The sequence below is a fragment of the Amaranthus tricolor genome, chromosome 9, assembly GCF_026212465.1.
Source record: "Amaranthus tricolor cultivar Red isolate AtriRed21 chromosome 9, ASM2621246v1, whole genome shotgun sequence".
Taxonomy (NCBI): domain Eukaryota; kingdom Viridiplantae; phylum Streptophyta; class Magnoliopsida; order Caryophyllales; family Amaranthaceae; genus Amaranthus; species Amaranthus tricolor.
This window is the reverse complement of record NC_080055.1, coordinates 19,171,044-19,241,088: the sequence shown is the minus strand read 5'-3', so window position 1 is coordinate 19,241,088 and position 70,045 is coordinate 19,171,044. Positions and strand designations below refer to the sequence as shown.

Sequence of the window (70,045 nt, the reverse complement as noted above, 5' to 3'; positions counted from 1 at the left end):
AAATCTCGGGGTGTTACATAGTAAGTTGACAATGGATTGTGTCAAAGTTAGCCTGTTTAATGAATAGACTAAGAGAAAGGAGTCGGGTTCCTCTAATCATTCAAAGCTAATTATGTAGCATAAGATTCCAATAGCAGGAGAAGCAAAAGTTGATCTCTTCGAACTTGAGACTATTCCAAGGACAAGTCTAAATACAAGAGTAGAAATATTTGTCAATACAATGACTAGCCGAGTCATATTAACAGGTTCCTCATATAGATGGTAAGAGACAAGTCGAAAACAAAGGGTGATTCATCTGAGGTGAACTCATAAGAGAAAAATACTACAACTAGTGATGATGATTTTCTCTTCTTCTGCGATAAAGAGTGCTTGAATAAGGCTTGTGATGACTACTATCAGGTGATTGATTCGAGTGCTTCATATCATCTTACTCTTCACTAAGACTATTTCTCTTCCTGCACTAGTGGTGATATTAATAGTGTTAGAATAGGAAATGATGGGTCATCTAAGGTCGTAGGTAAAGGCACTATTTACTTGGAGAGTTTCATCGTTGGAAGCTGGTTTTGAGAAATGTCAACATATTCCTTATATCATATTGAATCTCATTTTCATAGATAGGCTTGATCAAGAAGATTACTTCAATCACTTCAATGATGGTAAGTGAAAGCTCTAAAAGGTTTACGCGAGTGAGATAAATGTTGTAGATGGTTTATCTAGTGAGTTAAGGCACAATATACTTGGCTATATTAGTGAGAAAGGTATGCAGATGCTCTCTAAGATGCAATATCTCCTTGGTGTTTTAGGTAGGTCTCTTAAATCTTGTATGTGTTGATTGTTTAGTTGGTAAACAACATAAAGTTGCTTTTCATTCTCGCCCCTATCTAGGAGAAAATATCCTCTTGATTTTATCCATACTGATGTATGTTCTGTGGATTTAAATCCCATAGTGGCACTCTTTACATTGGTTCTTTTATTGATGATTATTCTAGAAAAGCGAGAGTTTCTATTTTGAAAACGAAAGATCAGATACTTATGCTTTCAAGGATTTTTAGGTTAGAATTGAGCGAGAAACAGACAGAAAGCTCAAGGTTGTGAGAGTTGATAATAAGTACAAAAGCTTATTTTAGAGCTACTGCAAGAATCCAAGCATGAAGCTTGAGAAAACAGTCCCAATGATACCTTAGTTGAATGGAGGTGTAAAGATAGTGAACAAAACAATCGAAGAAAGAATCTGATGTATGCTCTCTCATGCAACGTTTTCTAAGTCTTTCTGGGCAGAGAAATTGATTACAATTGTGTACTTGATCAAACTTTCACCTTCAAATCCTCTTAATGGTGATGTCCCTTATGAAGTATGGATCGTGAAAGATGTCTCCTACAAGCACTTAAGGGTATTTGGATGTCGTGCTTTTGTTCACATTCCTAGAGATGAGAGGTCCGATTAAATAAGAAAAGACGTGCATATTTTTGGGGTATTATGAACATGCTCTTGTGTACAAGTTATAGGATCCAGTAGATTAAATATTTTTCTAAAGTAAAGATGTGTAACAGCCACTGTTTTAATACAACTTAATTATAGCATTAATTAATTTAAATTGGAAGTCGAGTTAAGTTAATCCGAGTAATATTATTTTTAGAGATGATAATTTATCTTATTAATTATTTTGACTCGTATTTAAAGCTTTCTTTATTTTATTTAAAATGACGTTCGAATATAGTAAAATTATGAGATTATTTTATTTTACCAATGATATTTATTTAGTCATACATATTTCGTAATATAAGATAAAATATACAATTATGGGTCTAGAGTGAGATAGTTTTGGATCAAGTAAGAGGTGTCAATGGGTTTTGAGTATGATGACACATAGATGACTATATGTCAATTTGTGTTATGAGGTGTAAGGCATCTCTATTCATTAAACCAACATATTACAGAAGGAGGAAAAAAGAAGAGTGGCAGTACTTCCTTCTTCCCTATTTTATTTAGAGTCCTCCATAAAGAGCCTTATTCCCTAAATTAATTATCCAAGCTATATTCTAAGATCATTAAATTAGTCTTTTACCCATTTATATCTCATTTTATGTATTCTTTATTCTATTTCAAAGAAAGACAAATAGCAAAGTTCATTACTTAAAAATCAATTACTTAAAAATAGCAAAGAAGGAGCCATTTTGAGGTCAACCAAAATAGCCATTGGAGAACCAGCCATTAAAGTGGATTTCTGGTTTTTAGTTTTGAAGTTTTGTGTGAATGTGTTGAAATTAACCTTGCTCAAAGGTAACCTACAAGCAAACTACTATCTTTTAAATTTAATTTAAGTATGTCAAAGTTTAAGTTATGTTTGGTAAGGTGTGGATTTCGACTTTGTTTGACCTTGCTTCTAGTCCTTGATCAAATTATGTTTTGAATATTCACAGGTTTATAAATATGAGCTTTTAAATATAGAACTATGAAAATGAGTTACGATTATTGATTTTAAAGAAAATCAAGTGATTTATGATTCGTTTTATATTAAAATGTTCGTCATTGAAAAATGTCCTTTTTTTGGAATTGGTAACGGATATTTATATCCGGATTATTGGGAAATCCTATAGCTTGATAATAGGTAATGGTTATTCGGATGAGTCCCGAGCCCTCGATCCTGTTTCGTTCTTGCAAGAATCGTATTTTCAGTGATGACGGTTAACAGTGTTCTTAGGATTTAGATCAAGCGTACTTCTTGACGATCCAATATATTCCCACGTTTTAAGCTGTTATTAAATTATTTTTTTAATATGAGTTTTGAATAAATACGTTTGATGTATAAAGTTTTGTTTGTTTCGCAATGAAATAAATCATATGTTTCATCTACTGTATTGTTTCGCTATTGACTTGTAAAGTTATAGCCGTATTTTGATTCACTATGAACCAAAGGTTCTTAGTCGTATTTATATTGATACCAAACGGTCTTATTAAAAGAGTTTGGTTTTGGATAAAATAATATTTATAGGTAGTTATCAATTGAGCAAAGAATTTAATTGAAGATGTCTGTTAATGACTTATATATAAATGCAATAGTTTGTCGGAATACTCAATAATTCAATTATTGACAGTCTTTGATGGAGCCTATCCCTTACGAGGGATAGATCCACTTGCAAGTCAACTCTAATATGGATGGACTTTTGCTGCTTTTATGTGTTATGTTCCGCGATAGTGAGAATGTCATTTTAGGAAAGTTAAGTTGTAATGACATTTTAAAGAATTATGTGTAGTAAAACTAAAGAATTCAGATATTTTGTAATGTATAAATTTAGCTTATAAATGGTTTGTAAATATTATTATAATAAAAATTTGTAATGTTTTTTTTAAACACTCTGATATTGGTTTGCTGTGGCTATCGAGCCACAGGTCGGATTCAGCCCAAACTTCTATAAGTCTTCTACTGTGATATTGGTTTGGGTTGTTTTAGTTGTGTTTTTTGAAGATTAAACTATTAAAGATATTAACAAACAAAGCAATAAACATCTGCTCCTACTCTAGTCACTTTTGATCCAGTCTTACCACAAATGATCCCTAGAGTTGCAGGGGGTGTGGTCCTCATTTGTATATTTCAGGCTGGTTGTTGGGTTGTCCTTGTTGGCTACTTAGGCTGCTTGTTGTAGGTTTTGGTCTGGTGTTTAGTTTTGGTTCTGTATAAAGATACGTTTTGTCTTGGATCTTTTTTTGGTGTATATCTTTGGTGTATTTGGCTTTTTAGTTGGTGTGAACCATGAACCTAGTGTTGTATTTGAAATCCACCTATTTAAGTTGTTCTGAGTGTCAGGGTCTTAGTCCTATGGCTTTTTCTCCTCCTTGGGGTTTTTTATGCTGGTGGTCTAAGTATTTCATTGTTTTAGCAGTATTAATATATTTCCCATTTTTCGAAAAAAAGAATTGAAGGGGGAGATATTGACCATGATGTTGATAAATGTTGATGATGATGGTCATGGTGATCAACCCGTGGTTGAGCCACCATTTATTGAATCGCAACCACATCTTGATGATGTGAGAAAATCTACTAGAGAACCACATCCTTTTAAGATGTATCCTACAATAGAGTTTGTGTTATTGACTGAAGGGGGAAAGCTAGATGATTTTCAACAGGCTATGTCACATGAGAAATGTGAGGAGTGGTACAATGTCGTACAAGATGAGATGAAGTTCTTGAATGGGAATCACACTAATGATCTAGCAAAGTTGTCTAACAAAAACAGAGTACTTAAGAGTAAGTGTGTGTATAAGTTGACGCTTGGAGAAGATGGTCAACTTCCTAGGTTCAAGGCTATGATTGTTTTGAGAGGCTATGAGCGGGTGGTGAAGGTGTCTTCAATTAGAGTTGTACTTAGTTTGGCTGCCAGCATGAATTTGGATATTGAGCAACTAGATGTGAAGATTGCTTTCCTCCATGGTGATTTATAGTAGGATGTTTATGTTGAACAACCTGAAGGTTTAGAGGTTAAGAGAAAGGAGAAACTTGTATGTCGCTTAAAGAAGATTTTCTATGGTATTAAATAGGCACCTTGGAGATAGCTCAAGAAATTTGAGTCATTTTGGTTGATGAGGACTTTCACAAGACACATTTCAATCACTAACTGTTTGTGAATTTTGTTAAAGGCGTTATTTTATCATTCTCATGTTATATGTTGATGATATGTTAATTGTTGGTAATTTGAGCAAGTCCTTTGCTATGAAGGACCTTGGTCCTACAAAGGAAGTTCTAGCCATGTGTATTTCTCGTAATAGAAAATGTAAGAAATTGTGAATTTCACAAGAGAAGTATATTGGAGGTGCTACAACAATTTAATATGAACAAGTGTAAGCATGTGAGTTCTCACTATCAGTGCATATGAAATTGGGTTTCGAAAAATGTCCTAAAACAAATGAAGATAACAAGAGGATAAAAATTGTACCTTATTCATCTGTCGTAGGTAGTTTTATATACACCATGGTATGTACTAGGCTGGATATAGCTCATGCTATTATAGGGTAGTTAGCAGGTTTATGTCTAATCTTGGAAAGGAGCACTTGGAAGTAGTTAAATGGATTTTGAGGTATCTCAGGGTATTTCTAGAGTTAGGTTGGTCTCGATGAACATGTGTTAGATGGTTACACGGATGCTAATATGTCAGGTGATATTGATTTTAGTAAGTCTACTTTTGGTAACTTGATGACGTTTGTAGGGGGAGCTATTTCTCGGTAATTAAAATTGCAAATATGTGTTGCTTTATCGATTACTGAATCAGAGTATGTGGCAACTATTAAGGCTGGTAAAGAGTTATTATGGATGAGGACTTTCTTGAGGAGTTGGGCTTGGAGCAAGACAAATATTTGTTACATAGTGATTGTAAGTATGCCATTCACTTAATTAATAGTGCTACCCATCATGGTCAAACCAAACATATAAGAGGAAGTATCATTAGAATTGAGATCAGGTTGAAGAAAATCATTTAGGCTTGTGAAGATTAGTACTTATGAAAATGGATCATATATGTTGACTAAGATCCTATAAAAAGGATATGATAGCTAAACACTTAGCATCCCTTTTGGTTGACCATTACTTTTAATCTTACGTAGAATAGATAAAAATAGAGAAAGAGAGTAGTGAGGTAGAGATTACAAAAAGGAGCGCATGGGAATTCAGTGAAGCGTGTTGCTTCACATTGTTACATCCCAATCGAAGACCATTTGTGGTCCGATTAGAACTATTCACATACTTTTAGTCCCCTTATATTTTGGGCACTAGGCCTTTGCAGACCTTGCCTACCCCTAAAATTGGGCTTGCCACTTAGGATAACTGTAACAACCCGACTTACCGTTAACTGAGTAAACATGGTCATCACGAGGTACATTTCCCAAGAAACTGAAATCACACTTTCAAAACTTGAGCAAAGGGGTCACAAGCTCTTTAACGTAACTAACTCAGCTAAATCTCAAAACTAACGTCTAACTAAAACACAAAATAATCATACAATTCTCTACAAGTCCAATATAACCAACTCAGCCAAATCAAATATACATTTATCCAAAAACCTAATACAAAACTACAAATTCCTACGTGCTCAGCTCAATATACATCCTTAGAACCTCTAATCACCTACACTAACCCATCCTTCCCGACCGGTTTCGATCTGCAAATAAGCTAAAGATGGAAACAACAGGGGGTCAGATTTACTGAATGAGAAGTAACAATCCAAAACAACAAAACACAATAATTCAAATAATAGGTTTAAAAGCAACATAAGTTCCCTAGATCTATGTGCGCACAGGGAGTCTAGTTTGAGAGATGCCCCATGGCTCTATGGCTATGTCGCTCTCGGGTGAAGCTAGTCAATATCTCAATGAAAATTCGCTTCAAAACAGCGAGCAGGGAACAATGTTCCTCAACTCCGTCAATGACCAGCTCGCAAGCCCGATCCATTGAGCATATCATAATATCAGCATAAACATTCACAACAACATTTGTCTCAGCAATTTCCAATTCAAAAGAGCATTAGTAAAAAGTTTATTTTCAAGAATGTAGTCTGATCAGACCATTTAAGGGACTGCTACTACTCACCAAAGATGACGCTTCAAAGAGTCAGGTTCGATTCGCAGCTATCAGCTAGAATGGTTTCGCAAAGAAATTGTCTCCTGAAGCATAACAATACACATAATCACCAAAGGGCGTTCGATACTTAATACTAACATATAACTTTATTACATCTCCTAAGACTGTAGCGTAACCAAACTTTATTCTAACATTTCAAATCATTTAAATCTCACATTTTTTATTCTAATCTCCCGATTTTTCATCAAGATTTTATAACCATGACCTATAGTTGTCAATTTCTCTTCAAGATTAACAACCTCCACGATTTTCCTTTGTATTTCCAATCACAAGTAAAACAAACATTTAACTCACCATTAACAATACTTCCAAGAATCGCATAATTCAATCATGAACACCAATTATCCCTTCTTTAATCACTTTTAATTATTTCTCAACTAATCTATCTAATGTTAAATATCTGAAAGATGCGGCTAACAAGATCAAATAACAAAATTAACAAAAGAAAATTGACTACCTTCTTGCCCTATACTGGGATGTGCCGAAGGAAGAGATAGCAAGAAGGCCCGATTCTTCGAAAATGCTCAAAAAGGTAGGGCGACATTCATGGTGCAGCTATTGGGTTCAAAGAAATCAGATGAATGAGAGGGAGAGAAGGGTTAGATCGAAATTTCATGATCAGAAATTATAGAATTGAAATTCAGAGAAAGAGGGGATTATACCTGTTATCATTTTGTTCGTTATTTTCGAAAATCAAGGAACCAAATGGAACAAAGATGATTATTGGCTTCGATGGCTTGATGGCTGCCCGGTTCTGTCGCAAGGAGAAGGAGGAAGGGTTTAGGATTTGAGAAGAGAGGAAAAATGAAGAAGATGATGAATAGTTAAATGCGTGAAACTGGTTTCTAATATCATAATTTTTTTTTGAAAAGGAAAAGAAAAGAAAAAATTAAATTAAGAATATTTTATGTCATGTGTATTTAGGATCATTCTCGCAATGATTATTCTCTTAAACTTACTCGTCTTGAAATATTAATTTTTTCGAATGTTACAATAACTATTTGCAATGATAAAGTACATAATTTTTCTGTGGTTTACAGAACTCAACTAAAAATCAATAATTTTGCAATGATAAAGTAAAGTAATTGAAAATGTTTGCCAAAACCGTTACGATGCTAAGAACGATACAAACGACAATGAACAAAACAACGTTTGACAATGTAAACTAAACAAAAGAGACACAAGGATTTAAGGAGGTTCACCCAATGATGGCTACGTCCTCTGTGGTGTGTAGTTTCTGTTTATATTATATCAAAAGAGTATAAACAACACTTCTAAATGAAGAATTACAATTGAGTAAGAGATAAAAACAAAAGGCTATGTGTTTGGCTTAGGGGTTGTGTTTGATGTGTTTGATGTGTGAGTATGAGAGCTCTATATATAGCACTAGGTACTACAATATCAATAGCTCACTTGAGTACATAGTTAATATTGAGTAATGTATAATATGAAATAACTCTAAGGATTTGAAAGGTCGAAAATCAGCATCCCATGCACATCAGAGGATCCGCTCGACCGGAACAGGGAGCTCACTCGGTCGAGCGAGCATCAGCTGCATTCTGGAGCATTCTGTCTGACCGCTCGACCTACCAATTTGGCTCGCTCGGTCGAGCGGGTAGGTCGAGCGACCTCTCTGATTCCTCTATCAGAATTCTGATCGAGCTACAATAAATCAAACCCTTTCTACTTCTTCATTAATCTTCTTTAACACCCATAATTCTTCATGAATACTCTCCACATAATTACACTCATTTGCATTCCACAAACCAAGATTCACACACATGAATACACACTTTAATTTGTGCACTCAAGCCACACATACCATTCATAACAGTAATAATTAAACAACTTCTAAAATCAGTATTGCTAGGAATTGGTTTACAACTCAGCTTGTTCTATTAAAAATTAGTACACTCAAAATGACAAGCTCAATTAGTATTAAAAGCTTTTATTTACATAACATATCCCTAAATTATTATTGCATCCGCAAACCTGCAACATTGTTAATGTTCCAATTCATCAATTAGACACCTTCATTATTGTTAATTAAAGAACAACTAAAAATAGAAATGAAATTTTGAGAACATCACACATACCTCCATTACACACCTAAAAAAATTCCCAAATAAATTTCTACTTGTTCCATTTCATCAAAAGGAAATTGAGGTTGCAATTAAGAAGTTTTAGTTAAAGAGAAACCTGTTGATGGGGTGGAGGAATGAAAGAACTATTGGAATTCTATTTTGTCAGGTAAGAGTTTCAAATACAATATAATTTTGAGTTATTTTTTCTTTAGAGAGGTATATAAGAGGTTTGGAACTTCAAAACCACAATCAAATAGCTTTGTTTAATTGTTTTTCTAAATGAACACAATTTGAGAATAAGTTTTGGTGAACCCCAAAATGATTAAACATAGCTAATAAGATGTTTAATTTACTTTTTTTGTTTTAATTGTTAGAAAGTGGCAGAATGTAAAAATAACTTGACAAGTGATCAAAATTTATTAAATTTCAATAATCCATGTAGTAGAACCCCAAGAAGTGCCACTTGAAATTTTCTAATCTTTTTGATAGATAGTACTATGAAGTATGATTGGTAGAAAATAACAGTGTGAAAAAATAACTTGAGAAGTAATCAAAATTTAGCAAATGTCAATAATTCATGTGGCAGAATTCCTAAGGAGTGCCTCTTGAAAATTTTCAATCTTTTTAATAGATAATATGATTGGTAGAAAATGAAAGAATGTAAAAACAACTTGACAAGTAATCAAAATTTAACAATCTCAATAATCCATGTGATAGAACTCACAAAGAGTGCCACTTGAGATTTTTCAATATTTTTAATAGATAGTACGATTGGCAGGAAAATAGAAATATGTAAAAATAACTTAACAAGTTATCAAAATTTAGCAAATTTCAGTAATCCATATGGTACAAATCCCAAAGAATGCCACTTAGAATTTTTCAGTCTGTTTAATAGATAGTATAATATAACATGATTTCTTTTCAATTCAATTTATTTTTTCTACTATGATTCAATTTATTTGTTTTAGGGTAGTAATTTATGGGATTAAATTTTATTAGAGTCAAGATGCGTTACGTTGAAATCTTGTAGCAGGTTAGTGAAATTTTGCTGTATTATTTTGCTTTATTTAAACAACCTTCTCTTACACTTAATTAATAATTAATCAATAAATCTTTAATTAAATTATGCAACCCCATCTTTCAAATGGTGAATCCGCTTTTGTACGTGAGTACGTGACATTTTATGCTACTCCACCTTAACATTTCTAGATCCGCAACTGAGGGGAAAGCTCCAGCTATATATCTCCATATTAAACTCCTGCGGTAGCCAACTGTAGTGATCTACCAGATGAAGGCTGAACCTGTGATAAATTCTGCCCTTCCTTGGGTGTGGACTTATAGTAGATAGCATACAATATAAGTTGAAGTGTACTAATTATTGCTCCAAACCCATTATTAATCAAAAGATAAAGATCAAATCTAAGAATAGAATATGCACTCCATACAATCCCATTAACAAACCCAGTAAGTGACAATGAAAGTGGCATAAATTCAACACTTTTAGTCTCAATAACATTCCTCATTGCTACTAAAGGTGCACCATAAAATGCAATCCCAAATATATCACAAAAAATGCCCACGAAATTCGATCGTGTAGTATGACCATGAAAAACAAGAAGTGTAACAGTTGATAAAAGTGCGAGAATTAGAAATTCTGCACTAAGATAGACTGTTATTGCAGCCCTTTTGGTGTTGTTTGTGTAAATCATGTATGTAATGAGAAAGGCTAAGTTCATGATGAGGCCGAGACCGTTTACTGTTGTGACGGGGATACGGTGTGGGTGTACGAATGGCATTGAGTAGAAAACCCATAAGAAACAGTTGATTATGGCTGCTATGTATGGATGATATTTGAATTTTTCTACTGATTTCTTCTTTTGGTGTCTTATGATTGTTGGTAATGGGGAGGCAAGACGGATGAATGAAGTAAAGTTACCGATAATACCAAGGATGGTATGAATAATGGCTACATTCACCATTTTTTGTTGTCTTGAGTAGCTTGCTGAATTAAGACCTGCCACATTAAAGAGTGTTGTGTTTAGAAACATGCAGAAGTCTATGTTCAGAGTTTGTTAACAATTACTCCATTTGTTTTCTTGAGTTTGCTATACTTAAACGTAAAAATTCTCACATTTTTATACTGATCAAATGTTAAGATGTAACAAGTTTGAGGAGATCGTTGGAAATACTTTACATGTGAGAAAGATTTTATATTATTAAAGTAGTGTGTTGTAGATTTGTATATAATATTTGGTGGGTAATCCTCCTAACCATATGGTTTTAGTGGGAAATAGTTAACTTAATCAAATGTGTATGCAAGTTAAGGCTCATTCCTCATGGGTTTGTGGAGTCGAGCCTGTGCCCATGAGTACCTTCTGGGTTTTGTCCACACGAGTAGGATCATGAGGTGTTTATGTGACGAATTGTCACGGTCAAACAGGAAACTAAAAATTATGGGGCTTAGCCTAGCACTAAAATGGAAGAGCAAGATTTTTTTTCCTTAAGATGAAAGAAATTTCTTTGGACAATTACAATTTTTTCATTGACTTTTCAATTATTATTTAATTTTTTTCAAAATATACAATCAATAAACATATAAGTTTATAATAGCTGGTGTTTATACATTTAGCATACGACTAACATAACTAATACTACTAACTAGTAAAATAGGTTAACTGAATCGGTCAATAAAAAATTCTAATTATCAAACACGCCACCGACTTTAAGATAGGTAACATTAACAAATAATTATGATATACCCTTAGCCCCTCTGAGTGCTAGCATAGGTATTACAACTTACAAGGAAAAGGAAAGCTCAAAAACCATCAAACTCGTGTTTGTAGAATGGTAAACACATCCAACTCCACTACTAAAGGAAAAGGGCAAAAAGATGACAAATTTAAAAGATTCAAAATCAACAAAAGGGGAATTAAAGAAAAGTTTGTGCATTTGGTAATTTGTGTAAAGGCATCAGTACATGACTTTACCAGTTTTCCAGTCTTTAATTTTAGTGCACCCTTTTCTTATCTTATCCTACATAAAGATGATTAATAAAAAGCTCAACTCTAATCATGCTAAGTGCTGGAAGTGTACTGCTCAAGTAATACCACCATAACATTATTAATTAATTCACTTGATGGTATTCATGAACTAAAAAGCCTTATTCACTTTATAATTTAAGAAAGCTCATTTTAAAGTCTAAAAATAGCCATGCTTATCAAATAAGTTGAACCATCCATTATTACCCACACTTAAGTTATCTATACAAGAAAAAAAAAAAAAAAAAAAAAAAGAATGTGTCACTTTATAAATTTGATAGTTACTATAATTAGTACTACTAATACTATATATTAAAGCAATAAACGACTTGAATACGTGTTAATGCAACAAGAAAAGTTTTCCTTCCTAATTTTACTTCTTAGATTATTTTTGGTGATTTTTTATCTTTAATTTTATTAATTAATCATACTATCTATCAATCTATTCATCTGTCTATACAATCATCATACTATCTATCGATCTATTCGACTTGGACATATGTTGCACCAAGAAAAATTTTTCCCCCTAATTTTACTACTTAGATTATTTTGGGTAATTTTTTATCTTTTATTTTATTAATTCATCATAAAATCTATCTATTTATTTATCTATCTATATAATCATACTACGTCCTCTGTTTCTTTTCAGACGTTCCATTCAGTTTGGGCATGTTTACCAATGCTCTAATAGTACCCTTAATATCTCTAATTATACATAATTATTAATTATAAAAACTAGATATTAATAAATCTTATGTTGGGACGAATCAAATAATATCTCATTTGAGTATGTTTTAACTTAAAGATTAAAAATAAAATATAAATTAAAAGTAAATGATGAATAGTGTCTAAAAATCAAATAGGACGTTTGAAAAGAAACGGAGGAAGTATATACTAAAGAAATAAAAAAACTTGGACACGTGTCATTGCAATAAGAAATCTTTTCCCTCCCATTCTACTACTTAGGTTATTTTAGGTAATTTTTTATCTTTGATTTCATTAATTCATCATACAATCTATCTATTTATATTTATCTATACAATCATAATATTTTTGTAGTTTTATAAACAAATCAATTTATAGTTTCAATATGATTTATGAGCTATATAATAACTTAATTACATATAAGATTAATAATTTTTTACTTAAATAATTCATAAACCATGCTTACTGCAAAAATTTATCCAATATTCTTTAAATATGTATGTGAGTTACTTTTTTTTTTCTTGTTTAAATTGTCCAAGCTCATTTTCTGAATTTTAATAAAAATCATCGAATTGAGTTTATTTTTGTGGTTATTAAGTCAACATGTTAATGGTTTCTTATTTATGTTAGATAGCGAATTATAAACATGAATAATATACTACCTTTTTTCCTTAAAAAGTTTCTATAAAAAATGTTTACGAGACTTAAGAAAAATAGAATCTTCTAAATGGTGAAAATAATATTTCATTAAAATTTGATGGAGAAAAGGTGGAGCCTATAAATATTTAAAAAATATTAAAAGAAAGTTTGTAGAAAAAAATATGTGGACCATAACTATTAAATTATTTTTATAAAATTCGTTGAAAACATATGGGAACCACAAACGATATAAAAATATTAGTGGAAAATATACAGGGATCATATGATTTATTAGAATATTAAAATAAGGATGGACAAGTATAAATATGTCTAAAATTTGTAATATAAATAACAAGTTTTTTTTATACAAACAACAAATGAAAAAACCAAAATAACAAACGGAAACAATTTTAAGTAACGAAGTGAGTAGAAAATAAATAAATAATTAAATTAAGGATTTAAATTTATACGTTATATTATTTAGGAAACAATACTTAATGAATTGACATCATTTGATTTCACTTTAGATTCGGCCTTGCCTAAGGGTGAAGACACAAATTTTTTCCTTCTATTCAAATGTAATGTAAATGAAGTTTATCATAGTAAAAATATAGGGTAGAAAGAAAATTAGACCTAACATGACTATTTCTTCTTAACATCTAGATTGATTATAATATATTGTACAATTTTCAAATGAAAATATTGTAGAGATAACATCATATTCTTAAAAATACCAAATCTTTTATGTTGATTATTTTTACAAAAACAAGGAAATATATTAATTGTATAGCTTATGATTTGAAAACATAATTAATGCATGAAAAATTAAATCCAATTAACAACGTACCTTATAAATGAAATATAACTCGATTATTTAACCCTGCCTTATTTCAGCAAAGTGCGTAGATTCAAAATGAAAAATATATTTGGTGAAGAATGTTGCAATTTTATTTTTGTAGATTTGTATAAAATATAATTTGGATTAAAAATTATAGTTGAAAAACTAATGGTGGAGTATGATTTATATAGCATTATAAGAATAATAAGAATTGGAATTAATATATTATGTTGTTAGTGGGTCGTTGGGCGCTCATGATTTGCGCGTAATGAGTAAACAAACAAAACAAACTTGTGTGGTGAACCTGGATTTCTGAAGAACGACTTATGTCATGAAAATCTAGGAGCTTGGCTGCTTCTTTTGGTTCAAAGCTCCATTATATCTACTTTTTTAAGACTCAACTAGAGATTTTTTTTTTATTTGTAAAAACAATCGTTGAAATTAGTTTTCATTTAATTTAAATTATCATCATCTTACTCACTGTATTCCGCCTATAAAAATTATGAACATGATTTGGAGAGAGAAGAAAAACAATAACTCATACTCATAAAAGGAGAGCGCAGCCAATGAGTTCCTGTTCTCGAGAAAGATCATGAGTAGTTCCTACAATGAATAAGACTGGGTGAAGCTAAAGCTAGCTCAACAAGCCTGTATCTTATCACACAAATATAATCGTTAAATATTAAAAAAAAGATAAATAAAATGCATAAAAATAAAAATAAAATACATAAAAAAGAATAAAAATTAAATAAAAGAGCCAAAGAACAAGAGCACCTACAATTTAAATGAAAATGCAAATAATCATCATCATTATCAACTATCCAATGTATCCTCCTCATTAAAATTATGATCAGTATTTGATGAGGAAAGGAAGACAACAACCCATATCTATAAAGAAGGACGCGACCAAGTAGAGTTGGCAACTAACAATAGAGTTGTTGAAGTAAGATTAGAGAATAAAATGACTCTCTACCAATTAAAACTCTAGATCACATAAATTAGTTGCCAAAAACACCTATGTTCTTAACTAGTCATAGCTACCTAGTAGCTACATGCGACTAAAGACTAGTAGCCATCTGGAATACACGGACACGCCACTGAACCTGCGTGTCACGTGTCGGACACGGACACGCGACGGACACGCGAAAATTCATATCCGACACGCCAAATGAAGTCTCCAATATTTTAATATTTTTCCGGACACGCAGACACGACAAGGACACGGCAAGGAGTCAAGGACACGTTGTTTTTTTTTTTAAAAAAATTATTTTTTATTTCTACATGGTGTTGCCCCACCTCCGTTCCCATTTTTTTGTATATCCTCTTTTTGAATATTTGTTAATTGTTATTTGTTAATGTTAAATTGTTAATGTGTTATTTGTTAATCTTAAATTCTTAATCTTAGTGTTTGTAATTTGAATTTTGAAAAGTTGAAAATTTGTGAGTTTTATGTTTTTAAAGTGTTTATTTACATATATCAAATGAAAGATTGTAAAATTATCTTAAATTTGATATATTTATTATATATTACCATTTTCGTGTCCCCGTGTCCGCCATTTTTAAATTGGCGTTTTCCCGTACCCGTGTCGTGTCCGTTTTAGTGCAACCTAGGTAGCCATTTAGTTACTTCAACCAATCAAATGGCTACTAAAGCCTGGTCACTACATATGTCACTTACTTTTTAAAATAAAAACTGTATATTATTTTTAATATTATTTTTATATTAAAAATAATATACAGTTTTTTAAATTAAAAATACAAAAATAATAATGATTGTATAATTATATGTATTATGTGTTCAAATTTTGATTACAATTAAAAGTAAGATATTAAAAAAAAAGTAAGACATAGAAAATTGTAAAAACACATATTTATAATTGGTGTTAAATGTATATGTATTCTATATCCCAAGATATATGTTTTGAATAAAAATTCAACATGAGGTTGGACTAATCCTACTTAATCCACCCGGTGTGTGAGCGTACAGCCAACGACTAAGAAGTTATTTGTTGTGCGTTATAAATCTCAACGCTAGCTAAACATTGTTGTAACAGATCTAAAAATGTTATTGTTGCGTTCGTGGAGGCATTGATATGACGCATTAATTCGACTATTTGCTCTTCTTGTGGCATAAGTCTTTCCCTTATGCGCTTATGGATAGAGTTATCATCAGCGGTTGTGCAACGAGGGTCCCACAATTAAGGGTAGTATTGTTGAGAAGCCGACTCCATGCTATATGCCGAAGGACGAAGGTGAAGCCTTTAATGCTTGGTCAACTCCAGAACATCCTTCCAGTATATTTCTTTTAGTCCAGAGTTAGATGCTCATCCACTATTCATTCTATATAACATTAAAAGAAAACTAAAAATTTAAAAGTTAAATACTAACATTAAATATTACTTAAAATATATGAATATCTTACATAGGCCACTCCTTCCTTTATGTTATTAGAATGTTTGACCCAACTTTTCTTTTTATTTGATGTGTATTTATACTTTATTTGATGTCTATAAATAGATACAAGAATAAGCTAAGTTTGTTAACTAGAACTATTACATATTACACAGTATATTATAGGAATATTAACATAATAAAATCTAAATATTTTATTCTATAAAATATTTAAACATTCTACTCTATTACACTCCCGCAGTCAAATTCGAAGGTTTACGGACGCTGAAACTGGCACAAAAGTCATCAACTAAGATCTTAGGAACACCCTTAGTAAAAATATCTGCAATCTGATATCGGAGAACATGAAGAACACAAACTTCACCCTGTTTCACCTTTTCTCGAACAAAATGAATATCCATCTCGATGTGTTTGGTGCATTGGTGGTGAACAGGGTTTCCAAAAAGATAGATTGCACTCACATTATCATAATAAACCAAGGTAGCCTTCGTAAGAGGACAACGCAACTCAAGAAGTAAATTACAAAGCCTATAAGTCTCAGAAACAACATTAGCAACACCGTGATACTCTGCTTCACCACTAGACTTAGACATGGTGGGTTACGTTTTAAGGACCAAGAAATGAGATTATCCCCAATCAACATTTGTATAAGATGGTAAGTAGGAAATGGGAGATCTATACAACTGACGACCATGATCAAGAGTATCTTTCAGGTACCGAAGAATGCGATGAAGGGCAGCCATATGTTCAATTTTTGGATCATGCATAAATAAGCAAAATTATTGTATAACATAAGAATTATCAAGACTGGTAAAAGTGAAGTACTAAAGAGCACATGCAATAGCACGATACATAATAGGATCTGCGTAGGGAATGCCGGAGGAGGCACTAAGCTTGCTGGTAGTAGCAACTAGAGTAGGAGTAGATTTGCAATCAGCCATACCAGCACGGTCCAAGATATTTGGAGCATATTTAGACTGAGAAAGAAACAAGCCCTAAGCATTATGTGTAACTGTTATCCCTAAGAAGTAGCTTGAGGATCTAAGATCCTTCATGGAAAATTCAGCACTCAACTTAGCTATGATAGACAACTGAAAAGCATCTGAAGAAGCAGTAAGGATAATATCATCAACATAGAGAAGCAAGTAAGCAACATCATAGTCATTAGAGTAAATAAACAAGGAGTTATCAAAAATTTTATTCCGAAAGTCAATAGTAGTCACAAAATTGGCAAAATGCCGATACCAAGCTCGAGGGGCTTGCTTAAGGCCATATAGAGATTTCTGTAATTGATAGATATAATCTGGGTGAATATGATCATGAAAACCCATAAGCTGATGCATATATGCCGTCTCATTAAGGTGACCATGCAGAAATTCATTTTTAACATCCAATTGATGAGTGGTCCAAGATTTTGCTAGGGCAATGCTAAGAACAACCCGAATACAGGTCGGTTTGACAACTGGACTAAAAGTCTCATTACAATCAATACCATCTCGCTGAGACTTACCATCTCCCACCAAACAAACTTTATATCGCTCAAAAAACCCATCAAAATGTGTCTAGTGTCGAAAAATCCATAAAGAACGAATAATATTGACATTAGACGAATGATGAACAATCTCCCAAGTATCATTCTCAATTAAAGCATCATATTTTTCTTGCATAGCACGTTTTCAATTTGGTTCACATAGGGCACTAAGAGAATTTTGGAAACTGGAGAATAGGAAGAAGAAATGAAAGGAAAAGCTTGAGAAAAATATTTGGATTTAAGAATCTGGGGTTTGGGAGGTGGTGTGGCGAAGTGGGGGACGTTGGTAAAATTGGGGACTCTGATGGAGAGTTGTGATAGGGGCGTAAAGTAGCCCAACGGAGATGCAAGGAGGATTCGGTGATTCGGGAGATATAGGCCCTGGCTCGTGAGGAGCAGGCTTGAGAGGAGCGGCTGACACGGAGAGGGTGACGCTGAAGGAAGAGAAGTGTGATGGATAGCTTGGATGAGTGCAAGATGCATGTTTTCATCAAGAAAGTCATAAGTAGTGGATGGAGAGGAGTAAAGTTTTGTGAATGGAAACACTGACTCATCAAACATTACATGGCGAGACAAAATAATTTTGTGGGAGGAAGAATCATAACATTTATAGCCTCAGTGAGAAGAAGGATAAGCCAAAAACACACATGGTGTGAAACGAGGTTGTAATTTAAGAGTTTTAGAAGAGGAGATGAGGGAATAACACAAACAAACAAAAGTGCGCAAGTGGGTATAAGTGGGGGCTTTTCGATAGATAATATGAGTCGGGGTGAGATTTCCCAAGAGTTTTGAGAACAAAATGTTGAGGAGATATGTAGTAGTTTCCAAGGCGTGAGGCCAAAGAGAAGGAGGAATACATGCATGGCAGAGAAGAGTGCGAATGACATTATTAATAGAGCAAATCTTGCGTTCGGATTTGCCCATGATACAGGATTGACAAATAGAAGAGGGAGCTGTATAAATAGATACAAGAAAAAGCTAAGTATGACGAGTAAAATAATTACAAACTACACAATATATTTAAGGAATAGTAACATAATAAAATCTAAATATTTTATTCTATCAAATACTGAAGTATCTTACTCTATCAAGTGTGACAAAAGAACCATTAAGCATTTTTCCGTTGATTTCCATCATCGATTTTTGTCTACAATAACAAATATTTTAGATTGATAATATATATATATATATATATATATATATATATATATATATATATATATATATATATATATATATATATATATATATATATATATATATATATATATATATATAAGAATAAATTGTTCTTTAAAATATAGATATTTACCATCTCTTCAACACTCAAGCGAAAGATTGAGGATCGCTTTGATATGTCCCAAGTAGGCATGGCCACGGTCCGGGTTGGTCCGGTTCCGTTCCGGTTCCATCCGGTTCCGATTCCACCCGATTCCGGTTCCATTTGGAACCTGTCGCGAACGGTTCCGGTTCCGGGCGGTTCCAAAAGGTTCCTTGGCGGTTCATGAGGCAGTTCCGGCGGTTCCAACTCACGGGACGGGCAGGTCGGACCATCGGTTCCATTTTTATTTTTTCTTTAAATATTTATATAATAAAAAAATACTATAATATTGCGGACGTACCTTTGATGATTACTTGATTATTAGCGAAATTCATTGCATGTCAAGTTGTCATTGTTATTGAAATATTTACTAAAAAGAATGAAAAAAATAAATTAATAACAAACGAATCAATGATAATGTCGATAAAGATGATTAATAAAAAAAAGGGAGAAAATGGACTTGAACCTAGTACCCAAAGGAATACTAAGCTGTCTACGTATCCCGAAGGAATCAAAGCCCACGTAGTTCTTTGTCATACCTTTTATTTATAGTTGTTGAATGTTGATTTATCGTTGTCGGATTGATCCTATTCGTCTTCGTCATCATCATGTGGTTGGTTAGATGCTTCCGCTGACTCTCCTCCTGACGATGATGCAAATGTATCCATCATCATCCATGGATCATCATCGTCGTCTTGATCATCATCATTCCTTAGTCCTTGTGTTCGAATCTCCACTTGATCCCAATCTTTCTTGCAAACACATATTTGAATACTCTGTGGAGCAAGACGAGATCTCTTTTCGTCCAAAACTCTTCTACCTGCACTAAAAGCAGACTCCGACGCAATTGTTGACGCGGGAATTGCAAGGATATCCTTTGCAATTCTCGATAAAATGGGAAATTTTACAGATTTTTCTTTCCACCACTCTAAAATATTATAGCTACCTTGTTCTATTTCAAAGTGGTGTTTAAGATAACTATCTAGTTCTAAATATGAGGTCGAGGAAGAAGATGATCCTACAAAACTATCATCTTGACTCATTATATTAGCTATTACCGAATTATAGTAAGAGGGACGTGCCGAAACGCTAACACGCCTAGACGTATCGCGTTTTGGGTTATATACACTAGCGTAATAATCATAGAGTTCTGCTAAATATTTTTTACATGTTCATACATAATTATGTACATCAGTAGGCGGGCGATCTAACGATTGGTAGTAAAATCCTATTACTTTAGTAAAATATGCCTTCCATTTTTCCATCATATCTGCAAGAATCGGCTTCAAATATGGGTTAGTATCATCATGCGTATATTTAAGGAGATGATAAAAAATAGTAATACACTCACTTATTACTAAGTGAACGTTCGGTTCATAAACATATGAAAAAAATCTTAGTCGCGTGGTCATACGCTTGTAATATGTTATGTACACCTATAGCTAATTCCCAAGTGTCATCAGCTATGTAACTATCTGTACACTCACTATATAGTTGTGTTATAACTGGACGATAAGCAATCGCCTTTCTTAATAAATCGTTGGTTGAGCCCCAACGTGTAGGAGTATCTAATGACCAATACACTTTTTTAAGTTGATATTGGTCACATAATTGTTTATAACGTCTCTTTATCCTTCCAATCCTAAGCCACTTCACTATATCCCTAATTGGTTCTAATAAATCGCTTAATTGTTTTATGCCAGCTTGGCAAGATAAGTTAACTATATGCGCACAACAACGTATGTGTAATAAGCTACCCCCAAGGATAAAACTAAATGCAGGTTTGTTATACAAAAGTTCTAGACATTTAATGTTCGCGGTTGCATTATCAGTTGAACAACAAAATATCTTATCTAATAAGTTCCATTCTCTACATATCTCTACTAATCTATATTTTATGTTTTCACCGGTATGTCTTTCTGGCATTGTCTCAAAAGCAATTATTCTTTTTTGAATAATCCAATTTTGATCTATCCAATGTGCTGTTACACACATATAAGATTCTAAATGTGGGGGAGCAGACCAAATGTCAGTTGTTATGCTAACCCTACCATTAAAAGATTTAAACATTTCAACTAATTCATAGCGCATTGATTCATATAATTTAATTGTGCGTCTTTTAAGAGTGCTCCTAGGGATTGCTCTATATTGTGGTTGCATAGTTTTTCTAGCGTAACGCTCGTATGCCCTACTTTCACCGTGGTTAAAAGGCAATTCATCACAAATTACATACCTAGAAAATTCATCAATCATATCATTACGATTATATCTAAAAGGCATACCTGTGCTGGGAATGTCCCACTGTGTCTGTCGGCTTCCAGTTCCACTTGTGGTCCCGCTGCCGCTTGCTGCATGAGTTTCTTTTGTGATTCCATGTTTCTTTGCCAAATGTTTGTTAAAAGATCCCGTACCACCACCTAACACGTATTCACAAAACACAATAAATAAATTTTAATAAAATATGAATATATAATGTATGTATAAAAAACTTAAAAAGTATTTACCTCTGTCGAAATTGTATGAAATTAAGGGCTTTACTCCTTGACTTTCACAAATTTGACAAGTGCATAAGAAAATATCTGGATTCTCGGTTGGTTCTTTTGTGAAATACGACCACACATGTGAAACAGCTCTACCACTAGGAGGTGGCATTGCCGGAAAAGGTTGTCTTACTGGTTCATCTTCATCTAAATAAATAATTTAAAATTTGTAAAACTATAATTAAATAAATAAATAATTTAAAATTTAATTAATTTGAAGAATAAAATTATAAAACTAACCGATAGTATGGAAATTGAGTCGTTTACCACGAGCTTGTCTTTGTTGTTGTTGTTCTCCTTGTTCTTCATGTAATCTTGTTGATGACTGTCGAGATATATGTATCTTAATAGGGGTCGTTGGTTCCTCTTCTTGTTCTTCTTCTTCATCAATTTGTATTTCTCTTTCCACTTCTTCTGCATAATTATGTAATTCTGGGTCGTACCCTTCTGGATAATTTGGTTCATAATTATAATTACTAATAATTACTAATGGAATGTGTTATTGATACCGACGGAGTAGAAGTGGCCTTTCTTTTGGAGGAGCTGGAACCTCCCAATGATTTTGCCACTTTAGTAACTTTTTTTGAGGCTTTTTTCAAAAATGAAGACATGATTGATAATATTGAAATAATAATAGAATTAAGAAATAAATAAATAATTAATAGACTAATTATGTAATTAACTAAATTAAGAAATAATTAAAAGACTAATTATGTAATTAAGAGAATATTTGCGTAATTAAAGAATTAAGTAGAGAGAGTAAGTAGAGAGATTAGAAGAAGAGATGAGTTGTGAATGAAAATGATTGAAAGTGATGAGTATTTATAGGGGAAAATGCAACGGCTACATAACGGCTAGTTTTCGCAGTTCCGGTTCCATGGAACCGTTGGACCGGTTCCGGTTCCAAACCGCGGTTTTTTAGGTCCGGTTCATGATTTATTTTTCCGGCGGTTTCACGGTTCCGCGGTTCGGGGCGGTTCGGAACCTGTCGCAAACGGTTCCGGTTCCAAGCGGTTCGGGACCGGTTCAGTTCCGGGTAACCCGCCCCGTGGCCATGCCTAGTCCCAAGTGCCTCTGCGGATAGATCCCTCTTGCGAAGTTTTTTTCCCTATCTGATTTAATCGTTCTAACTTAAGGGTATCAGTATACCCATTCCAATCCAAATAGTCCGCATTAAGGAATTTGCTACCCTGCTCAACTTCACATTAAAGAATTTACAAAACATTTGTTATAAAGGCTTTTTACACATTGCTACTATGCGGGGGTTGCAATTATACTGTTTTTGTACATACATCGTTCAAAATTTATAAATTTATTTTGAATATGTTTCAAATATGTTACAACCTTAAAATTTAGCACTTTTATAAATTACAGTCTTAATGTTTATTTTTTGCGAATTACAATTACTAAAGTATCAAAGACAATAACTTTTAAGCCAAATCACAAAATTCCCTTATCAATTTTCAAAGTTCATCTATAATTATGGCGAAAATGAAATGATTTAGTGTAGATCCGTGATATAAACCTAGAAAATAATCTTTTAGCCCAATTTGTACATAGATGCTTGTCGTGACTCCATTATACATGTCCTGTATTGCCTCAAGGCTATCCCAAATGATCTTATGTAGTACGCTATCACAAGCTTTCTCTAGATCATTAAAGACCAAACGCAAATCATTTTTCCTCTCTCTATACTTCTCCATCAACCTCTTAAAACATGAGTAGTCTGAGTAGCAGATCACCCTAGCATGAAACCCAGTTGGTTTTCTCTGATCATCACTATCACTTGTCTAATTTTTTTCTCTGTTACTCGTTTTTACAATTTTATTGTAAGGCAGAAAAGTTTGATTTCTCTATAATTTATACATATTTCCACATTACCTATTTTTTTATTAATATCACTAAGTTTAGAACTCCGAAACAAGTAATCAAATACCGATATATTTCATCAAAATTTATCACATTTTATGTGAACTAAAATTTACAACGTCCCTTCTCATTTATAGCCACAATAAGAGTACAAATGTACAATTGATAAACCTTTACTTTGTTAATACCTCTCCAAAATAAGTAATCATATCAAGAGCACTAAAGATTTGGAATCCTAGTAAAAAGGTGCAAAATACAAACACTAAAGTTGAAGCACTAGTCCCATGAGCAAACAAGATAAAGTCCATCTAAATCACTTACCTTTGTGTCTCCATCGCAGTTATCCGGACCCCTAAACCTTGGTGCACTCAACACAACCCTACTCTATTTGACACCCTTCCTCACAAAAAGCCACAAAAAATAACACCAATTTGTGTCTAGAATTAATTTGACTTTTAATTCAATACATTTTAAAAATCTATTTCAAAGCTTATTGAAGCAATTAAGTGAGTCAAACTTAAAAAAAATATTTTTTTTTTATAAAATATAAATAATAGTAAAAAATTACTTTTGTAAAAAACTGTCTTTTAGTGATGTGTATATTAAAAATTAACAACTAGTTAAGTACCACTAAATATGTCTACAAGCACATACTGACATATCTTCCAAAAGAATTGAAGTAGAGTACAAAACTTGGAGCTAATATCAAATTCTATGTTTTGAAAAGTAGATATTAAATGTACGACCAGTAACGAAAAAAAGTCCTTTAAATACAAATAAATTTTTCTAAGTGTTTCAAACCTTTATTTGGTATGATCATCACAAACTTCGACAAATCACATGATCTTATTCTTAAAATAGCAAATGTATTTTTTTATTTGTGAATCCTTTATTTGATATTTTACCGTAAGACGCTCCACTTCAATATTTTGGGCATTAAGTTAGAGATGTTTATTTGGCTTTTTGATTGATTTCAGATTAGGTGTTTTGAGTCGGCTTAAGATAAGGTTTTGTGTCGATATTGATTTTTACATTATGTTAAATTCATTTTAAAGTCAGGTCAAATCGGATTCAGTTATAAGGTTGAGTAAATATCGGATCATCAAATTTGTTTTTAATACCTCTACATTAAGCGAATGTTCAAAATATTTATATGTAAAGAAATGAACGTGAATCCTATTATTTTTAATTATAACTGACAAAATTCATTTACTCAATATATATAAATAACTAAGAGATAAAGTACAATTAATTTACAAAACTTATTAGCTTGACAAATATACATACAAATATACTCCTATTATTATCAAACGACAAAGAATAAACTGAAGAAAATAAAATTATCTTGATATAACTAAAATTAAGATAAATTATCATCATTATCAACTTTATATCCCGTCTGTAAACTGGGTCTAGGTGAGGGAAAATGACAGACACATCATCCCGTCCTCCCTTCAAAGAGAGGATTGGAGTAATGCAGTCAATTTTACCTCTAAAAAGGAAAGAGCTCTACATAAAGAGGAGTTGGAGTAACATGATTGCCTTAAAGAGTAAAGCTACCTGCAGAAAAACACCATATGTAGAAAACCAATTCTGAAACAATATTAATAAATACGATGAAAAGACAAAATGAACAGGTAATAAGCAGCAACTAGAAATTACGGCAAGAATGACAACTAATGAAACTATTAATATTTTGGAATATGAATCTGTCATCTTTTCCTATTCCTTACCCTAGTCAGGTCCTCGAAGAGATGCAACACACTCAAGTAATTCTTTGCTCCACCCACGTTTTCTTGGGTGTTTCTCAACTTCTCTAACCCTCCACTATTATACTTTCTATCCTTCTGACGGGAGAGGGATTGTCTTTCTTATCACATGTCCAAACCATCTTAGCCCGTTTTCACGCATCTTATTAGATAATAGTGCAATGCCAAGCGTCTCTCTCTCTAAACTCCTAGTTTTTGATTTTATTCATCCTTTTATTGTCATACATCCACCTCAACTATTGTCATACATCCACCTCAATATTTGCATCTCCACTACTTTAATTTTTTGTTCATAAATTTTTTTAACGGGCCAAGAACATGTCACATAAATTCCATTGAGATCGCCTTTATGATAATTTGTGTTTAAATTTCATAATGGGCTTGTTTTGTAAATAGATTATTGTATTTATTTTTTAGGGTGGCTTTTAGCTTATAATTTGTAACTTGGTCAAACAACCAATATACTTATTTGGTAAATGACTTGATGGATCACTTTTTATTTAACTTTTTCGTCAAACTCCAACAGCTAAAACCGGTAGCTGTTCTAGCAATGAATATACTAATATGAATATAACTAAAGTAATATGACTGGTACGACAAATAATATATTGTAATATTATAATTAATAATATACTAATACTAAACTATATTACGACTAATAGCATACTAATAAAACACTAATACGAAAGATAATATACTACTAATTAATATGTCTAATATGATACTAATACGACCAATATTATACTAATACAACTCATGGTTTAGTAATATTACGATTATTAATAGACTAACAATATTCTAATATGACTAATAATATACTAATAATACAGTAATAAGACTAGTTCTATTTATCGACTAATAAATAGTGGGAAAATAGTCTAAATTTTATACTAATTTCTGTCCAACTTGTTAGTCTAAAATTCAGAAATTCCGACTAATTTTCATATTGTTAGATCTCAGACAGAAATTTTGACTGATTTCCTACTAAAATGAAATATCGACTACCTTTATTTTAACTGTTTAAAATGGTTGAAAATTAGTCGATATAGGTCTTTACCGATTATATTTTGACTTTTCTGAATAGCCAGTAGAGAGAATTTTTATAGTCAATGTTTTTCTACTGACTTAAATAGCTAGCTTCAACTGCCAATATATAGTCAAATATGCCAAATTAAATGGTAAACAACCAACTGACAATAGTTGATGGCTGAACAAACCTTATTTAGAAACAATTTATAAAACCATAAAATTGAGCCCTAAACATCCTTCATATATAGTACTATGCACATGACTAGACTCCACTAAAGCTATTAAAAAGTTAAAACCAAAGGGAGAAGCACTCTCATTCACCAAATATCACAAAGTTTAATTTGAGTTTAGATGGCTATTTATAGTGTTTGTATGTGTAGTAACTAAATATACATGTATATGATGAATTATTATAATGAACAAATAAATAAAGACATAAGATTTAGTTAAGGTGGTTCAGGTTTATCAAATTTAGGATATATTTATTGTTTTTGACTTAAAGGACAATTAAAAAACTTGAAAGAATAACGATGGAGGTTTAGTGTAGAAAGAAAAGAGTTAATGAGGTAGTTAATCTAATCAATAAGAAGCTCTATTAAGGGAGTTAATCTAATTAATAAGAAGTTCTAAGCAAATGAGATTTCGGCACACCTATAACTTAGGATATTAAGGTGTATATAAAAGGGAAGATAGGGCATAAGGAGGCCACGACACAAAAATCACGAAATAGCACCATAAAAGGTTGCTATTGTTGTTGTCTACTCGTCCGAGCGCCTAAGGCTGATCATTTGAGCGGCTACAGCAGTGGTCCAAGTTGTTTCTCAACCTAAGTCAAGAGTCCCTTTGGTTCTCTACTTAATTAATAATCATTGAACCCATGTCTTTAGTTCAGTGCCCAAGGTTTGCATCAACCAATAGTACCAAGAGAGTGTGTACCATATGATTCTCCCTCATCCAATCCCAAAGAAGTACTTTGGCCCTCTTCTAACCTACACTAAGATACTTATTTAATTCTTTTAATCTTATCCTAATACTTAGTGAATCAAATCGCTCATAATCATAATAAAAAAACAATAAAATTAAAAAAAAATACATACAATTTGCTATATTATCAGCTACTTGATTTCCTGCTCCAAAACAAATGAAATTAATTGCATAATTCCGAAATTATTAGAAAAGAGAACCAAAAAATACGAGTTCTTGAATTGATTGGAATATACAAGAGGTGGGATCATGTAGAAAAAAAGGCAATTATTTGTTTGTTATGTATATATATATATATATATGCAATTGCCAGTCCATCACTTTGTATCATCCCACCCCAATAACTTAAAAAAAAAAATACAAATAAGAAAATAAAATTGTGCTTCATGCTGTTGAGATGCTAATTGCTGTTCCTATAATTATTACCAGAAAATAACACTATTATCCTCCTCACACACAATTTCTCCCTTTTCCTTAATTTTTTTAATTTAATTTTTCTCTTTCTTTAATTATTAGTAATATTACTTACAAGTTACAAGTATCATTCCAACTTTGTTCTTCTTATTCTGTCCTTAAAAATAAGGCATGTTCATTTAACATGCACTTTGCTTATCCAACCTAACTTAAAAGAGAGAGAGAGAGAGAGAGATTTTATAGTAAAAGAAGATGGAGGAAATCATTGAAAATGGAGAAGAACAAAAAAGAGGAAATCAATTAGCAGCAAAATCAAGGGTTAAGATGAACAAATATGCTCTTGCTTGTGCTCTATTAGCTTCTACAAACTCAATTTTACTTGGTTATGGTATGTTCTTTTCAACATACTTATGTGTCTCATTTTTATGTTTGTCATAGTAGAGAGATTCTTTACTTACATTGAATGTTCTTCCATCTCAATATCATAACTCGGGTCGAAGCCATGATTTTGAATTAGGAAGTCAGATAGTCGATATACTAGTAAATTATATACTATATAAAAACTTGTTAAATTATAAAAATTTTAAAATTATATTCACCGAAATGAACTTGAGTCATAAAAAATACTACCTCCTATTCAGCTGAATTGTCCCATTTTTTTTTGGCACTATTCACTTATCACTCTTAATTTGTATTTTACTCTTAATCTATAAGTTAAAACATAGTCATATGGGATCTTGTTTGATTCGTCTCAATACAAGGATTATTAATATCAACTTTTTATAATTTTTAATTAAGCATAATTTGAGATATTAAGAGTTAAAATGTTGCCTCGACAAGTGTGAAAAAACAAATGGGACAATTGAGCTGAATAGGAGGGAGTAATATTTAACGAATGAACTTGAAACTTTCCTTCAATTATCTATTTTGAAAAAACCAAGTATTTTTAACTTTATTATTCGCCCATTAAGTCTAAAAAGTACTACTAAAATTAAGTTAGCAGAAATATAAACACACACTAAAAAAGATAAAGATAAAAAAAATAAAGAATAGACATTATAATATAAATTTATTAGTTTATTAAAAAATAATTGTTTACATTAGTATTTGAATTCTTAATTTTGGTTTACAAATGTGTAACTCCAACCATTGAGCTACAATAATTTATGCTATATTTTAGCATCTTTAAATTTTATATTACTCTTTTATTAAGTGAGGAGCCAAAACTAAAATTACAAAGAATTGCATTTGTACAAGAGAAGTTGGGCCTCTCCACCTATATAGCTTCGCCCCCGGTCATGACTACATTCTTTCCTAATATCCTAAAATTCGATTTTTATTACCTTAATATCATTAAATAGCATATTATTAGAAATAGTAACATATTTCCTAATAAAAGTGTTGTATTTGTTCAAACATAGTAGTAATTTTAGCAAGACCCTTCTCCCTTTCATTTTGCACATGTTTAAAAAAATATAAAATATAATTAAAAGAAAATTGAATTAAAAAAATAAGTAAATGATATAAATAAGTGGTAAAATAAAGAGATAATATAAATTTAAAAATGAGATTAAAAAATAAGAAAAAGATCATTATCAATACAAAAGTAAAGCAGAAAATCAGTGACACAAACTATAATAAAAAGTGTTTCAAATTAATGGGCTAGCGAAGGAGTATATGTGTTCTAAATATTAATTGATTTAGGAGATATTTGTGTGTGCCCATTATTAAGTAATTTATTATTCAACATTATATTATATCTTTTATACTCCTATTAAGCAATCTTTAATATAGTCAAATATTGTGGTTGGGCTAATTAAATAGGAATAGATGTATTTACTTGTATTAATGTTGTATATGCTCATAGCTACTTGATTTCAGGAGTAGTCGTTCTCTATGAATGAGAGCCTTAACTTTATATATCTTATTTTTCTGATTAATTAATTCATTATACCATTATTTACCTCATACGGCCGTAGATATAGAATTCCAAGGGTCGGGATAGAATTTAAACAATTTTTTTTTTCGGATTTATGTTAGAAAATCATTAGCGATAAGGAAAAGAGCAAATTAGTTATTATTATAGGTAGGAGTTTTTTAAAAACGGATATCAGATAGTGAAAATCATGATTAGGTTTCAGTCCGAAAAAATCAGATATCCAGCTTAATCCGAAGCGTATATCGAATATCCGGTTTTAAATTCTTATTTTTTGGTTATGGTTGGATTTTCTTAAGTCTAATTAGATTAATAAATAATAAATTAATTATGCAACTTTGTTTTTTGAGGAGAATTAATTATGCTACTTAGTTATAGCTAAGAATCATATATGTTAAACAATTCAATAACATAAACAAAATATTTTACAAAAACCAGGTATCCGAATTTCGCTAATATTCAGATTGACATTTTTAAACACTCCTAATTATAAGCGGTAAGAATTAAACTATTTATTATAAGGCTAACTCAAGATCTTGTGGTTTGTTATTGTAGTTCTTGAGCGGATAATATTTTGTTGGTCAAGTTGAAGAATGAGGTAGTTTTCATGAAGTGCAACAATTAGTTGAGGTCTCATTTTACGGAAGTTTGTTTGTTTGTTTGTATTGTACAAGTATATGACTGACATAGATAGTGAATTTCCAGTAACGTTTTTGTCATAATAACTCATTAAGTTACGTATAGTTAGAGCGTTAAACAATCCTCTTTTTTAGGTTTATCGAACCGATATTATACAAACTGAAGTTGCGCTCGAACCGATTTACGACTAAAAATTGTAAAATCGTACCCAAACTACGACCGATTTTTATAACTGATATATAACCGTTAACCGAGATTACCTGAACCTAATAGTGACTGACCCGAGTCATACCCGATCCAAATCATGCTCAAAACCGAACTTGATCCGAATGAATTTTTAATCGAAATGCTGTAAACTTGAACCAATTTTTAACATAAAGGTATGATCGAGTCATATTCAATCATCTTATTAGTTAATCTAATAAAGTAATAGAAATTTTAATAAATTAAATTTTATACATACATGGTTTCATATATTTAGAGTTAATAATCAATGGTCAATGTTTATTTAACTACTTTTAATCAAATTAGATGAAAAATGATAAAACTTTAATTTTAATTTAAAGTCAAACAAGTAAAAGTAACAAAGTAATAATCACCAACTGATTTGCATTTTAACTAGTTTGCCTTAACTAAGGGGAATCTTTTCATCAATTAACAAATATTTAACAACTTAATCTGATATTGACTCGATCTATAGTAATTATTAATTCGTAGCCGAATGCTACTGGAAAATAATACCCCAACATGATCTGTAACCGGTAAAACTGAACCAATTATTAACCGATGACAGTCTGAGACCGATTGACTACTCGACACGAACTTCAACTAACACCAAACCAACGCTAACCCGATAGCTCAAATAACTGATCTTCAACCGAACTGTGACTAACCGACCTGACCCGAGTGTGACCCGCCGTAACATACATCTGAAAAATAACCGATCCGAAATATAACTGAACTAAATGACACTCGTCCGAAATCGACCCGACCACCCGAATGAACACCTTCACATATAGTAATAAACAAAATTTGGCAACTACCTATAAAGAGAATTATCTCAATTTAATACTTATGTCATTCCTTTGATATAAACAAATTTAATACATCATTAAATATAAACAAATTTTCATTTGAGACCTTCTTTTGTAAAGACAGCTCTCAAAAGTCCAGTCCAAATCTAATTTATTTTAGTTAAAAAAAACTGACGCGTGTGTATGAACTGAAATGTGAAAAGCCACATAATATATTTAGGGTTATAACAACATTTATTTGGGCTTATAACATAATATATTTGAAGTTATACCAACACATATTTAAGGGCTAAAACATAATTTATTTGGAGTTATAATATAATATATGTGAAGTTATAACAATAAATATATATATATATATATATATATATATATATATATATATATATATATATATATATATATATATATATATATATATATATATATATATATATATATATATATATATATTTGAGGTTATAACATAATATATTTGGGGTTATGGCATAATATATTTAATTGAGTATATAATAGTCTGTGTTTGAAGGTACAATATTGTTATAACACCAAATATATGAAGTATGTTATAACCCCAAATATATTATGTGACTATTCACATTTCATTTCATACGCACAAGTCAGTTTTATTAACATTAATTAAATTTGGGCTTGGCTTTTGAGAGCCGACTTTACAAAAGACGATCTCTCAAGAGATTACTTGTTGAATATATGGGAAGATCCCAACTATTACTATTCATTAGGAAACGGGGAATTGTAAAAAATAAATTAATTTTTGTTTAGTTGATTAAATATAAATTTAATTATTGTTAATTTTTAAATAAATTTACCTATTTAATATAATTGCTAAAATAAACTTAATTATTGCATATTTTAAACTTTTGTCTTATAAAGAAACATTGAAGAACATTATAAACATAAGTCGATTTATTTTTAACAAATATACCAAATAGATGGATTCATTTAAAAATAAATAATACTCGCTCCAATTCACCATTAATGTCTCATTTACTTTATGCACTCTATCCAATGCATTTATTCAATCTTTAATATCTCTAATTGTGCATTATTAAAAATTATGGAAAGTTGATATGAATAATCTTTGCATTGAGACGAATCAAACAAGATCTTACATGACTATATTTTAACTTATAGATTAATAATAAAATACAAATTAAGAGTAAGAGATGAATAGTGTCCAAAAATCAAATGACACGTTAGTGCTAAATTGGAGGGAGTAAGAGAGAGTATTTTCAACGGATCGTACAAATATTGATTTATTCTTAACAAATTCAAACATTATAAAACAATGGGATTCTTCTGGTTGCCTTTCCCTATCCAAAGAAAACATTACCTCTAATTGGTTTGATGGTTGATAGTGCTAAATAAGTAGTGAGAAAAAACTTGTATGATCAATTATAAAAAATGTATCATGTTATTCTTATGATTATGAAATTTCGATAAAAAAAATTGTTAACAATTTTTTATTACTCCCTCTGGTTTTAAAAAAAAGTTGTCTATAAGAAATATTCTTAGAAAAATAAAAGCTTTTAAATGCTGAATTATTATATTATTAAATAAAGTGGAGAACAAACATTAAAAATTTGAATTAGTTGATAAAATATAGGCACCTCAACTATTAAAAAATTATTTTTATAAAGTTAACGTAATCATGTGCGAATCACAAGTAATATAAAAATGTTAAAATAAAGTTATTGCAAGATATGTAGAGACTATAAGCATAACTAAAATAATAAAAATGAGTATGCACAAGGTTAATTTTGTCCAAAATTTATGATAGAATAAGATTCATCATCAGCATCATACCCAGTGTATCTCGTTCATAGAAAAACTATGACAGGGTCTAGAGAAGAAAGGAAAACGACAACTCATACTCATAAGGATGAGTGAGGTCAAAGAGTCTTTTGACTCAAGATAGATATTCAAAGAGAGTGAAAATCTACAGCTACCCAAAAGCCTACAACTTACAAACACATGATAGAAAAAGATTTATTTTTATAAGAATAACAAATAGAACAATTCAAAATAAAAAATGGAAGAAGTACTATCTAATACCATATCTTTGTATGATAATGTGGTGAAATTAAATTTATGAAGAAATAAAATTATTGAATTAAAACAAAGATAACCATTAACATGACATTTCCTAATTCCTACCAAAATCAATTTTCCATTACCATCAAAAGTGATAGGAGTCTTGGAAACATGTGCAATGTAAGTAGTCGGTCAAAGTGCCTAATTTTAATGGAATTCGACAATTAATGTATTATTTGGTCCCTTTGATTTTACATCAAAGAAGAAAATAGTGTTATTTAAGAAAAAAATATTGACTATTGGAAATTAATGAAGATATATAATGAATTGTTTGGATTAAATTAAAATATAGTTTAATTATGGATGAGATTAAAAGAGATTGATGTGTCATTGTCCAAAATAAAAATGATGCAAAATGAGTAGGATGGACTAAAAAGACAATTAATACAAAATGAGTGGGACGGAGGGACTATATGTATAGGTTTAATAGATGTCCTTATCATAATAAACGATAAATTATACGGAACTAACGTGATTGCTAATTTTATGTGTTATATGTTATACAATTCAATAACAATAGATTTTAATCAAATGACCTAGGTTATGGCCTAGACGTGCCCGCCCTAGTTTATTCTCCATGTCGAGTAAATTTGCATTAAAATCATTTACATCAAACCAACGATGGTGTATAGTTGGTTTCATAAGGTGCACAGTACTAATATCCACCCAAACCTGAAGCAAGTAATTAAATCTTAGTTGAAAAATGTCTAATTTTCTTCCAACATGACCATGATCTTCCAACCTGTCACCTCTTTGAAAACCATATCTCCATTCAATATCTAGTCCTTGTATATGACTGGCATCACAACTTGACTCTTGAGCAACTGCTCCCTGCCCCCACCCCCATCCCCTACATAATACACTTATTTAAAGTCCATTTTAGTCCATCCTTAAGGTCATTTGCTACTATTTATTTGTTTAGACTTGTATGTAACCTGTTGGACTGGTGTCACGTGATTCGCTAATCTACTCACGAATAGCAGATCACAAAACACGAATTATGGTTGGTTTTAGGCTATTTTTGGACAAATTTGAGTGAATTGCGAATTTAAAAAGCGAATTAGTTAGCGTGTTATGTTAAACTGTGTTGGATACGAGTAGACATATGAATAACATTTGACAATAACAACGTTTCGCAAGGGTACATGTCTTACATATTGTGTGGTGTCGGAGCATCTAACCCTCTTGTTGGGTGAGCAACTGAGCAGTGGTGGAGCCAAGACCCTTTGGGGAGGAGTACTAATTCAAGAGAACATCAAATAGAATTAAAAATTGTCTAAGAGAGTGTTTATAAATTGTCCATTATTACTCACATGTGAGTTGTCTCACATCAGAGAAAGAAAAGAGGATATACCACAGTACTACTACCAAATTGTTTCAGTAGTGAACCACCTTTGATTTTGTATGCGGGCTTATCTTTTTTTTCTCTTTGTTTGGGTTGCACGCGCCCATTTCTAAATTCTAACCGAGTGTAAGAAAATCTTGAATAACTAAATACAATCTAAAAAAACATTGAGAAACAAGTATTTCTTTCTTTAGAGTTGATTACTCACAATTGCCTTAGTACTTCAAGACTTTTTTGTTACATGTTATTGAAACATAAAAGTTGAATTTATGATCAAAATACTGAATGTGAAATTTGTGCTTAATTATAGATATTGGAGTAATAAGTGGAGCAGTCCTTTACATAAGAGAAGACCTAAAAATAAGCTCAATCCAAGAAGAAATCCTAGTAGGCTCTCTCAATGTATGCTCATTATTAGGATCCCTTCTCTCCGGTAAAACATCCGACCTCATTGGACGGCGCTACACCATCGTCCTAGCCGCCACCACATTCTTCATAGGGGCGATCCTTATGGGGCTCGCCCCATCTTACCCTTACCTGATGGCAGGTCGCGTAATTGCTGGTATTGGAGTAGGCTACTCACTCATGATTGCACCACTTTACACAGCCGAGATATCACCAGCTATGACACGAGGATTCATGAGCTCGTTACCTGAGGTTTTCATCACAATAGGGATACTGCTAGGGTACATTGTTAACTATGCATTTGCGGGGATCCCTAAGAATTGGAACTGGAGGGTAATGCTGCTGTTGGCAGCAGTTCCTGCTGTGGGTATTGGGATGGGTGTTTTTGTGATGCCTGAATCGCCGCGCTGGCTTGTTATGAAAAAGAGGTTGAGTGAGGCTAAAAGGGTTTTGGTTAAAACTTCTGAAACAGAGGAAGAAGCTGAAGCTAGGCTTGGGGAGATCACTAGAGCTTGGGAACTTCATGGTATAATTCTTTTTATATTCTGCACAAATTTTGTTTTATTTTCATTTTTGCTGTTACTTTGTGTTGATGTGAATACTTGGTCGTTTTGAAAGAATTTCATGAAGGTAATATAGATTCTAATAGAGTCTATAACATGTCTTCAAACTTCAAACATAAACTTACGCTTTTGATTGAGTTGAAAGTGTATCAAAGATACATCTTGGGTCTCTTAGCATAAGTTTATGCTTCTGTTTGGAACCCCGTCATATGCTATAAACTCTTATCAAATTCTTATAACATTAATCTAGGAAAGTTCGACATAATTAGCTAAGCATAATTACTGTATCCTACTAGAATAGACGAAGGGCTTTATCAAGTTAGAATGTTAGATATAATTTTCTCCATTTCAAGGATTTTGCTACAAGATTTTTAGAGATAGAGGAAGTATACTTTTGAATCCTAGCTAGCGAAGAGGTTTTAAAATGTCAAAGAATCAACTTAACCAAAAGTTAAGCTAATGGTTGAGAACCCCTTAATATAAGAGCCATTTGGACTAGAACCGTGTATGCAGCACAAAACTTCTTCATACTTGGTGCTGAATATTCCACTTTTAATGATGGGTGGTTTCTGAGATTCGAACCCGTGACCTCTTGTTACTCTGGTTTCTGATATCATGTCAATGAACCAACTCAACCAAAAACTTAAGTTAATGATTAAGGCTCTAGGATATGTTATATACTCTAACAAGTACATCATAATGAGATGTTTTAGACAATTAATGATCAAATTAGTCAAGACTTATAATATACAAAAATGGTGCAACCAATTGACAGAATCAAGTGACTTTGCTGGGAAAAGTGTATGGAAGGAGCTATTCTGGAAACCAACACCAGCAATTCGCCGAATCTTAGTCGCTGCCATCGGAATCAACTTCTTCATGCAAGCATCAGGTAATGATGCAGTGATCTACTATCTTCCAGAAGTATTTCATGGTGCTGGAATCAAGAAAAAAAAACAGCTATTTGCCATCAATGTAATAATGGGAACAGCAAAAGCAACCTTTGTTATGATTTCAGCTCTTTTCCTGGACAAATATGGTAGAAGGCCACTTCTCTTATTAGGCTCATCTGGTATGGCTATAGCCTTATCTATATTAGGGCTTGGATCCATGTTTCTTCAGCACTCAGCCCATAAACCCAGTTGGGCTATAGTCATGTGTGTGATTGCAGTTTGCGCTGATGTGTCATTCTTCTCAATCGGGCTTGGGCCCATCACTTGGGTGTACTCATCAGAGATATTTCCATTGAGGCTCCGAGCACAAGGCACGAGTTTAGCAGTGTCTGTTAATAGATTGGTGAGTGGTGTTGTGTCCATGACATTTTTAACAATTACAAAGAAGATAACATTTGGAGGGATATTCTTTGCATTGTCTGGGATTATGGTGATTGCCACAGTATTTTTCTTCTTCTTCATGCCTGAGACTAAAGGGAAAAGCTTGGAAGATATAGGAAAATTGTTTGAGGATAAGAAAACTGTTGATGAAGGAGTAGAAATCTCTGAAATTTGAAGCCTTTTACCACTCTACTATATACAATTAAGTATTTCATTTTGTTAGTTGAGTTGATTTTTGATTGGTTTCACTTGGCTACTCCCTTGTAATTATTGTTAGTATATTAGTTAGTCATGTAAGTCCTAGTCAAGTAGTTACTTCACTATGGGCTATGGAAAACTACATGATCTGTTAGGACTCTTAGAGTGTATAACATATCATGGAGTTTCAACTGTCAACTTAAGTTTTTGGTTGAGTTGATTATTTGATATGGTATCAGAGTCAATTGGGCCTCAACCATCGACTTAAACTTTTAGTTGAGGCTCCATGATATATTATATACTCTAATGGCGATAAGTTGTAATTACTTTTCTAAGATCGAAAACGATCGATATTTGATTTAGTCAATTCAACTACAAATCAAAATCTTTGATGTACTAATAGTTTACTATTCGATTCGTTTGTTCAATTAAGTTTGGACCTTAGTAACAAATCACGTGACACTAGCATGACCTATTTATTCGCCTATGTGAACCTATTCATTCGCCTACGTGATAGCATAGTCTAAAGAACAGGGAAAATAATGCAAACAAGGAGTATAAATGGTCATATCTTTACAATATAGAGCTCCATATATTCGTAGATATACTAAAATCATATATAATTTTTTGATATTTAATTAACAATACTCTCTCCTAGTCTACTTAATAGTCCTATTTGACTTTTTATAGATTTTAAGGTAGGTTAAAATGAGATCTTAAGGGTAGGAGAGAAAGTGATATTATGGGTTTTTATTGAAATTATTAGGAGGTTAATGATTCCCTCCAATTTTAAAATACTTGTATCCTTTTACAAATGGTGAATACTTTTCACCTCCAAAAGTCTTAAATTTTTTTCATGTCACCACCAAAATTACATAGTTTGGGTTCTTAACCAAAAATACATACGCTCTACAAGTACATTAATTCATCGAAATTACATAACTAGTCCGACTAATAATTTATTGATCATGTGGATGCGGATGTTTTTCCGATCATTGACTTCAGATTTTTCACATTAACAAAAAATTAATGCATTAATATTTTCATAAATTGCCACGGAATTGAAAACAATCAAATTTTCTTTTTGAAAAAAATTCATCACAATGACATCCATTTTGTTTCAAAAAACCAAAATTAAATGTCCAGAAAAACAGAAATAACAAACTGGCGCCAATGAACAAAGATACAGCAGCCACAAAAATCAGAAAACAAAAAACAGGCGCCAAATTCAAGTACAAGCCCAAAACAAATCAGAAACCAAACAAACTGACGCCATTAATGAAAATCAGAATCCAACTTAATGAAAATGCCATTGAAACCATTTATGTCAAAATTTCGGCCAAAAATCAAATGTTGGCGCCATTATAAGAATGTGATCATTACATTCCAAGACACAATTCAGAACAACTTCAATAAATACCAACTAAACATACTTATTATTTACACACCACTTTAACATGGCTCCCTCAAAAAATCTAAGCACCTAAAAAAGAGTTCAAATAATGCAAAAACTAATGTCTTCATTAAACAAAAAAGGGAAAACCCGTGCAAGGTACAATTTATGCACTTGCAACAGTTTGAAGTGTGTAGAAAAACAATCACGAGATTAGTTGTTGACAAACAGTTAGTTGTTGATTCTGTTCAACATCTGTTCACAAAAATCAGTTCAGAGACAATGAATCAATTGGTGAAAATGATAGGGTATGCAGGGGGTATAGAAGAAGCTCAACAATTTAATGTCACTGACAACATAACCACACCAAGCCATGAACAACAAATCCAACAGCAACAATAAGCCACAATAGCAAGAAGAACAGTAGAGAGGAAGTTTTTTATGAATGTCGTGTTAGTTGAAAACAAGCCAAACTCCTCCATGATAAGTTACTCTCTAATTTCACACAAAACATGTTTTCATTGTTATTTGTGAATTGTGATTTTTGACTCATATGATACAAAAAGGCAAAGTGTTAATTCAAATGATATAAGCTCGATCACAAGAGTTTAAAGGAAAGAGATTGTTGGAGTTAAAGATTATAGTTTATTTGGCATTGACATTAACATTAATCATTTAATCTACAATTAAGAATTTTAGTTTTAATAATGCTCATCTACATTTATTCTCCCCCTCTATTTATTTGAAACTATTATATACAAATTTTAAATTTGTTCATGTTATTTGTTTTGGGTAGTGAAACGAGAGTTAAATTTGTAAAAGACAGATTTGTAAATTACTTAGATGGAGACGAAAGCAGGTTGATCAGATTAGAGAAGAGCCTTAGATGTTCGAATAACATGAGATCTGAATTTGAATTGGTTCGAGAGGAGCATACTTTAGTATGAAAAACGATTAAACATGGTTAGGGGTGATGTCTTGAATAGCCACTCTGACACTTGAGTTAAACCAAAGGATTCAAATGGTATGGCTAATGAACAGGAAAACAGGAATGGGTACTTGCTTGGCTAACACGTTTATGCTAGGATAGAGGAGAGATAACAAATGAAGTTACTAGGATGCTGCAATATGACTGGTTGGGCAAGTCTTAGATAGATGGGTCATTAAAAAAGGGGTTATTTATACGGAATGGGAAAAGAGGATAATAAGGGGAAAGTGAGATCAATAGGGATGGTAGTGGATCATGGACCCTATCTAAATCAATGGACTCAAAAGACGTTTTAGCGGGTCTGGTCATATATATCATAGGAATCGAAAAAAAGTGAATTAACAAATTAAACATGGAAGATTCAGGGGTTAGAAAATCTAGGGGTGGAGACATAAGGTTAAGTTGAACTCCTTAAATCTTGTTTTTGGCCTTCTTTATTTTTGCACTTTAAGTTAAAAGATCATAGATCACTTTTTAAAAAAATCTCGAGAAGTTTAGGATTCAAAAAAATTCATTCAAAGGATCCTAAAATTGTATAACGATTTACAAATCTATTCAACCTCCCTTCTAGAGTATATTTGATAAAGTACTATAAACGAACTTCCAATTGGTATTAGAGCCAAATCTCACTTTATAAGTTTTAAGCATTTGTGAGAATATGAGTACTATAGGAGGTATTGGTTTTGTTAATAAAGGTCATTCCGCCAACTGTCTGCCGATGCTTTTATTGGAAATAACTTTTCTCACTGGTATTCTAGATGCACATGTTCACCATTGATCAAGATATGTAATTATGGATCTTTATACAAAGTGGTCTAAACATTACACTAAATCTAGTGCAGAAGGAACCTATGCCCCAAATGTTAAATCCAAATTTTCATAAATTGATCAAAAAATAGTTGCTATAGACTATCATGAAATGAACATTCTATATTGCGCTTTAGATCAAAATGAATGTGATAGGGTATCTTCCTATGAAAATGCTACAGAGATTTAGGATAAGCTTGTGGTGACTTATGAAGTAACCTCATAAGTCAAACAAACATAAATAAGCATTTATCTTCATCTATATGAACTTTTTAAAGTTGCACCAAATAAAACCATTAATGAGAAGTTTAACAAATTCACTAATATTTTCAAAAACCTAGTTCTTTTGGAAAAACATTCACAAATGAAGAAAAGTTTAGAAATATTCTTAGGTGTCTGCCCAAGGGAAAATAAGGTTCTTAAGGTTACAACAATTGAGGAGGCTTGGGATCTTAGAATCCTTCCACTAGATGATCTCATCGATAAGCTTATCACACCTGAGCTCACCTTAAAAAAAAAGAGGATGAAGAACTTCCTTCCACAACAAAGAATATGACTCTTAACGCAAAAAGGAAGGAGGAATCCTTGGACAATGAAGAAAATGATGATGAAAACGATGAAAATTATTTTGTTTTGATAACCAACTAAGTAGTTAGGATCTTGAAGAGAAAGAAATTTATTTCACAAAAGAGAAAAGAGTATCCTCGTTTCTCCAAAAACTTGAAAGGTAAGTTTTTTGAGCATTTAACCTAATGTGCTAATTTGCTTTGAATGTTGATAAAAAATTACTTTATCAAGGATTACCCCAGGAAGAAAAACAAACTTAAGAACAGGGATGGCCATGGGTCTAGGACCATGTTGGACTCGCCCCTTTTCTAAGGGTCTACATCTCATTTTTTGAGACCCATTGGGTTCGAGTCGGGTCTGGATCTCAAAAATTAATATCGGTTCTGGGTCCGAGTACATACGCTTAGACCTAGATCCGGACACATACCCGATCTCTAGACCCGAACCCTAGAGCCGCCCCTTAGACCCGGACCCGGATCCAAACCCTAAATTTTATTAGTATTTTTTTTTGATAGTTACACAATAAAAGTAATACAGGTTGTACCAGAATTCTCTCATAACCCTAAAACTAAAGTTATTGCAACATGTCTTGTTCTTCTTGCTCATTCCTACCGCTCTCAATCCTCCATTTCTCACTGTTCTTTTTCTTCTTCCTCACTCCCTCAATCCCTTTCATCTCTCTTTCTATGGTTTTATTATACTAGAAATAATTCTTGTAATTTTTTTAATAAACCAATTGAAATATGTATGATTGGCATCTGTTACATGTGGTTTATAATCTCAATGTATTTTGGCTTGATGTTTTGGAGTATTTGTGACTGATATATATAGGCTTATGAAGGATCTTGAGAAGCTTAAGATCAGAATTAACTGCACCCTCATTCGACCCCTCAAGCACATTGGCTCGACCGGCTGCTGCTGGCTCGACCAGGCGAGCAGGTTCGCTCGACCAAGGTCCCAGTCAAGCAGTATTGCGGGATTGCTTCTGTTTAATTACTGTTTTGAGTGGGTCTTTGCTTTGTTGTTCCCTTGCTTTCTTAGCCTTATAAATACTCAAGTAAACATCATTTGTAAAGAGATTAAGAGAGAAACATATTGTATACACTTGTAATCCTTTTGTGAGAGAGAATTGATCTAGATAGAGAGGGAGCCAAATTAGTGTTCATAAATGGGAAATTGGGGGTTTTCAATTTCTCTTTGTTTTCTCTATAGTTTTTCATTCTCCATTGATAGAGGTGGATTAGTGTATGTAATCAAGAACTCAAATTAATAAAATTTTAACACCTTTGAATTTCCAACCCCCCTAAAACAAAACCAAAATCGTGAAGGACGGGAAAAAATTCGAGTGTTACATAAAAAAAGGAAAAGAATTCAGATAAATGTTAAGATTAACTTTAAAAGGTGAGTGAAAATCTCGACAGCATCTCTATTAAAAACTGAGGATATGACAAGGATATATAGATAGATAACATAACTAAACTAAATGAGTCCTTCAATGCCTTTCCAAAAATGTGTCACGACGGAATGATTCATCGTCGGCTTTTCAAATCAACATGCTAAGCATGGATCGTTGTTCCAATGTAAACGCTTGCGTTTTAAAATGACTTAACTCTTTAAAACCATACGGAGTTATAAACTACGCAGTGGAAATACAAATATACAAAGGAGGACACAAGGCCTCAAAACGTATACAACCAAAGTTTACAAATGATGAATAAGAACTACAAAACCAAAGGATAACGGTATGACACAGGTTATGCTTCGCCCTCATCACTCCCCCCCAATGCAATGCAATGCAAAAGAAGCTCCAATACCTGCTACGCATGTCAATGATCCTCTTGCTGCTTGACATCATACCGAAGGCCAATGTGTCATAGCAGGACAATCATAGAAAGTCATCAAACAACTAAACATAAACACAAACACGTACACGTCAGTAACTAGCATCAAATATAATAAGGCCAACTACTAGATAACATTATGTTATACAACAACATAAGATGATTTCATAAGACGCAAGTACAAATCGTAACCGTTTATCGTCCACCTATACTTCTTAACCTCATTACGTCATTTCCAACCAGAACCATGTGTTATTGGGTATAATGCAGGTCTTCACACTCTTCTTCTCAAAACATAAACTCTTGTAAAACACGCATAGTATCAACTCAACCAAGACACTAACAAACTACCTAACACATGACCTTATAGAGCTTTTCTATCTTAAATTAAGTGTGATCATAATCTATCTTTGGGACCGGTAACTCCCTTGAGGTAACTTAACTTAGGCACACTTCTGACTAGCATAAACTACTCTATCATTGAAAAAAATTTCAATCAATGAGTAAACGTTCTATCAATGTGTAAGCTTTCTATGAATGAATAAACTTTTAATCAATGAGTAACATTCTATCAGTGGATCTTTTCTCCACTTCATAGCATAGTGACAAGGCTAAGGGCGTTATCGACCACCCGGCGCCCATGGTAAAGTATAAGCTCATACCCCCTCTAGTTGACCCTATCGGATCCTACCTTCGGGAAAAGGACACATTGGGGTACCAATCCAGTGAAAAGGCCATCATATTGGGGGTTGCAAAGCCCGCATGGTAACAATTTGGTCAAGGGGCGGTATCGGCCACCCGGCGCCCAATGACAAAAGTATGCTCATACACCATACAGTGATCCCGTCGGATTTCACATAGGAGATTATTAAATCAACCGGACATAGTCCGGTTGATTCACGCCAGCTAATCATAATCTAATGCTTTATCAAATGGGAATAGCTCCCGCTTTCTACTATTAATGAGTGCCCTGGGATAGCAACCCATTAAACAACTCAAACAAGATACGAAATTCACTTATAAAGGAGTCATTCTAACTCATTCTAACTCCAAGTAAGGCATAATCGAATTTTTAAATAAATAAGAGGATGGTCCCCGCCTTCTACTAATACTCTCGTTCTCTAAACTATTCTAAGCTCAAGGATGTCATAATCGATATCTCTTCATATAAAGTTTATTCACTAGTACCTCATAGTTTTGATACAATGCATATTATCACAATAAACAATAAACAATAATGTCTTAAAGGAAAATTGTACATAAGGGTTAGTTACTGCGTGCACGTACCTGTAAGTGTCACTACATGACCAAATATCACAAAAGTCACCCAACTAAGTTTCTACCTTCCTCTTATGAAATGGGCACCTATATTGTTAGGAATAGAACTAATATGTCCCCTTAACTACTTTGTAATACCAACTAAATACCAAAGTAACCACTATCACCCATTCAACATAAATCTTTTCATCAATTTAAAAGTAAAAGTAAATATGAATTGTTCCTTTACATCAATTAATTTTGAGTGTATCGGTTCGCGTTACCCAAAAATAACTAACCACAACTATGCCTTATAATTTTAACATAATACTAATATAACGATAAGACAAATCTTTAAGTTATCTAATCGCGATATCATTTTTTACATTCTTCAAAGCTAGAAAGAATTATAATCAAAACAACACGACAAGTAACCTTAACAACCCTCAACACTAAGTTGACACTATACTCATGGCCCTATTAAAATTAGGCATTTATAAATTCAATAACAACCTAACAAGAGTACTAGTAATTCAAACAATCAAACCACAACACTTTAACAACTATTACTCCCAATTGACAACTAACCATTTCCACTATCATACAACAAAATTTAATCAATAAACTAGGCCTTAAAACAACTTCTAAGATTATCTAACAATCATCATACCACCAAAATATAGTATAAAAGCACACACACATTAACAATCTCCTCACTAAATCAAACCCTAATCATTTCATGTCTATAGATGACATTTTTAACCAGTACCCAGTTCAAATACTCAAGTAGTTAGTAAATTAAATAACAAAGTAATCATCAATTTATTAAAGAAATAATAGGAAGTAAGGAATAGATGGCTCACAATTAGAGTTAGAGAAAGGGAGTGGAAGAGAGCTTGTTGTGCTGGTGGTTAGCACGGTGGGTGTAACAACCACTATTGTGATACAACTTAATTATAGTACTAATTAAGTTGGAAAGTGTCTGCAATTATTTATGATGTGTAATGTAATTTTGGGGACGAAAATATTTTAAGTTGGGGAGAATGAAACAACTATAATTTCAATACAACTTAACTATAATACTAATTTAGTTACATTGGGATTCGAGTTAAGTTAATCCGAGTAATATTATTTTAGAGATGATAATTTGTCTTTTTATTTATTTTGACACGTATTTAAAGTTTTCTTTATTTTTTTTAAAGTGACGTTTGAATAGAGTAAAATTTTGAGACTATTTTATTTTACTTACAATATTTATTTAGTGAAACATATTTCATAAACTAAAACAAATGGTAAAAATTGGGTATTATTTATGAGTTTTACGGCTTGGAGTGTTAAAAGGACACTAATCCTTCTCTACATTTTACATGACACATCATGACACATCATTTTTGTTCTCCAACCTTTTTCTATTTCTCTCTATTTACAAAATTAAGAAACATGATCAAGATCATTTCTTTTTAGACCATTCCATTTCATTTTATCTCATTTCTATAGCATCTTCATTCTTATGTTAAAGGAAAAGCAAAGTTCATCTTATTTTATAAAAGCCATATTTTGTCCCTTCTGTTTATGGTTTATTTCGAATACCTACGGTTCCTTTCTAGATTTTGGTTATAGAATAATATTTGTAGAACTTCGAGTCATGGTCGTGTGGCCACTTGAATCACCTCGATACGAGTTCGTATGAGAAATTTATGCTAAAAATACTAACAGCGTTTCCTTAAAAACCGAGTTGGACGTTACGAAAATTGATAATTAATTGTTTAAGTTTGGAGTTCAATTGGGTATCCTTTTAATAAAATGTTTAGGGTTCTTTATTAGATATTTGAGTTTCTTCAAATGAATTGGGGTTCAATTGATGATTAGGTTAGCATCAAGTTGAGTTCAATTGGGATAAATTATTATGTTGTGAAAATTCAGTCCCGAAACTGTCATTTCTGTTTTGAAAATTTCAAAATATTTCTTTTTTTTTTTTTGGGTTTTGGTGCCTACATATGAATTGTAGAGCACCAAGTCCCGATCACGTAGCTACTTGAATCGTCCCATTTGGTTTCTGTATGAGTGACTTATGCTTATTTTAGTAACAAGGTGTTCTGAAATCATTCGGGATCTATAAATTGGGATCACTAGCTTTAGATTTTAATGGGTAATTTACTAATCTGGTTTTTCGAGCTCATCTAAGCTTTTTTATTGGATTTATTGGGTGAAATAGAGTGAACGTTTGAGTTTATTCGGGTCCGGAGTAAACAAAATTGAAGAGTAACTCATCTTGTCATCCATGGAAAATTTCAAATACATATATGTGGTTTCCTTTTCAAAGCTTTTCTTGGAGTTGCTATTTGAGGTAGAACTCTAACTAATGATCCTCTTTAAATTATTTAAAAAGTGTGATATAACTTGATATAAAGTCCGAATGGGAGCCTTGACCAAGTTATATTATAATGTTGTGATTTTGATTGCTATGTTTGATCAAAGTTATTTAAGCAAAACTATTTTGATATCAAGTATTTGATTGAGTTTAACTGTAAGTCTATACTTGCATTATGACCCGATTCCTACCGTCTGTTATGACTTATGCAAAGTCCTTTGTGCTATGTGAAGTCCCTTTTTGGTATTATAAAGGTTTCACTATTTGATGTACTACTCATTCGTGGTTGCTGATATTACACAATTTTTATGATCACTCTAAATAACTGTCCCTTAAGGGATAGTGTATTTACGAGCATTGCAGGTGTTAGTTGGATATTATAGTAGCGCAACGAAGTGTGGTCGGAACTTCTCTCTCGAGATGAATTGCATATTTGATTTTCATTGTAAACAATATTTGTTATTTAAGTATTTTATTTGTAACTTATTTGTAAAATGATCTTTCTATAAATCTTTATAAAGTTAATTAATTTATTAAAGTATTTATTTGTAAAACTCTGATTGATTTTCTTAGACCTTTGGTCTAAAGTTGAAATAACACGAGTAATTAATCAACAGTCTTTAGCTGTGCCAGAAAAAGTATTTAGTTAAAGGTGATCAAAACTTGGGTTGTTACAATGGGTGGCGCGCACAGAGGCGACACTGTGCCTAGGGGCTGCTGGTGTGCAGCTAGGGATGGACAAGTACAGCTTGTGCTGCTGCCCGTGCTACTGCTCGTAGGAGGGTGGAAGCCGGCGGCTGCTGTTGGTGGTGGCTTAGGTGTAGGCGTGGCCTGGTGGTGCTGGCAGCCGCTGTTGGACCGTGAGGGATAGGGGAATGAGAGAGAGTAGAGAAGAGAGGAGAGGGTGGCATGAGGCTACTAATGAGGTAAAGATTGATTTTTTTTTTTTACTCAAAACCCTAACTTCTCTTTTACTAGTATAACCTTCTAGTCAAGCCCAACTAAGAAATCCACATTTGTTTGGTTCACAAATTTTAATAAATAATAATATTATTAATTCAAATTTCTTTATTTTAGTAATCGCCAACCTATTTATTTATTTATTTATTTATTAACATTATTATTATTATTATTATTATTATTATTATTATTATTATTATTATTATTACTATTACTATTACTATTACTATTACTATTACTATTACTATTACTATTATTATTATTATTATTATTATTATTTTATTATTATAATGTTGATATTTAAATTCGTATATACAAGAAATTAATTATTAAAACTAATTCATTATAATTATAAAATCTCCAAATTTTATTAAAATAATAATTAATGATATCGTAAAATGACGGGGTGTTACAAAAGTTGTCTTCATTCATTGGGTGGGTTTTATAGTTTAATATCAATTTGATATTGAGATTTTCCTATATTCTAATCCTTGGTGTGTTTGATTATTTCTTTACATTTTGCAATCTTTTTCATTCTTTGTAATTAGAATCTTCATTAGAAGAGCATTTGCTCTAACAACATCAAACAATTCAAAAGACAGAGAAAACAAAAGTGATGAAGTTGATGATGTGGATACTAATGTTGATGATGTGGATACTAATGTTGATGATGATGCCAAGGCTGATACACAGAAACATGTTTTCAGACAATGTATCATGATAGATTACTAAATGATTAACTTAATACTTCTATCTTGAGCAACAATAGTAAAAATAATTCTTATTACTTTTTGCAATTCATGATAGATTACTAAATTAAATTGATACTTCTATTTTGTTGGACATTTGAAGCTCGTGAAAAATGATTAACTCAATAGATATTTAGACATTTAATGCTCATGCAATTTTTTCTTTTTAGACCCATTAAAGACCCATTTAAGGCCCTGGACCCATTAGACCCGACAAGTCTGGGTATTTTAGACCCTTAAGGTCTTAATCCGAATCTGGATCCATTAAAAATTAATGAGTCTGCATCTAGATCTAGTTAGACCCGCTTCAAACCATCTCTACCTAAGAAGAAATCATATGACAAAAGAAATTAAAAGGAAATAAAGAACAAGAAAACATGTGCTTAATGGCAATAAAGATGAATAAACATCTAGACAACCAATTGAGATATTGATTGAACATATGGAGACATGATCAAAAAATGTTCTAATCAATATTTTTCATAGCATGTAATTCGATTTGGAAGTAATTGTTTCATGAGGAAATTCCTTAAAATCTGATATAGAAAAACAAAACAAGTTTTCCAAGGATTTATAACATGACTTGGCCTCTCTATGGATTCTAAGTCAAAACTCGTATCATAAACTTTTATTTAAAAATATTCTCAAAGTTAAAATGAGGCTTATCGAGACAACTCATGCTTAAAGGATCGAGTTCTTAACAAACAAGAATGTTTTCCTAAAATATAAGCTTACCTTTCTAAGTTATTCTTAGAATAAATTAAATGAGAAACGAGAATTGCTTCAAAAGTGTAATATGCAGTATGACTAGCTTGTTGAATGCACTCATTTCGAGTCAACTTTTGAACATGTATTGGGTTCTCACCAATCTTCTCTGAACAATTGTGGGATTAAAGTTGATCCAAACTTCTTTGAAAACAGCAAGATAACTTTTTTGAAGGCAAGTCCGATTAGAAAGTGCCAACATTCTTCAACTGTTGTAGGAACAGTCATACTATGATTGCATGTCCTTATAAGAGAAATAAGTGTCATGTCATTCATGATAAAAAAAACTAGTATTAGCTTAGTCTGATTTTACCACCTTTATGCATGCACAAAATTGTGCGTTAAGAACCAACCTTGACACACCTTAAGATAAAACCCTCCCAAAGCTTGAAGTTTTATCTTAGTGTGAAGGGGTTCAAGTAAACCAGCATTTTAGCTAATTAGAAGCTAGCTAACTTGAATTTGTTTTCGATGATTTATATTAATTCCTAACGTTTCATGCTGGTATCATATCCTGCGAACTCGAGAAGAGACAACTTTGCTGCATATAATTAAACAATCTCTTTAGAATACGCAAATCCATGTACAAATTCTTTTTGGATAGGGTTATCTATTCTAACAATATCAATATCAAAAATTTTAGAGTGGCTATGCTCTAGTAACTAAAAGCAATTCCTTATAAGAACAAATAAACTAGGGTCATGTTGAGCCAACTTATTAAGGATCATCAGAGTACATGCCGACGCCATACCTTCTACTTAATGTGTTTCGTAAGTGTACAAAGTTTTTGTCATTGTCTAACAATTACCAATATTAAAAATTAGTTAATTTCCCATTTTCACTTCATAATTGGATTTTAAGCACAACTTTCACTCTCACCCTTCTCTTGCTTGCCACTTTCTTTTCCTTTTTCTCTTCCTCTTCCTCTTCCCGTTTTAGATGCAAGACTAGATAAAATTTAATGGAATGTACCCAGAAGCATTAAGGATAGAGAAAAATATAGAGAGAGTTTTCTTCTAATTAGTTCAATATTGATTGGTGTTAAAACATTAAAATTTGTTAGGCTGAAAAGATGAAATAAAATAAAAAGGCTAGTTTAATTAGTTTTTTATTAGCTTTTTGCTTGTTGCTTCACTTTATTAAATAAAAAAGCAATAATAAATACTTAATTTTACCAAACATCTTAAAAATCTAGTGTATTCAATTAGTTGAAAAATCGAAAAAGATGATAGTTTTAGCCAGTCAAATGAGTCAACTAAAAAAATCCAACAACCAGCTACCAATAGCGCAGTGAAACATCGATGTAATACGAGTACACAAATTTTGAAATGAGAGGATATCATAGTGAGATAATTTCTATTAGGCTCACCCAATATACATATATTGTCTTATAGTGATCACTTATAATCTTAAGGTGATTATTTATAATTTTAAAGTATATATTGTCTTATAGTAATCACTTATAATCTTAAGGTGATTATTTATAATTTTAAAGTAATTACTTTTATAATTTTAAAGTAATTATAATCTTAAAGTGTACAAATCAATTAAAATATAAATTAATTATGCAAACCCGTCTCATACAAGATGAGGTGATACGAGTAATATCCATTCCCACGGCTATAACACCCCGGAATCCGGATGCCTGATTATTGAATCCTCCACCCAAGTGACGAACACTCCACCTTCCCCAATCCAATACTATACATCATTTCCCCGCTTAATACCCTCTTCCCTCCTTCAAGGTGAGTTTTAGTTCTCTACTTTCCCTTTAACGTTTCTTCTCCCATTTATCTTTTTTTCCTTTCTATTTCTATATAAGTTTTCCGATCTGCTCTACTCTTTAATCGGTTTATTTTTGTCTCTGATTGAAGACCAATTACTATTGTTGAGCTATTTCGATGTTTAATCTAATTTGCTAGATTTCAATTTGGTAACTATATCATTGCTTCAACCATTAGGTTTATTGGTAACAATTTTCAATCCCCTTTCTATTCTTGTTGGGTAGTTTTGTGTCTTTATTGCCAATAAGTAGTTGTCATTTATGTGGATAAACTTGAATAATGTTTTGATTTTCATGATTTTTCTAGAATTCATTGTTTTATGATACTTTTAATTTCTTATTTTTCTATTTAAGCTGGGGGTTTAACTTGTATGAGCTTCGAAACAAGTCTTTTTTTTTTTTGGGTATGACATGAATAATTGAATCTCATTGGAGTATGTTGGGTCGTATGAAAGGTAGAATGGATTATTAACTATGTTGTCTTTGATTTTGAAGAGAAATTATTTGTTGAATTTCAAACCCTTCAAGTTTGCAGCTTTCAAAGATCACACTTATGGGAATTGGGATAGAGCTATCTGAAAATTTTGTGTGGAAACTTAACACACACACATGTATGAATAGTTATGATTGGTGTTTGAGGTTCCCAAAAGATCTTTCAACTTGAATGGTTGTGTGAGCTTTTGAATTGTATTACTAAATGTATTCCATACTCTGAATTTCTAGTGGTGGGGGAATATCGTTGTCTTTGAAATGAGGGAGTGCAGCAAGAGTGTTTTGCATTATTATAGATCACTATGTTAGTTCATTCTCTCTACTTAACTCTTTTGACTCACAATAAGTGAGATTAGATTTTTGAGCTTTCTAGTTTGTGACATTTACTTGTTGAAAGTCAAAGCACCAAAAGCAAAGCATTGGAATGATCATGTACATATTTACTGAATTATATCTTTTGTAGTCCACACCACCCCTCAATGTATTTGTTAAACTTGAAGTTGAACAAAACTATTTGTGTTTTTTTTTTCTAGGGAGGGTGATGGGGGGTTGTTTACACTTGAAGAATGTTATCTGTCTAGGATTTGAAGAATGTGTTTAAGATGTTATATATCTTTGTCGTCTATCGATGTTCCTTTGATTTTATAGAGTTCTTAAGTTTTATTGTTTGTTTAGCTCTTCTTTTGAGTGAATTTTGATTTTTAGTTATTTTGATGGCATAATTCTTAGACTTTCTAAAATTCCACCACGTTTTCCAGGGTGTTTATAGATGTAATTTTTTTTTGTATAATCTTTGTTACCAATGATCTCTCAAGACTCACGCTTTGTTTTGTTTTATATAATGGACCTTGTGTTTTGAAGTTAAGGCTTTGGTATTGTTGTTTGGTGTTTCATACGTGAAGGTTGAAGACATTCATTGCCTTAATTGTTCTCATTATGGTTAAACATGCTTCATTGGTAAGTATGGGGTCTTTGGATGCCTAATGTTTCTTTTTATTGTTAAACCTGCTACTTGATCCATAGGCTTTATTCCACCGCTTCCTCTCTTTGTGCGTTCTCCAAACCATGACAAGATCATATCTCAAGGTTGCAGGACTTTTTGTATCTTCTATATGTTTAATCACTAGAATTGTTTCTTGGCTATTTTACAGTTAACACTGATAGCTATAAGGCATGCCAACCAGTAATACTGATAAAACCACTATAGGTAACCACTTAAGTCGTATCTTTTATCGTGGTTTATGTGCTGCTTTTTTGGATGAATTTTGTGCTCAACTTGTTAAGATTGATTTTTAACTTGCTATAATTATGGATATTTCCTCAAATAGTCTTGGTATTTCAATAAGCTATGACATGATTGGTTTCGTTTTATGTATTTGAATAAAGGTTGGGAATTGGGACTTGAGAGTAATTGACTCTACTACTAGCCTAGGTGAGAGCCTCTTAATGGATATAGGGTAATGTGGTGTTAATATTATTAATTTTTCTGCTCAGAGGCTTGTAGTTAGAGGCAGGCAATGGTTAACCTCTCAATTATTGTTTCCGCTGCTTATCCTGAAATTCAGTTTTTTACATCTTGGTTTTACTTTGGTTACTTATGCCGCAAATTGAAGGTCTTATAAATTCCCTTCTCATATTTCCTCACCATATCTATTTAGCTTTTTTCTACCTTGCTTGATAATTTTCCACTATACACTTTTGGGAAAGTTACTGTCTCATGAGCAACTTTCCATGTATCCTTTTTGTCCTACATGGCTATCGGGACCTCAAATAACATTTAATGTTGATCAAAAGACCATTTGGGAGACCGTATTGTGTTTTATATGCATATATGACAAAAAAACATTGTGGAACATTTGTGTGGCTATCAAATCTTAACCTCTTGCAGTATGGAATATTGATGAAACTGCAGACCAGATATTGATTGGCTTACAAATTATAATCATGGCAATTATTGAAGGACCTTTGAAGGATCATTTCTCAGTTCTTTAGTAGGGGCTTGGGGTTATCTCATTTGGAATTGATGAAACAGATTAATATCACCTAGATACTTTCGGTAGCATATAATTAACTTATATGACATAATGTAACATTGTATGTAAATTGTATTTTGGGTCGACACCATGCCCTAGGTAATGCTTTGGGCACTACAACATTGGTCATTTTGTCTATTTGAATTTTGGAGCATATCTAAAATCAGATGTGGAAGGCCCTATATCTGATATCGAATTATCAGAGACCTAATTTATCTGGTTTTCCAGGAATCTTTGGTAGTAGTGCATTAACTGACATGTCCTGAGCTCAAAATTGATTTCTTAAGTCTCTCATGGTTGTGTGATGTTGCTTGACTTAGTGGCCTTTGCAAAGCCCATTTTTGGATTTTAGCTCACCGCACACCTCTATCCTTTAGGGGATCAGTTGAGAATCTTAATGGAAGCTGGTGGAAAACCTTTTGGTGGTATGAAAAGCTTTATGCAAATCCTCTGTAAAAATCATCGTCCTCAATCCTCAAGCAAGCTCTTTGCTTGTGTCTTTAGAACAACATGTATTTCTACTTTCTGGGGAAGGGATTTAGGTGTTCTGAGGGGGAGGAGTTTGTAAGGAGCCACTATGGTTTTGACATGCGGTATCTATTCAGAGCCACCAGGCTATGATATAAATGGAATCTATTGCTTGAAGTTTACCATCTAATGTAGTTGATTCACAAATAGAATTGTAAGTTACAGTTTGCATTTTTAGCTGAATGGAACTTGTTACAAATTGAAATTTCAACTGAGACCCATTTGGGAAGTTGAGGACCTGTTTAGAGGGATATTTTCTGGGTACTATGACTGCTCTCACAAACTCCCATTTCTTGTTTTGTTGTATTGCCTGTAGGTTGTATGTGTGTTTTTTGGATTATCAAGAATAAGTTTCTGCATAAGTCTAAGTTGTGCATTGTAGAGACATGCTTTGTATTGAATTGCCCTCAAGTATTTGGATTATCGGAAACATCAAAAAATAATTGTTGAAGAAGAGACAATATTTGATCCAAAAAGGGATGTGACCTAAACTTTTAACTTCGTCCAACTAGAATTTTCACAACACAAACTTTGAGTTAAAGATAGGAAGGATCCCATTGATGATTGAAGTATCGATTATTGTTCAAAGAACGAGCTTGGTTCTATTGAAGATATGACTTGTTTGATCGAGAAAATTTTGGATATATCCTAGTGTTTGCCTGAAACTTTTAGTTAAAAAGTAACAAAAAGCGGCTACTAAATTCTGTTCTATGTATGACCGGAGATTAGATATATCCCAGAGATTAGTAAAAAAGTAACAAAAAGTGGCTACTAAACTTTTAGTTTTAAACCTGCTTTGTTTCTTAGAAATGTGATCAGACTTCTATATTCTTGATTATCTTTACACTTTGTCTTGCTATATAGTGAAGGATTGCAAATAGGTGTACTCCCTCTGTCCGGTTAGAATTGAAGCAATGAGAAAGTGGGAGTTTTTTTTAAGAAAAAAGTGGATAATTGGTAATGAAGAGAGAGAATAAATTGGGTGAATGAAATCAATAGAGTTAAAATGTATGGATGTGATTAAAAGAAAGTGATGGACCATTGTCCAAAAATAGAAATGATACAAAATAAGTGGGACGGACCAAAATAAAAATTGATGCAAATTGAGTGGTATGGAGGAAGTAGATGTGTAGTTTACTAGTTTTCTCCCCTCCCATCCCTCCTCAAAGTGTTGACGTTACATACATGTCTAAGTAGCTGTTATCCTGTAGTATATGACTATATTCTATCTTGATTATGTGTTTAATCTACTTTGATTGCAACCTTACAGTTCTATCCTGAAGTTTTAAAGCAAGTGTTGTTATAATGGAGCTGAAGGCTGTGAAAGATGCATTTGATCACGTTACGAAGAAGCAAAAGCTGTATTCCTCCAAATGCCATGAAGTAATAGAATTGATAGGTCAAGAAATTGAGCAGGCTATAGTTAAGCTACAATCAGCTGATTCTAGCTCCCCCTATCCAGATTATAAAGCAATACTTGTTGATCTCAAGTCCAAGCTGAAGGAGATTGCTAATCTTAACCATACGGAATCCTACCAAAAAGAGCTGAATAGTGCACTGGCCAAGTACCCAAAGCTGCTTGAAAAATCTTTCAACCCCGAGATTTCAAAAGCATACAGAAACGTTGATTTTGATGTCAACACGATTAACCAGATCATAGCTAGTCATCTGTATCGAGAAGGTCTTTTTGAAGTCGGAGATTGCTTTGCTAATGAAGTTGGAGAACGAGAATCAGCCGCCTTGAAATCGGCGTTCACTGAGATGTATTATGCTCTTCAATCCATGAAGTCCCATAATTTGGAACCAGCCCTGAAATGGGCTTCTGATAACCGTGAGAAACTCACGCAAATTGGATCAGATCTCGAGTTTAAACTTCATAGACTACAGTTTGTAGAAGTTTTGCAGAATCAAGGTAGAGATGATGCCTTAAAATATGGTAGAAATTTTTTTAAGCTTTTCAGTGACTCTCATATGGCTGAAATCCAGAAGCTGATGACCAGTATTTTATGGGCCGGTAAACTCGAAACTTCCCCCTACTCTCATCTGCTTTCCCCCGTCAATTGGGAGAAGTTAGGTGAGGAATTTACTAGGCAGTTCTGTAATCTTCGGGGGCAATCTTATGAAAGTCCGTTGAGTGTAACCGTGGCTGCTGGGATTCAAGGGCTTCCCACCCTTCTTAAGCTTATGAATGTGATGATGGGTAAGAAACCGGAATGGGAATGCATGAAGCAGCTTCCTGTCCCTATTGATCTGGACAAGGAATTTCAATTCCATACGGTTTTCGTGTGCCCGGTAAGTCGAGATCAAGCAACCGAGGAGAACCCACCAATGTTAATGTCATGTGGGCATGTTCTATGCAAGCAGTCAATAACGAAGCTCTCAAAAAACAGTACGAAGTCATTTAAGTGCCCGTACTGCCCTTCGGGGATTGATGCCACTCACTGTAAACAGTTGTTTTTCTAAATGTGGTGAACAAGTATAGCAGAAGCTGTTTAGGATCTCAATTTCTTCTTCCTTTATATGCAGGTTTTTTGTGAAACTGATGTGTGTTTCTGTTGCTGGTGCGTTTCGCCGATTGTAAATATACAAATAAATATACATTCTTTGTATTATCAAGTTTTATGGCACCTTCAGACATTCACGTCAAAATTCTTTCTCTTTTTTCCGAATTCCTTGATTGGCATGTTTAATTCTATCTAAAGCACAGGGCCCCGTTATTAGAGCGGCCCCAAAAATTCATTTTTATACTTATTTAATGTATTTTTTTATTACCGCAAATATATGTTTACTAATTTACTTAAGAGTACCCAAGTAATAAAGAGTTAAATATTAATACTTTAATAAATGGAGAAATGTTATCGTATGCTAGTTTATTTTTTTCATAAAGGTGGCATAAAAGCCCTAAAATTTAAGAGACGGCCCTACCGCCTCATGTAGAGTAAAAAGTTTGGAAGGAAGCTCTTGATGCCAACCAATCACATAAGACGCGATTTGTTAACCTTATACTCTTTTCGTTCTCATTTGATGTTCTCGTTTGCTATTTACACGATTTTTAATGCATGTGTTCAAGACTCTATCTATAAGTATACTTGATAAAAAAAAAGTTACAAAAATTGCGGAGTATAATATATTCTATTCGTCAGGGTAACCCTAGCATCCACGTATGTTACTTGTAAATATCGGTGAAAAATTATGCATAAATTTTTCTCACTTTAAATAGAATATTTTTTTATGATTACATCAATTGGAAACCAATGGGGTATATTTGCGAAGAAAACAATTAGCATACGCAACAAAATTACAAAAACAAAGGGAGTGTTTTTATATTGAAGAATACCATGATATAAATAAATCAATTTATGTTAATGAATGAAATGAATTAATTTAAGACCTCTAATTTAATTTAGTTGCTATATTTGTATAGACTTTATATTTTTAATTACTATTGTTTAACTTTATATTTCTTATATAGTCTAATGAAATCGTATTTGATATGTCTTAATATATATTTCTACAACACAAAATTTTTATTCTTATGGAAAAGCTTGAAAGTTAAAACAAAAGAATAACAACTAATCTGAACTAAAGACCTTATAAATTTAAGAGCTCCTATGCCAAATCGAATAAAATAAGCTTTTAAAACAAAAAAACCTCAAAATAAGCTTTTGAAAATTTTAATTTCCAAATAAGCGTCTTCGTGTTCGAAGCTAAGGTCTGGGTTTGTTCGTTGTTATTAACAGCGAACAAGTAATAATGAACAAAAGAAAGAAAAACTTTATAGGGACAATGTCGTAACGTTTGAATGGAAAAAATAAGAAATTGTTTGATAAGAGCGAACAAGCTTGTTTTTTATTTCTTTTGTCCCTACAGATGTTATGACATTGTCTCTTTTTGTTCGCTGTTACTAACAGCAAACAAAGTAATTTTTTTTTCTTTTGTTTGTTGTTAGTAACATTGAACTCCCGACCTTAGGCACGGACATGAAGACGCTTATTTTGGGAATTGAAATTTTCAAAAGCTTATTTTGGGGATTTTTTTGTTTAAAAAGCTTATTTTATAGTTTATTTCTCATTAATGCCTATTGGTTGTCTTTTTTGGATGGAACTTTTGTTGGACTAGTAATTGACTTAGTGTAATTTAGTAGGATTTTTTTTTAATAGTTGGATTTGGAGTTTTGAATAAGAAAAAACTAATTGGCAGTGCACAGATTTTACATAAATTGTATCAGAATGAGTTGCTTGTTTATATTATTTTTTGGGAACAATTTAGTTTTAATATTGTTAATATTTTAGAATATAAGGGTTCATAAATTCAAATCTGTTTAGAATAGAGGTATGGAAAAAAAAAGTTCTAATTATATAGAAGTAATAAATAAGATTAAGACAAGTTTTTTATTAAGACCGTCTCATCGTGAGACGGCTTAATATGGACTGGCCTAATTTTAAATTTCTTAAGTTTTAATGAAAAAAACTGTTTTTATCTAGTTAACTCCTATGTAAGTTTAACTTTGGGCTGCTTATATAGACCCGTCTTACGATAAGACGGTCTCATACAAGACTTGTCGGAAAGTTAAATGAGACAAATAAAAACTAATAAGTTGAAATGTGATCTACAAATTGAATCTAAATGCCCACTAACTAATAGCAAGTTCAAATATCCAACACATTGATAGTGGGCCTGACTGAAAGAACAATTGGACCTACATTAGCATTCAACAAAAAAGTATTCATAAAAATGTTAATGTGAATATTGAGTATTTCATAAAACTTCATATATTGTTCTAGAGTGCCTCTTGTATGAGACTGTTTCACCGTGAGATGAATCCTTTTAAAAAACTCATTATACTAATGGTTTCTATTATTAGATTATTTAATTAAAGTATGGGGCACTTCTTATGGTGAGACTATCTTATACAAAAAACTTGTAATTTTTGTTTATGAAATATGATATATTTTTAGTTAGTTCCTTTAACATTAAAATCAGGCACTACTATGAGAGACGGTCTCCATAAGAGATGTCTGTGATAAGAAGCATTTCATTTTGACATTTTTTTTTAAAAAGGAAATAAAACAAACTTGTTGAACGCTTTTCAAAATATAGTTTCTTAACTCATGCAAAAACAACTTTTTCCAATGTATCTAAATATATATTTTATTAATGGTTAATATATTTGATAAAAAATTTTGTTTATATTTTATTCAATTTAACCAGTTCAAACTATTTATAATCTTATCATTGAATTTGACGATAAAAATAAATTGTTGATGAAGTAATAATACAAGAGCATTTTGTCGCCACCAGTTTCATTGTGTCACCATCTTTATATATAGAATTTTAATTATTACCCCTAATTCCTTTCTCTACTTCTCTTCAAAATGAATTCCATCAACTCAAATTCAACACTGGAACAACATGGACAGTGAATTTTCAGACTCAAAAATGTCTAAGTAGTCATTAATTTCAAGTTTTTTGCTAAATTACATATTTTTGAATAAAAAGTAAAAAAAAAATAATTTTAAGTTGCACCAAAGTTGCACAAATTGCATGACATATAATTTTATTTTAATAAATTTCTTTTTAATAAAATGTTTTACAAATATGTGCAACATAACTTAGAGGATTTTGGTAGTGACAAAGTAGATATTTTAAGAGATTTATTAGCAATAGACAATTTGAATTATTATATGGATTGTATGCTTGGGTGGACTAGATAGTTATTACTATTGATTTTCATTTCACTCGAGCGTCTAATAAACAAAAGGATTATCATTTTAAAGTGAGTCTTTATCTATATTGTGATTGGTATGATTGGTTTCGAGTAGACATGGAAAAATTTGATCCGACCCGAAAATGAACCCGGGACCCGACCCGACAAAACCCGAACCCGACCGACCCGAGAGCGACTTAATCCGAAACATAACCGACCCGATAATTACCCGACCGAAAATGACCCGACCGGAAACCGACCCGTTTTGACAGATTTAATATCAATTTTTAGAGTAATTTCAATGTTAGAATTCATTTCAAATAAAATTTTAGTTTTCAAAGTATCTCAACATATTGAGTATATCACTTGAACCCTAAAACTCATCAATAGATCTCAAAAAACACGTATTTAACGTCTTTTAAGCCATCGTAATTATTTTTCTTTAAAAACTGGACATTATAATCATCTTAATTGAATACATGTATCTTGTTAAATCAGTCAAATGAGTTTTTAATTCTTCTACATTTCAGTAAGCAAATCAATATAATTTATACGAACGTTTCGCACGTTTGAATGAGCTTTTGAAAAAACGAATGTCGCTACCCTAAATTATAAAACGCGTATCTTATAAGACGAAATAAGTACTTAGTTAGTTGTATATCTTTCCAACATGAAAGTTGTGAAGATAATTTTAACGTCATTTTTATCTAACGTTACAATTATAATAAACAAAATAACTTTTATAAAGCGCGTATCTTACAAGTCTTTCAAAATAAGTATTAATTCCCCTATTTTTCTTGCACTTAAATGAACCTGACATACCAACTATTTTTTGAAAATCGTACATGTAATTTCTCTAATGATTTTTTTTAGACATTTTAATGATTTTTTTTTTATGTTGAATTAATCGATTGGATATTCTAATGTTTTATGGTAACCCGTTGGGTCAATCCGAACCTACCCGAAACCCAGAGTGATCCGACCTGAAACTGACCTGATCCGAAACTGACCCGACCCGAAAATGACCCGACCGAAATTGATCCGACCCAAAACCCGACCGACCGACAGACCGTTTTCCCAGGTCTAGTTTCGAGATTAGTTAGCATGACTTAGATAATGCAGCTCGACCAGGATAAAAAACTAGGACATGTGATTAGCAATATATGATTATTGGATATTGTCGTAAGCTTGGAGAAAGGCCGAGGAAGGTGAGTGTGTCCTGGTTATAATACCATACACAACCACTGTTTACGGTGTACAAAGATGGTCGTGTTAAAGCAAATAGGTTGCCAACTAACATTTGAGATCAAATTAGACATCTTAGTGCAATTGGTATGCAACTTGTCTTCATCATAACATTGATAAGTCATAATTATCCTAGGGTTTATGCTAGTATGAATCAAAGATACAACCTCAAGCAAGCTTTTAGGTTGAAAAAATGGATAGTAAGTTTCCTATATAACATTGTCTATATTTACCAACAAATCTTAACTATATGGTTTGATCCACATGAGACTGAATAGGAACCCAACGATGGCATATGTGCATCGGTAGGTCGTAGTGGGACAGAAGGTATACGTTGTACATACCCAAGTTGTTCTACTGTCCTCTTAAGAAAATACAACTCGATGATATCAAAGCATGTAATACACCCAATATATGCAGTGCACAAGTGTTTTATCAATAAATTCGAGAGATTAGTAATGTATGGAGTTAAATCAACTTGCAAATACACATACAGTCAACAAAAGAATCTCATTTTTTTGATCATGTGTCCAAAAACTCCAACAAACAACTAATCTGGAAACGTCAAAAGATGTCTACAACAGTGTCCACAGCTTAGCTCTCATATTTTTTTTGATCATCACATTGATGAGAGTCTGTATCTTTCACTGAGATCTCGGGTGGGATATCAACACTGCCAGAAGTATAAGCCCTAGTCTATGTGTTAGAATATATTGTTAGAATATATTCTTAGGATATATTTAATACCTAATTATTTGATTTATCTTATTTTAGGAAATATCTTTCCCAATATTCTCTCCTTAATTCTAGGCCTAATTTGATTGTAATTGAGAGAAGATCTTTTTGTAACTATTTATTGATGATGAATGAGAAACACTGGCACACATAATTCAAACCCCAAACCCGAATCTACATGGTATCAGATGCTCAGGAAAACAATACATTAAAAAAAAAAAACAAAAAAAAACACCATGACAGGAGCTTCAAATCCTGCACCAACACCACCACCGCGCATTGACATAACCTCCCCTTATTACCTCGGTCCTCATGATCGTCCTGGTGATTTTATCACTCCAACTCGTCTTCGGGGTGATAATTATGATGAGTGGGCCAGTGACATTAAAACCGCGTTGGAGGCTCACCGGAAATTTGTTTTCTTAAACGGTTCAATTACATCTCCATCCTCACCTTGCACACAAGAGGATTGGAATACTCTTCATGCCATGTTGATATCATGGCTCATGAACACAATAGACCCGGAGGTCAAAGTTACCCTTTCAAAATACAAAGATGCCAAACGATTATGGGATACGCTAAAATCAAGGTACTCCATTGTCAATGGTCCCCGAATACAACAAATTAAATCTACCATTGCTGGGTGTGAACAAACAAAAACCATGTCGGTTTCCACATACTTTGGTAAATTAACAGCTTTCTGGGAGGAGTTAAATAATTACGAGCCCCTTATTACATGTTCTTGTTGTGAATCATGTACAGCAGGCATCGAGCATGAAAAACGTCGTGATATTACACGCCTTCATCAATTTCTTATGGGTTTATACACCGATTATCACGCTCAAATTCGTGCCAATATTCTGTCTTATGATCCTTTGCCTCCTCTTGATCGGGCATATCAACTAGTAACTCAGGATGAGCATGTTGATCAAAGGGCAAAGTCATATATGGATCATCGATACGGGTGCATCAAGGCACGTCACTTGTATAGATTCCTGGCTTCATAATGTACAACAAGTTTCATGTCCAGTAGGTCTTCCAAATGGGCAGACTGTGCCAGCAACAAAAGAGGGCTCCATTTATTTATCGAGCAAAATAATCCTTAAAAACGTACTTTATGTTCCGGAATTACAATGCAATTTAATTTCTGTATCGCAATTGATAGATAATTTATAATGTACTGTACAATTCACTTCAAACTCTTGTGCTATACAGGACCAGTCGAGGATGCTGATTGGAACGAGTGTTAGACGTGATGGACTTTTTTATTTTGATGGTGTCAAGCAAGAGCAGCAGATTTCAGTGCATGCAGTTTCTTCTACACTGGAGTTATGGCACAAACGAATGGGTCATCCGTCTGAAAGAGTAGTGAAGCTTCTTCCCCCTGTTAGTAGTAGTACGGGTAGTTTAAATAAAGCATGTGACATATGTTTTCATGCTAAACATTCTAGGGATAAATTTTCTTTAAATGAGAATAAGGCTTCTAGAATTTTTGAAAAAATTCATTGTGATCTTTGGGGACCTTATAGACATACATCCTCTTGTGGTGCAAGATATTTTTTAACCATTGTTGATGATTATTCTCGAGCTGTTTGGCTTTATTTGATGGTTGATAAAACAGAGGTCTTTCATATGTTTATGTCTTTTGTTGCTATGATTGATAGACAATTTTCCCAGAATGTTAAGGTTGTTCAAAGTGATAATGGGACCAAATTCAATTGTTTGCTAGATTATTTTAATTCTACTGGTATTTTGTATCAAACCTCTTGTGTCGGGACGCCACAACAAAATAGGAGGGTTGAGCGAAAACATAAACACATATTAAATGTCATGAGAGCCTTGCGATTTCAAGCAAACTTGCCGATATATTTTTGGGGAGAAAGTGTTTTAGCAGCCGCTCACTTAATAAATCGTACTCCATCACCTCTTCTCCAAAACAAAAGTCCATACGAAATTCTCTTTAATAAACCACCCTCCTACGACACCATTCGAATTTTTGGTTGCCTTTATTTTGCCCAAAACCAAAAATCCAAAGGGGATAAATTTGCAAGTAGAAGTCGAAAGTGTATTTTTGTCGGATATCCATTCGGTCAAAAAGGATGGAAACTTTTTGATTTGGATTCAAAGGTTTTTTTTGTGTCTCGTGATGTGAAATTTTTTGAAGACGAGCTCCCGTTTGTTGATCCTACTACGTCAAATATTGATCCGCAACATATTGTGCCTCTGTTTGATAATATTCACTATGATTTTACTGCATGTGAAGATGATTCGTGTGGAATTCATGAAAATAATGAAGTGCAAAATTTAGTACAAAATGAAAATAGCCATGCACATTTTGAGGGGGGGTTCACGCCTCAAAGAGAGGCTCACACTAGTGGGCTGCCAACGCAGGCCCAATCCAGCAGCCTGCCAGTAACTGATGGCCAGCGTGAGGGTCCAACTCCGCAACTCACTGACTTGTCCCATTGATTACTAGCATCCAATGCGCTGGATCAGGCCCAGCCGTGTACTCCCACACCTTTTTCACATCAGCCTCCTTTGCTTCATGAGCAGGCCCAGCAGCCTAGTGAGAGACAATATGATAATTTGGGACGTGGATTTAGGGAGAAATTTCCTAATATTCGGCATCGTGATTATGTAACTCACACCATCTTTACGAAAAGTCCATCTTCTACATCTTCTAAAACTTCGTCTCCTAAGCATTCCTCAGGTACTCCTTATCCTATAGCACATTACATTAATTGTAACAATTTTTCTTTGCAATATCAGAATTTAATTGCAGCTATAATTTCAGGCAAAGAACCACGTTCGTTTAAGGAAGCCACGAAAGATGAAGGATGGAGAAAATCTATGCAAGACGAAATTCGAGCCTTGGAAAATAATGGTACATGGACCTTGGAGAATCTTCCTCCTGGAAAGCGTGCTCTTGGGAGTCATTGGGTCTATCGTATCAAGTACAAGTCTGACGGAAGTGTGGAGCGGCTGAAATCCCGACTTGTTGTGCTTGGCAACCATCAAAAGGAAGGCATTGACTATACTGAAACATTTGCTCCTGTGGCTAAAATGGTCACTGTTCGAGCGTTCTTAGCAATTGCGGCATCCAAAAATTGGGAGTTGCATCAAATGGATGTATACAATGCCTTTTTACATGGAGATCTTGAAGAAGAAGTGTACATGAAACTTCCTCCAGGGTTCGATTCTTCTCACCCCACTAAGGTATGTCGCCTTCGCAAATCTCTGTATGGATTAAAACAGGCTCCTCGATGTTGGTTTGCCAAGCTTGTATCCGCCTTGAAAGAATATGGTTTTCTTCAGTCTTATTCCGAATACTCATTGTTTACTTATACACGTGACTCGGTGCAAATCAATGTTCTTGTTTATGTTGATGACTTGATCATATCTGGGAATAATTCCGCTGCTTTAAGTACTTTCAAAACATATATCAGTGATTGTTTTCATATGAAAGATCTCGGGACTCTGAAATATTTCCTTGGCATAGAGGTGGCTCGTAGTAAGTCTGGTCTTTTTCTTTGTCAAAGAAAGTACACTCTCGATATCATCTTTGAAACAAGTCTATTAGGGTCTAAACCAGTTGGTTTTCCGATTGAGCAAAATCACAAACTCGGTCAAGCATCGGGTGAATTACTTGTTGATCCTGAATCATATCGCAGACTTGTTGGCATGTTGATTTATCTTGCTGTCACCAGGCCAGATTTGGCTTATTCCGTTCACATACTATCACAGTTCATGCATGAACCCAGGACAGAACATTGAGAAGCAGCCTTGAGAGTTGTACGATACTTGAAAGGTACACCCGACCAAGGCATTTTGTTGCTATCAGACAGTGAATTGACACTTCAAGGCTGGTGCGATTATGATTGGCCCGCGTGTCCTATTACACGTAGATCTTTGACTGGCTGGCTCGTCTTTCTAGGTCAATCTCCTATATCATGGAAAACAAAGAAACAAAATACTGTTTCCCGTGGCTCTGCAGAAGCAGAGTACCGATCAATGGCTGCCATCACCTGTGAATTGAAATGGTTAAAAGGTTTGCTTTTGAGCTTAGGGGTACATCATCCCAAGGCAATCAGTTTATTTTGTGACAGTCAGTCAACATTACACATTGCCAAGAATCCTGTTTTTCATGAACGAACAAAACATATCGAAGTAGATTGTCATTTCATCCGTGATGCAATTACTGAAGGCCTAATCGCTCCCTCCTATATTCCTACTTATATGCAACTTGCTGATATATTCACCAAGGCTCTTGGCAAATCGCAGTTCGATTGTCTCTTAAGCAAGTTGGGCATTGTACCTTCACATCCTCCAACTTGAGGGGGGTGTTAGAATATATTGTTAGAATATATTCTTAGGATATATTTAATACCTAATTATTGGATTTATCTTATTTTAGGAAATATCTTTCCCAATATTCTCTCCTTAATTCTAGGCCTAATTTGATTGTAATTGAGAGAAGATCTTTTTGTAACTATTTATTGATGATGAATGAGAAACACTGGCACACATAATTCAAACCCCAAAACCGAATCTACATTATGTGCACACAAACTTGCCCCCTACGCCATATAACAATCCAATCAACAAGCTGGTCATCCTTGTCATCACTAGTCTCCAAGAAACTACGTTGGCTCATTGGGTCATCTATATGGGTATGTACCTGTTCCAAAGTGCTACACCGTTGGGCCTAACTTTATCTCACCGTCTACTTCTGCGTAGCATAATAGTCAGACCTAGTAATTCCTACTCTCATGAAGGTTGCTTTTAAGAAGCGTAAGCATAGAACTATTTCCAAAAATAGACCCCAAAAGAAACCTTTTCCTCTACTGTGAGTATTATCCAAAATACTATATAATAAAAAAAATAAGTAACGACTTATTATAGAAAAAAAAATACATCAATAAAAAAGAAATAACTAATAAATAAATAATTATTATCAATAATTAACAAAAAATCAATAATCAATAACAATTCAAAAAACTGAAGTATAATTAAAAAAAATTAGGTGGCACAATTTTGTGCGACCTAGCCCTTATTTTAGATTTTTGAGAGTGAATTTAAAATTTTTGATGTTTGTGTGTAAATTTAGTAATTTTTAGAGGGAGAAGAGTGTTATGAGGGTTTTATAAGGATGAGTGGAAATTTTGTAATTTCAATAATAAAAATAAAGTGACAATACAATGAAAAGGATATCAATAAATAGACGCAGGCAATAATATAACTTAATATCTTGCTTTACATAACACAAAATCCTACTTCACATATATTTCACCTACTTCACATATTAAAAACCTCTACTTCATATATCTTAAACACATATTTTGTATTCCATATACTCTTTTGAATATGATAAACACCTACTATACATAACATAAACTCCTACATCGCTTACTAAAAACCTGTATAAAACGTACCATAACCCCTATTTTTTCTTATATTAAACACCTAATTCACATATTAATAACTCATACTTCACATATCCTAAACATCTACTTTAAATATCATAAACACCTACTTATACTAAAAACTCATACTTCACATATTATAAACACTCACATACTAAAAACTCATCACTTTACATATCATAAACACCTACGTCTCATACTATAAACACCCACTTTAGTTATCGAAAACCCCTACGTCACATTCTAAAAACCCCGACTTCGCATATCCCAGAAACTCAACTTCACATATTAAAAATACCAACTTTACATACAAAAAACCCTTATTTTACATATTACAAACACCTACTACACATATTAAAGATTCATATTTCATAAATCATAAACAACCACTTCACATACTAAAAACACTTAATTTACATACAATAGACGCCTACTTCTTATGTATTTAACAACTCCTTCACCAATCGTAAACAAACTCCCACTCAATAAACACCTACCGTGTATATCATAAACATCGTTTACTTTACATACAATAAGTATGAATTCATAGATCATAAACATCTATACATTATATCATAAAAACCTACTTTATGACGTTAGTATATCATCAACTAATAAAAATAATATTTGTACCTACTACTTGTAAGGGATACCGTGTTGTTGCTTGCAATTCAGGTTGAAGATGAATCAAATATTGACGCAAATTTTTAGTTTTAAAATAGGAAAACTAATAGAGAAAACCATATGAAAGTGTTGAAAGAAATTTAAAGCTTTAAGGATTAACTAAACTCCGAATAGAGAATCGTCTCTTTCAATAATTTGTACTATAAAAAATTGAAACAAATTATAAGGAAATTTACTCTTTTGTCTATCTTTATTAGAATTTTTAAAATGGGTCTGTGCAAACCAAATAAAAATGAGAGGGGGTAATTCACTTTCTAGCCCAAATGAGGTTCGTAAAGTTGTATTACCAAAATCAATTGCTTATAGAAGGTGATATTCTAGTTTTTCGATGTGGAAGAACTTACATTTGATTTAACGATAGGTACATCTGAATAAATTTTTTAACAACTATTTATGGACAATGATCCGTTATTACTCTACAAAAAAAAAGACACATTTCCGACCACCCAAAACAGTCGGAAATCAGTTGGAATAGAGCTATACCGACTATTTTGGGATAGTCGGTTCAGAATGGTCGGAATTTCATTTTAGTAAGAAAACAGTCGGAATTTCCGACTAACAATGGCTAGTCGGAAATTTCGACTATCATGTTAGTCGGAAATGAGTAGGAAATTTCCGACTAATATCCTACTATTATTTAGTCGGAAATTAGTCGGAAAACACTATTTCATAATTTATCCTAAAATGACAAGAAAAAGATCTTTAAAAATTTTCCGACCAAATTCCTACCAAATTCGAACTACTTGGTTGGTCGGAAAAGAAAAATTGAAAGAGAAGTGTCCACATCATGCCTACTTGGCGCCCACTTGGCACCAACGTTACACCTGCAAAATACCTTCCACACAATTAATTTGGGAGGTTTCAAACCTCTGACCTCTTAGTTATACACCAAGACTCTAACCACTAGGCCATCTATTAATTACTTATACCCTAATGTTATTATAATTATAACATAACATTTTGTATCACTTAGTGTATTATTATTATTATTATTATTATTATTATTATTATTATTATTATTATTATTATTATATTACTTGTATTAATATATCATTAGTATAACTCGTTTTAGTGTATTATTAATATATTATTAGTTGTATTAGTATGTAATTAGTTGTATTAATGTATTATTAGTTTATTAGTATATAAGTAATCGTATTAATGTATTATTTAATGCGTTATTATTATATTATTAGTCGAATTAGTGTACTATTAGTCGTATTAGTGTAGTATTAGTATTATTATTAGTTGTATTAGTATATTATTAGTTCGTTTGTATATAAATAGTTCGTTTGAATAGTCGTATTAGTCCATTATTATTATTATTATTATTATTATTATTATTATTATTATTATTATTATTATTATTATTATTATTATTATTATTATTATTACTACTACTACATTAGTCGTATTAGTATATCATTAGTATAATATTAGTTTTATTAGTATATAATATTAGAGTATTATTAGTATATTAGTATATATGTAGTCGAATTAATTTATTATTAGTCGTATTACTGCATTATTATTATATTATTACTCAAATTAGTGTACTAGTAGTCGTATTAATGTAGTATTAGTCGTATTAGTGCATTAATAGTTATCAATAGTCTTACTAATGTATATTAGTCGTCGTACAATATTAGTATATTGTTAGTTCGTGTGTATATTATTACTTGTATTAGTGTATTATTAGTTGTATTAGTATATAATAAATAGTCGTATTAGTCCATTATTATTATTATTATTATTATTATTATTATTATTATTCCATTAGTCGTATTAGTATATTATTAGTATAATATTAGTTGTATTAGTATATAATTATTGGATTAGCGTAGTATTAGTATATAATTACTTGAGTAATTAATACCAAAAGACGTGTTATAAATTAATTATACAGGTATCCGATTGTATTATTAGTCGTATCAGTGTATTATTACTCGTATTAGTCTATTATTACTCGTATTAGCATGATATAGTCGTATTAGTGTAGTATTAGTATTATTATTAGCTGTATTAGCATATTATTAGTTGTATTAATATATAATAACTCATATTATTTTTATTAGTGTATTATTATGTTATTAGTTGTATAAGTATATTACTACTCCTATTAGTGGATTATTAGTTCTTTATTAGTTATTTTGCCGTACTAGTCTTATTAGTTAGTTATATTCGTATATAATAATTAGTCTTAGTAAATAATTACTCGTATTAATGCATTATCAGTATATTATTAGTTATATTTGTATATAATTAATCGTATTAGTGTAAGTGTAGTACTATTATTAGTTGTATATTATTAGTTGGAGTGAATTAATGACGAGAGATAGTATAATA

The 70,045-nt window shown here is 32.4% G+C and overlaps 4 protein-coding genes across 6 annotated transcripts; 2 read left to right on the top strand and 2 right to left on the bottom strand.

The window, feature by feature from the left end:
• Positions 1-9,583: 9,583 nt before the first annotated feature.
• On the bottom strand, positions 9,584-14,101 carry LOC130824593 (bidirectional sugar transporter SWEET4-like). Its single transcript, XM_057689658.1, has 2 exons — positions 13,943-14,101; positions 9,584-10,727 (listed from the first exon to the last, which is right to left on the bottom strand). The coding sequence occupies exon 2, from the start codon at positions 10,690-10,692 to the stop codon at positions 9,964-9,966; it is 729 nt and encodes a 242-aa protein (XP_057545641.1). The 5' UTR covers positions 10,693-10,727; positions 13,943-14,101; the 3' UTR covers positions 9,584-9,963.
• A 9,099-nt stretch (positions 14,102-23,200) lies between these two features.
• LOC130823344 (uncharacterized) lies at positions 23,201-23,941 on the bottom strand. Its single transcript, XM_057687963.1, has 3 exons — positions 23,928-23,941; positions 23,795-23,882; positions 23,201-23,446 (listed from the first exon to the last, which is right to left on the bottom strand). Exons 1-3 carry the CDS (start codon positions 23,939-23,941, stop codon positions 23,201-23,203), a joined length of 348 nt encoding a protein of 115 aa, XP_057543946.1.
• Positions 23,942-27,541: 3,600 nt separating this feature from the next.
• On the top strand, positions 27,542-37,951 carry LOC130824592 (polyol transporter 5-like). The gene is made up of 3 exons (XM_057689657.1): positions 27,542-28,190; positions 35,182-35,802; positions 36,615-37,951. The coding sequence occupies exons 1-3, from the start codon at positions 28,055-28,057 to the stop codon at positions 37,346-37,348; spliced, it is 1,491 nt and encodes a 496-aa protein (XP_057545640.1). The 5' UTR covers positions 27,542-28,054; the 3' UTR covers positions 37,349-37,951.
• Positions 37,952-50,642: 12,691 nt separating this feature from the next.
• Positions 50,643-56,514, top strand: LOC130824591 (protein RMD5 homolog). 3 transcript variants are annotated; one of them, XM_057689656.1, is made up of 4 exons: positions 50,643-50,814; positions 52,206-52,301; positions 52,496-52,551; positions 55,176-56,514. In XM_057689656.1, exon 4 carries the CDS (start codon positions 55,211-55,213, stop codon positions 56,366-56,368), a length of 1,158 nt encoding a protein of 385 aa, XP_057545639.1. In that variant the 5' UTR covers positions 50,643-50,814; positions 52,206-52,301; positions 52,496-52,551; positions 55,176-55,210; the 3' UTR covers positions 56,369-56,514. The 3 variants fall into 3 exon arrangements, with proteins under 3 accessions (XP_057545639.1, XP_057545638.1, XP_057545637.1); XM_057689655.1 differs by lacking the exon at positions 52,206-52,301; XM_057689654.1 differs by lacking the exons at positions 52,206-52,301; positions 52,496-52,551.
• The last annotated feature ends 13,531 nt before the right edge of the window (positions 56,515-70,045 follow it).

Coding starts and splice junctions, on each gene's coding strand:
- LOC130824593 (XM_057689658.1), bottom strand. CDS start 10,692: ATGGTGAATGTAGCCATTATTCATACCATCCTTGGTATTATCGGTAAC.
- LOC130823344 (XM_057687963.1), bottom strand. Junction 23,447..23,794: donor TGATTACTTATTTTGGAGAG/GTATTAACAAAG, acceptor TCATGTTTTAAG/AGGTTGATGGAGAAGTATAG.
- LOC130824592 (XM_057689657.1), top strand. CDS start 28,055: ATGGAGGAAATCATTGAAAATGGAGAAGAACAAAAAAGAGGAAATCAA. Junction 28,191..35,181: donor CTCAATTTTACTTGGTTATG/GTATGTTCTTTT, acceptor GCTTAATTATAG/ATATTGGAGTAATAAGTGGA. Junction 35,803..36,614: donor TAGAGCTTGGGAACTTCATG/GTATAATTCTTT, acceptor ACCAATTGACAG/AATCAAGTGACTTTGCTGGG.
- LOC130824591 (XM_057689654.1), top strand. CDS start 55,211: ATGGAGCTGAAGGCTGTGAAAGATGCATTTGATCACGTTACGAAGAAG.